The sequence below is a fragment of the Panthera leo genome, chromosome B1, assembly GCF_018350215.1.
Source record: "Panthera leo isolate Ple1 chromosome B1, P.leo_Ple1_pat1.1, whole genome shotgun sequence".
Taxonomy (NCBI): domain Eukaryota; kingdom Metazoa; phylum Chordata; class Mammalia; order Carnivora; family Felidae; genus Panthera; species Panthera leo.
The window spans coordinates 173958158-174030246 of record NC_056682.1 but is presented as its reverse complement, the minus strand read 5'-3'; the positions used below and the strand labels follow the sequence as shown (position 1 = coordinate 174030246).

The 72089-nt window shown below is 39.9% G+C and overlaps 1 long non-coding RNA gene across 1 annotated transcript; it reads right to left on the bottom strand.

The window, feature by feature from the left end:
* Nucleotides 1–38982: 38982 nt before the first annotated feature.
* LOC122217181 lies at nt 38983–66584 on the bottom strand. Its single transcript, XR_006201332.1, has 3 exons — nt 66341–66584; nt 60596–60660; nt 38983–39306 (listed from the first exon to the last, which is right to left on the bottom strand). It is a non-coding gene; the product is annotated as an uncharacterized LOC122217181 (long non-coding RNA).
* Nucleotides 66585–72089: the final 5505 nt, after the last annotated feature.

The following is a 72089-nucleotide window of genomic DNA, read 5'->3' as shown; positions in this document are numbered from 1 at the left end:
ATTATAGCCTTCAGGTTTTATGGGAAGCCTGAAAGCAGGCCCTGCTGAGATTTTAAATGCAGCCTCATCTACTGCTGTGTTTTGAAATCTAGAGGGGTTGAGCTATTAGCATTTGTATCAATTACTGTTAAAGTAAAAGTTTGGCCCACAAGACCTTCTTGAGGATGCCTGTGATTAAAAAGAAAAAATTAAATGCTTCCCTGTAATGCAATCTGTATACTATCCTCAGGGTGGCGGGCAATATATCATCCTAGGGAGGCTTATGGCACGTGTCCCTTTCTGAAAATTAGTTAGAGAAAGTAATTGTCTATGTAATTATTTTAACTGGGATTAAAAAGAAAAAATATCCACTAATTAGTACCAATTATGTAACTTTCAGAGTTGGTGAGAAAACCTTTGCATCTTGTATTACTGTAAAAATTAAAGTTTTATTCAAAGGCTCTAGGGATTGGAATAAAAATAATCTCCAATGCTGGTTAAGGGCTTGCTATGTTCCAGGCCCTCTTCTAAGTGGTTCTTGTGCATCATTTCATTTAATCCTGATAATGGTCTCATGAGGTAGGTCATTATTATCCTTATTTTCAGATGAAGACAGCGAGGCTCAGAGAAGTCAATTAACCTGGTCGGTAAGTGTAGGAGCAGGGTTTCAAATTTGGGAAGGGGGAGGTGTAGATTCACAGCCCTCTCTGGAACTTTCCTGTTGTAATCTGAAACCGCCCTCCCTCCCCAGCCCACCCTTACTTAGAGGGTAGGAAGGGAATAAAAGAGGCCACTCCAGATTGTTTAAGTGGCAGTTCTAATAATAGAAAAGGGAATTTACGTTTGAGGCACGTCTTGGGCAGCAGCAAAACAAATGGACCCCCACAGCAGCTCTCCAAATCTTAAAAGCTTGTAGAAGCCCTAACTGTGCCCAGTCACATATATATACCATGCAGATGTTTTTAAGATCACATCACTATTTCAAGGTTATGTCCTTGGAGCAGACTCTGAGTGTGGGAAAGGCAAGTGGAACCCACATTCCAAGGATGGGGAAGGGACAAGGAGCCAACAAGTGCCTGGGTCCAGGTCACTGGTCAGTCGGTGGTCACATCATTTTTATCACACTTCCCAACAGAGGAGACTTCAAATTCGTATGTGTGCGAATACTCTGTCTTCAGAATTAGCACTACTGTAAATACTTTAAAAATGGTAGTTCTCAACGAGGGATAATTTTGCCTCCACCCTTCAGGGGACATTAACAATGTCTGGAGACATTTTTGTTTGTCACAGTGAGGGGCAAAGGGATGTGTGCTATTGGCCTCTCGAGGGCAGAGAGCCAGGGATGCTGCTAAATATTTACAAAGATATAGAGAATAGACCCTATAGCAAAGAGATATCAAATATATATATATATATATATATATATATATATATATATATATATATCTCAGTGGTATCAAGGTTGAGAGAACCTTTAACATAAACCTGAAATTCATTCAATAGCAAATCGGAGTGGAATGTTTGACATTACCAAGAATCCCTCAGGCCAGATGAGAGAAGATTTCTTCCCTGCAAGCTAAAATATAGAGAGCTGTAGAATCTTTTGGAAGACTAGTGGCAGGGTGGGCAGGGAACTGAGCATACCAGGAGCAACCATTCTCTTTGAGAAGGACTTTTTCATGTAAGCTAAAGAAACAAACTTAGCTCATTAGAAAACAAAACCTTGCAAGGCTGGTATTTTATGGGAAAAATATAGATATAGATATAGATATAGATATAGATATAGATAGATGCCTTAAGTCATTAAAGAGGAAAATTCATAGTTTCAATTTCTTGTAATTCACTTTGCAGTAATAGTAGCTTGGAGAGAACACTGAAAAAAAAGAAGAAAAAAAAAAAAACCTCTATGGCCTATTGAAAATCTTTATTTTAGTCAGTGTTTCATCAAAACTGCTTGCCAGAACTGTTGATTATAAAGGTGTCTGTTTCCACAGAGAATCTCTGAGTCAGCTCCACCAGATGTTTTATTTCATCAATAATTGTTTTCTCCAAAGATATTTTCATTTCAGAGCACGACACATTGAAATGTTAATTTCCGTGAAAATGAAGTAATTTAGGTAACATATCTTCAATGTTATATTCATTAAGAGCTAAGATTCTATTTAATTGCAATTAAAGTTACTTCTCTGATTTAGAATTAAATTTGTATAAAAGTAAGCAATTCAAATATGGCGAAGTCTTAAAATGTTATTAAAAATCAACATAATTTTACATTTCCTCACTTGATTTTTTGAACACATGAACTAAAATATATTCCAATTGGAAAAGATTAAAAAAAAGTTAGTGAGAGTCTACCAGAAATTAAATTTAATCCTTCTTTTTAAGGACACAGCTGACAAACCTTGGGAAAATATCAAAGGAATATTTTATACTTCTTTAAGTTAATGGGCTAGATGAGTACTTCTTTCTTCAGTCATATTTCAAAGTCACTAAACCTAAGCAATAGGCATTGAATATAGATTTTAAGTGTTTGGATGATTCTTTTCTAAACCAGCATCTTTGAGGTCTTTGGAACAGATGACAATAAAATGAAATTTTCCTGATACTTCTGATAATTCAATCATTTTATAAGATATCCAAATATTTTTAATTTTTTAATGTTTATTATATTTTTATTTTTGAGAGAGAGAGAGAGAAAGAGAGAGTACTAGGGAGAGGCAGAGAGAGAGGGAGACAGAGAATCAAAGCAGGCTCCAGGCTCCAAGCTGTCAGCACAGCCCAATGCGGGGCTCGAACCCATGAATCATGAGATCATAACCTGAGCTGAAGTCACGATGCTTAACCAACTGAGTCACCCAGGTGCCCCAGGAATCCAAATATTTTTAAATATATCTTCCTAGTATAGTTGTTTTCAGTTGCTAACAATAATTTCTTGTCAAATGAAAAATGATACATGCAAAATATTTTTCAAACTTAAAACTGTTATGGATGAACAATCAAAGTGCATTTTCATTTGTAAAGAGTAACCGGAAGTTATTACCAAGCAAAGCAATTTTAGAGGAAGAAGAGTCTTGAGAGTTTACCAAGTACATTCCATTCCTTTCACAGCTGAGAACAGGAACATCAGAGAAGGTGACGTTTCCAAAGAGTAGAGCAGAACTGGAAGTGGACCCTCGATTCCATGCAACCTCTTTCACTGCTTATGTCTCTATTCTTAGGAAATAAAATCTAGGTTTATTCCCATTCAACACCTAGTAGGCCATGCCTGGTGTAAAATACCCAACTAGCTTTTGTTGCCCACAGATGCAAAACAGTTAAATATCTAATTGGAGGGGAGCCTAGTTGGCTCAGTCGGTTAAGCATCCAACTTCGGCTCATGTCATGATCTCACAGCTCGTGAGTTCGAGCCCCCCATTGAGCTCTGTGCTGACAACTCAGAGCCTGGAGCCTGCTTTGGATTCTTCCTCCCTCTCTCTCTGCCCCTCCCCCACTCACACGGGGGCAATCGCTCTCTCAAAAATAAATAAACGTTAAAAAATAATAAAATCTAATTGGAAAGGGAACAAATGGAATAGACAGTGAATGGTAAGTAATGCATAGCACATATAATAATAGAGGAGGATCATTTCCAGTTGGGAAGAACAGGGACATCTTTAAGGAAAATGGTTATTTTCAGCTCTTCAAGTGGGCATAGACTTCAGGAGAGGCCATCTGGCTGAAAGACCTATGTGAACAACCACAGAGGTAGGAAATCACAGGCATCGTTGGGAAAAAATGAAAAGACTAGTTTTGTCAGGGCATATGATTTGCATAGAAGATGCAGTGATAAAAGTTAAGAAAGATGCTGGAACCAAATGGATGTTGTTCATCACAAGTTCTTAAAGGTAGTAGAAAGATTGTATAGCACCAACTAGAAGCAAATGATGAACCGAATTCACAAGAATGGCTCTTTAAGTGACCCTGTCTAAGGCTGCTTTGTCACTAGAACACAAGCAAATAACAATATGAAGGAAATTTTTATAATATAAAGGAAATTTTAGTTTTTTCTATATCTAGGATTTTCAAATTTTTTTAATGTTCGTTTATTTAGAGAGAGAGAGAGAGTGCACACAAGCCGGGAAGGGGCAGAGAGAAGGAGAGACAGAATCCCAAGCAGGTTCCACACCATTAGTGCAGAGCCCAACGCAGGGCTCAAATAATCTAATCTAAGCCAAGATCAAGAGTCAGACGCTTAACCGCCTAAGCCACCCAGATGCCCCAAGGATTTTTTTTTTTTCGGTCAGATATTGTGGCTCCTAGGTGTGGCTCCAAGATGTAACTTTATGAACCTACTAAAATGGGTCCCCATAAACGTTTGAAGTCGAAATTTTAAAAATTTCCAGTGATTTTCTATATTAATTTTGCTGTAGCAGTATTTTGATACTTGTCAATAACGTTTGGAAAACTATAGAATTAATGAATTATGGTTATAGTTCCGCTGAAAGTTAAGTATTTTGCATTTAACAGTGAAGCTTTTTGTGGTAAAAGAAAATTGATAATTAAATGGCCAAGAAAATAAGTCATTAAATTAGAATTTTAATAAAGACCTGAGAGAGTATATTTGTTATTGCTATTTTTTATTAACATTTTTGTAAGAATCCAGGGGTACTGTTACTGTGCAGCTTGGATGCCCTCTTATAAAAAGTTTAGGATTCTTTTCTCTTGTTAGACAACTATTCTTTGAATGTGATGCTGACAAAGGAAATCATCTAGGTCAGTACATTTTTTAGTCGATTTCAGGATGCCAAGGGTATGAGCATAAAAAATGCTTGTTTTCATCAAAAATGAATATTTTCAAGTTTGGAGGCAATATTTCAGTTTGAACCCATGATTGCCTATCATAATGTAAAACATGTAGTTCCAAAATTAATGATAACTACTGTTTATTTAGCACTTAGAACTAAATATGACTCTGAGAGGTTTACATGCACTAAGCACCAATCCTATGAGGTACTTAATAGAGAGGGAAATGAAGCACAGATTGATAACTTGCCCAACAACGAAGCTGAAAAACAAATAGAGGGAGTTTGACTCCAGAGAACAGCTCTAAACTACTGTCCCATGTTGTTTTTTGGGGGGTGTGAGGAGTGTGAAGGAAATTCTGGATCAAAGAGAAAAATGGGAAGAGAGCAGGAAGGACTATTAGATTAATAAAGCCTCATATTAAAGCAAGACCAAAAGAAATTAAACCTAGTAAAGATAGGAGTAGATTAGAAATCATTATGTGAATGTACATTTTATCATTCCCCCCCTAAGAGGAATCAGGACTCCTTGCAGAATAGCTGACTCAATTCAGGGCAGAAAATCTTGAGGTTAGTCTATCACATTTTGTTACTGCAAAGAAACATGGATTCTTCCACAGCTTTCTATGGCTAAACTAAGAATCTAGATCCAACGGGCTTCCATTGCTATACTATCACAACTAGAACACAGGGCGGTACCATGAGAAAACCTAACAAAGAGTTCAATTATTGGAACCAACTGACGTGGAGAACAACTATAAATTCATGATGAAGCTCAAAATGAATAAACAGTATAAACTATGCCAGAAAGTATGGGTTATTTTATGTTAAAAATTTTCAACAACATAAATATATGACCAGTGATGGCTGCAGAGGTGACCACATGACCTCTCCGTCCAAGTTTGAGTGTGATCTACAGTGAAATGGCTTGATGAGTGGGGTCCCAGGATTCAGTATCAGAAACCTCCCTAATAAAAGGGCATTAAATCAGAGTGAGGTGATTTGCTACAGAGAAATAGGTTTTCTGCAAGGACACAACCTTGTTGATCTGTATAGAAAGCAAGGACCAAAAAGTTCTTGGATGATATGTGTAAATATAGATGGTCAGAGGTATAGATTGTTCTAAGTTCTCTCTGAATGGTAATGTATGTCCTGGTGATACAAGGTCTGGGCACAGCAAGAAAAAGATTTCTCATATCCCAATGTCTCCCTCCTTACTCATATAGTATTCACAGATACTGTGTACCCAGTAGAGATTTTGCCAGCCAAAAAAGGCTTTGCTGTGACACAGTGTATCACTTCCTTCTCGGAGTGGTCAACCCATTTCCAGTACTTTTTTTTTTTTTTTTTTTGCATCTCTGGCTAATCAAATAATAAATGTGATCAAATACTACAATGAGTGTGTTTATGGTAACTTCTCTCCAACTTGCATGGTTATCTAAAATAATATGATATTTAATACACCTTAGTTCCTTAAGACCTGGTAGTTTTTTACATTGGTCATGTTACTTAACCTTCTGTATCTCCATTTCTTCATTTGGTAGATAGATACTTACATTCTGATTATATGTTTATAATAATACCAAATTCATAGGATTGTTGGAGACAATGCCTGGCACATGGTAAGTTCTCAAAAAAATGTTATGTATTACTACTACTACCATTGTCGCTATTGATTGTATCCTAAATAAGTGTTATATCAGATTTCACATGCCTGAAATGATAGTGTTTTCTTCTATGGTTATTCCTAGCCTTTCAGTACTTCTTCACTACCTAAGATTAGCTTATGTGACACAAAGTTGACTTCTAGCTAACAATTAAGGTTTTTAGGTATTTTTTGGCCATAGATGTGGCTAAATTTGAATAATATGAAGGTATGTTTAGGGAGTAACATTTTTCTATTAGCTTCCATTACTTCTGAAATGTAGGCAGTTTTTAGCATGTATGCTATCTGTGTTTTCTGAAATTAGTAGAGTTAGTTGTTTGTTTTTTTAACGTTTATTTATCCTTGAGACAGAGAGAGACAGAGCATGAACAGGGGAGGGGCAGAGAGAGAGGGAGACACAGAATCTGAAACAGGCTCCAGGCTCTGAGCTGTCAGCACAGAGCCCGACACGGGGCTCGAACTCACGGACCGCGAGATCATGACCTGAGCCGAAGTCGGACGCTTAACCGACCGAGCCACCCAGGCGCCCCGAGTTAGTTGTTTTGAATTTATAATACATCTTCCTCTAGCATTGAGGCAATAAATGAGAGATTCTCACCTTAGTATATTAGGGGGACAACAAAGAGGGTCAACTGCATACTTCTCCAGCCCCTTAAGAATGTAATTGATGTGAGTGTTGTAGGAAGAGTATCCCTAGCCCATGGTACTAGAAAATCCTTGTGCCCTAAGGTGCTGGAGTTTCTCCCAGCCTTAAAAAGCTGTTGCCCCCATTCAATCTCTCTCAGCAATTTCAAAGCTCATGAAGGAAAAGTCAAATGGCAGGAGAGAAGGAATAAATAAAAAAGAGAGGACATTTGAGCAGAGACTATAGGCAAGATGTAACCACTGAAAGATGGCCAAAGAAAATAAATTTAATTATTTGGAAATCATATTTAAATAATTGCAATGACCCAGAACTTTTCCTTCGGGTTTGAGACCTGGAAAAGGAAGGATAATATATTCTGCATTTTCATATGTCACTCCCCTTGATGTTCATTTGTACTACCTGTCATTCAATAGAGCCTCCCCCTGGTGTCCAGGCCAGCCTGATTAAGTGTAATTTACTTAATTCATAACATATATATACTAAAAGTCCTGAGCTCCTCTGAAGACTGAGCTCTCTCTCTTTCTCTCTCCAAGTTCTGAGAGGACAATGAGTAAGGAAGAACCACTTTGCAAGTTACCATCACCTAACACGTTGAGGTAAGAGAGACGAGACAAGAAGCAGAAGCTCTCTGTATACCCATGGTGAAGGAAATCAGGGAGAGCAGATGGCAGCTGTTATTCATATTTGCAGGGTGTTTGGAAATCAAGAAATAGCACAGTTAGCTACACTAATAAACTCCAAAATTTACAGTGATTCAATAGGATAAAAGTTTATTCTTACACATTAAAATTTTAAATGGATATTATCTCTAATCAGTGAGTCAGGAATTTGGGCTCTTTACCTCATGTATCTCTATTGTCTTTAAGTTCTAATTTCTAAGGGCACTGTGCTGTCTGCCTCAATCCTAAAAGAGAAAGAAATCCTAAAAGATCAATCACCCATATAGGTTTTCGATATTCAGCACTGAATGTGGAGAATTAGGTCACATGACCACACCGAACTGCAAAGGAAACTGGGAAATGTAGTCTTGCTGTGTGCCTAGGAAGAAGGGAATGTACACTTGGTCAACTGTGAGCCACATACCTCTTAAGAAAATCATACTTTAAAATTCTAACTGTATCTTTGAGAAGCATTCTGCTTTTTTTTAATTATATAAAGCATAAATGTATTTTTTATATCTATATATACATATACATGCATATTTATGCATTTTTAACTTTCATAAATCGGGTTTTCTGCTGTCAGCATAAAAGCAGCTTCGAATCCTCTGTCGCCCTCTCTCTGCCCCTCCCCTGCTCATGCTCTCAGTTTCTCTCTCAGAAATAAAGAAAACATTAAAAAATAAGAACAGACATCAGCAGGGCCCCCATTAGAGACTGTTTTCACATGTATTTATATTGACCCTAAAGCTATAGGAGTGGCTAACTTGGGCAGAATTCTAGGTGTTCAGAAATGTAAAGTGAATTGCTACTTCAATTAATGCTTAAGAATAAATTGCCTTAAGAGAATATACAAGACAAGATCATCTGTCATAATAAAAAAAGGTTTCCCATATTTGCACAGTATGTGCAATCTAAACAAGTTCCTTCAGCAGATTTTAATTTTGTATTCATTTGTACCACTCAATAAACTTTCATGTGGGTGTTACGAGACCACGTATGCATGTACTACTTACTGGAAAAATGTGAATGATTTGTTGATCCGCTGTTATTACAACCTGCCTCATGAAGTGACTTTGGAAATACTATGTCATCCTGCCATCCCCGATTTTATAGCCCTGGTGTCCTTCCTTAATAAATTTATGGCTGAAGGGGACTGCAGAATAGGGAAACTACCTCAGAGTCTGGCTTTGGTGAAAAGCTAAGTAGAGGAGGGAAGCTATTACCGAAAGTGGCCCCTTGCCAGCTGGGAAACATTTCAAATTTAAAGATAAAAGGCAGTCTCAACAACCCAAATCACATATCAGATGAGTGTGTTAAGGACCTGTCAACAATTACTCTAAAATTCCACTTCATCTGTTCTACAGGGAAAGAAATAAGTTGGGACACTGTTTCTTAATCGGCACGTTCATTAGGTATCTCTTCATGAAAGACATTCAAATGGCTTCTGTGAAGCAAAGATCAGTAAGAGCTGGCCCCTCCCTTAACAAACCAACCACCTGTTGAGAGCCACAGGAAAGCAGCATCAGGGAGAAAGACAACATCTCAAGTGCGAACGCCAGGAGAGATGGGCTGACTTGTTGTTTTCTTATGTCGTAGAATAAGATGGGCAAGAGTGTGGACACATAGTAAGTAGAGATGTATTTGCATATACTGTGCTGGAAATTAGCTTCACTGATACGTGCTTTTATAAAAGCAGGAGGGCAGGGGCGTCTGGGTGGCTCAGTCGGTTAAGCCTCTGACTCTTGATTTCAGCTCAGGCCATGATCTCAACAGTTCATGGAACCATGGAACCAGCCTGCTTGGGATTCTCTCTCTCTCTCTCTGCTCCTCCCCTGCTCATGCACTCTCTCTCTCTCTCTCTCTCTCTCTCAAAAATAAATAAGCTTTGGGGCGCTTGGGTGGCTCAGTCGGTTGAGCGTCCAACTTCAGCTCAGGACACGATCTTGCGGTCTGTGAGTTTGAGCCCCGCGTCGGGCTCTGGGCTGACGGCTCAGAGCCTGGAGCCTGCTTCCGATTCTGTGTCTCCCTCTCTCTCTGCCCCTCCCCCGTTCATGCTCTGTCTCTCTCTGTCTCAAAAATAATAAAATAAACATTAAAAAAATTTTTTTTTAAAAATAAGCTTTAACACAAAAAAACAGGAGTGCAATTCAAAATATTTACCAACTAGTGCATTTTGGGTACAAACTCAGTAAGTTCTGAGTCTAAGCAACTGATCTGGCTTTAACAACGAGAGCCAGCAGCAGGCACCCTGCTCTCTTGTTAACACTGTGTAGCAAGAGAAAGTTGTGCTGGAACAGAAGCTACTGGAGGCTACCCAGGCCGACTGTTAGAGGAGAAATCGCCAAACCCTTGAAGACAATTTTTTTTTTAATTTTTTTAACGTTTATTCATTTTTGAGATAGAGAGAGAGACAGAGCATGAATGGGGTAGGAGCAGAGAGAGAGGGAGACACAGAATCAGAAGCAGGCTCCAGGCTCTGAGCCATCAGCCCAGAGCCTGACGCGGGGCTCGAACTCACCGACCGTGAGATCGCGAGATCGTGACCTGAGCTGAAGTCGGACGCTCAACCGACTGAGCCACCCAGGCGCCCCAAGACAATTTGTGTCTTTGCTGTGCAAGACCACCCCTGTTGTTACATCAGAAGATGGGGGGCGGATAAAATAAAACCACTCACAGCAGTGGAGACTGTCACACTGCGATTTCTCCAGGCCCATCCAGAGGCTCCGTGTCATCTCCTGGTGGTTGATAGGTTTCTAAGACACTGGTGCTGGAATTGTAACCAAACTATTGCACGTATCCAAGATGGTTGTAATGGCTTCTTTGAAAAGAAAATGAAACTGGGGCAATGAGAAAAATGCTGGGTTATAGCTGTTGAAATGTGTGCACGTGGAACATGAGGTGTCCTTTAGCACTGTCATCACCCAGTTCTGTTCAAGTCAAACAGCATGACTGGGGACCCCCCCACACTCCCACACACACCCCCTTCTGCTTCACGCACACATGAAAACTTGCCTCAAATAAATAATGCCCTAACCTCTCCGATCTGTCTCTTTTTTTTTTTCCTACAGTGTGAATCATTATCTGAAATCACATTATTTTTCTCCTCCCCCACTAGATTATCAGCTTCATGAGATCAGGGTTTTATCAATATTGTTGTTCATCACTGTACCCTCCATGCCTAGAACAGTGTTTGGCACCTAATAGACTCTCAAAAAATACTATGGTATTTGTGAATGATTAATAACCATAACGATCATCCAGGAAGCAGTGAATCTGTTTCAGCAGCAGGCACTTTATACACATTATCTCATTTAATTTTTTGCAGCCTGAAATGTCCTTACGAGGTTTTGGACAGAAATGGGGTGAGGTCAGCAATAGCAATTTAAATCCCAACACTCCTCCACCCCCAAAAGTATTTTTCACAAGGTGCCTCCCATTTGCTCACAAACTGGTCCCAATCTCAAACCATCTTCCAGCAAGCTTCTCTGGCATTTTTGTTCCTCATGCCCCATCTCCATCTGATGGCCATCCACTGAGACATGGGACAGTGCCTCCGACAACCACAGCAGCCATTCACCATGAAAACACTCACCGTTGCTTCTCTCAGAGCCGACAGTCCTCAAGGGGTGATAGTAGTTCTGTGGTCCATGCAGGAGGAGGAGAACGCCCTTTCTCTCTAATGGTGTCTCGCTGTAACCAGCACTCCGAGTGCGAATTTTTGTAGATGTCTAGCTCCCATCTCTGTCCACTGTGACCAAGATCAAACCAAGGGACTGAGAGGGTGACAAATGGCCTGACTCCCTCTCCATCTGCCTCCTCCAACTCATCTTCCTCTGCTTATGAAGCACCCCTGAAAATTTCTTTTTTCTGCTTTAAAAGAAAATCAAGCCCCGTGTGCATGAGTCACTAATTTACCAGCTCCGCAATCAACAATATTCTGGATCCCACTTGGAGTTCTATTCAGATATTTTAATACCCTACAATAACACTGTCACGTAGGCATTATTCTCATTTTACAGATGAAGAAATTGGCGTTTGTCCAGTTACAGTAACTTGCTTAGAAATCACAAAACTAGGGGGCACCTGGGTGGCTCAGTCGGTTAAGTGTCCGACTTTGGCTCAGGTCATGACCTCATGGTTTGTGAGTTTGAGCCCTGTGTGAGGCTCGTTGCTGTCAGTGGGGAGCCCACTTCAGATCCTCTGTCCCCCACTTTCTCCCTGCCCTTCCCCCATGCTCTCTCTCTCTCTCTCTAAAATAAAAAAAAATTACATAAAAAAATCACAAAACTAGGAAGTGATAAAAGATAAAAATGGAAATCCATCTCAGAATTTTTCTTTATTCTCAGGTTTACGCTCTGAAGACTAAACCATGTTTGGTTAAAATAAACATTCTGAGAAACTTAACAGAAGACCATGGGGGCAGGGAAGGGGAAAAAATAGTTTTAAAAAGAAAGGGAGGCAAACCCATAAGAGACTCTTGAATACAGAGAACAAACCAAGGGTTGATGGGCAGGGGAGCAGGGGAGGGGGGAAATGAGTGATGAGTGTTGAGGAGGGCACTTGGGATGAGCACTGGGTGTTGTCCGTAAGCGATGAATCACCGGGATCTTCCCCCAAAACCAAGAGCACACTGTATACACTGTATGTTAGCTAACTTGACAATGAATTATATTTAAAAAATAAGCAAATAAACATTCTGAGCAGCATCACTGTTTTCATGAAACATACCAATAGGGAAAGAAGGAAGCAAACTTACTGGCTGCCAGAGTGAGGGGCTAAGGAAGCAGGAGATGGAGGCTCATAATGACTATGGGCGGAGCTGTAATCATCTCAATTGGGAGGAGGTAGATTCTGATTTCAGCTTCCACTCCACCCCTTCCTCAGTCTGCGGGGCAGTTAGCAAGGCCAGGGAACAGACAAGGCAGTGGTTCAGAAGGGGCCCACCAACTGGACCCTCCTCCTCCAGCCCCCTCCCTAGTTAAAACATTTGGTCTCATTGCCAAACCAACTAAAAGCGATTTCGCCTCATTATGTTGAGGATCTGAGAATAAAGCCTGAATGATTTCCTAAATTGTTGTTAACTCAATTCTATAAATTGTGTGATGGCTCCTCTGAAAGTGTAAAACTGATTAGTAATTAGGGAATGCAAGGGGCTAACATAAAATTTGTGAAGCTATTAACCTAATCAGGATAAACAGTTAGACTTCACATCCCAGAGAGCCAATTCCTCTCCATCCCTATGAAGTGGAGAGGACTTCGAGGTGTTACATCTATTTACACAATGGACATCTTTACTTTGGAGTCTGAGCACAGTACTTTCAGCAGTTACAAATGTTTTTAATTAATTTCAAAGTAAACTTTAATCATCTCCTCCATCTTTCGGCCAGTAAAAGGTGGTCTCTGGGGTTATAATTCTTTTTGTCTTATAACTTTAAATTTCTCAAATTATGGGTAGCTTCACAATTTCCTTAGAAATTAAATTAGATGAAGGGAAAAAAAAGAGAAAGTCTATAAAATAATAATGAAGCTTAACTCCAGCCCAGTTCTTCATAAGTCTCCCAAAATACCTTGCAAATGCTATATTTCAGGCAAATTTAGAAAGCTACTTGTACCAGTGTCAAGGGAAAATGCAAATTTGCATGCCTGAGGCAGAGACTGTGCCAGAATGCACGGGGGCTACGGAGAAATGTTAAGCGTTAACAGATGCTAGATTGAGCATATTAGCATAGAGATTCTTCCCCCTGCGTGGAGAGGAGAGGGAGGAATGGGGCCTGGGAGTTTTCCTAGTTACCATTCAGTGAGTACATCTTCCTCTGCCATCCTCTTCCCCTGGCAACCCCTTCTCTGCCCTCTGACTCACCTCCATTCACTTCTCTCCCTCCCGTGGCTGGCTGCTTGCCCCTCTCAATCCACAAAGTATTACAAGGGCAGCAAGCAGGGGGAGATGGTAAAGGTCTTCAAGTGCCCTGCCTCAAACACCTGAGCAGGGCTCAGGACTGCTGACCCAGGTCAGGTAAGGCTGAGCCTTAGAACTGGAAGATGTAGATGGAAATACGAATCACTATCTGGGCAATATTTATGTGATTTGTTCTTCTAAATTTGTTTTAGCCCTCTCGTTTAAGGTATAGCCTTTCATTTTTGTTTCTAAAGATGGTCAATATGAAGTCAGTCTCAGGCTTTCTGATTCGCTTACAATGACGTTCTTTAAAAAATCGAACATTTTTGGAGACAGGATCTGTGATAAAATGTAAGTGTCATGTCAAATGTTGTTGCTCAAAGTTTAGGATTATCAAAGAAGATCCATGTCTCCATTAGCAACCCACCAATAGGCTCAAAACGTGGCACTGAGAACAACGAGAGGGGCAGGCACCGGGTGTTGTTTATGTTATCTTATTTAGTCCATACCGCAAAGATAGCCTCTTTTATTGGGGCAGAAGTTGGAGCCTAAAAGAGACTAAGCAGTTTGCTTAAGCCAGATAATCAGGTCCAGGACTAAACTCATTAGAGCTAAGCCATATTATCAACAATCATCTGAAATTTCCTCTTCCCAACATCTTCAAATGGTTTTCCTATTGTCTTGTATACGTCTAACACCCCAGAGTGACCAGGCACTCCATTCCACGTGGACCTCTCTCTCCTTTCTCCTCTTTTATCTAAGGTTGCTATTGTCTAGTCCGTTTAGATGACCTGCTGTGAGGGAGATGGAGGTAGCCATCAAGCACCCTGCCCCAGACAAGTGCCTCATGGGACTAATCTCTAAGGTAGAGATCCAGAGCAGGATCCAGGGTTCCAACTGGAAGGCAAGTCCTTTATTGTAAACCAATCGCCAAGCAAAAAAAAAAAAAAATTGTAACTAGATTAACCACATGTAATCAAGTGACCAATGGGAAGAATGATCAGCCAAACAGTTGGAGACATATCTTGATTAGTCCAATGGCCATTCAACAGGAACAAGAAATAGATGAGCTATGAGACTAGAGGACAAAATAACATTTGACTAATGACCTCTGCACCAGAGGCATGGAACTGACTTTGAGGAATTACAGTGGTGAAGGTAGATGACCCCGGCTTCATGTGCACAAGGAACCCTGGACCAGCTTCCTATGTAGGAGCAACTGTAGAGGATGCTGTAGCCCCAATTTACAGAGATCCCATTGTATTTATACCCACTCCACCAGGTGTAAACAAGGAAAACAGGGGTCATGCATGCTATGGACTGAATGTGTGTGTCCCCCTCAAATTCATATATTGAAGCCCTACGCCCCAATGGGGTGGTATTTGGATGTAGGGCCTTTGGAGGGCAATTAAGTTTAGATGAGGTCATGGGGCTGGATCCCCTACAATGGGATTAGTATTCTTATAAGAAAAGGAAGAGACCAGTACTCCACCATGTGAGAACACAGCAAAATGCTATCTCCAAACCAGCAAGAGAGCTCTCACCAGACACCGAATCTACCAGCAGCTTGATCTTGGATTTCCCAGCCTCAAGAACAGGAGAAAGAAATTTCTGTTGTTTAAGCCACCAAGTCTGAGGTATTTTGTTATAGCAGCTGAGTGGCCTGAGACAATGCCTGAAGTCTTTGGTAAAGACCAGCTCCAAGCACTGAACATTGTGGATATTTACAGACCTACTGACCCAGAAATCCTGGTATGATAGGATTATCAACATGATAGGTTATGATAGGTTAACATCAACAAACGCCTTAAGCACAGGGAAGAAGATGAACAGAGTTGGAGGGAGGCCCGTTTGGGAGAAACTCTGAGAGAATTTCGTTCCTGGTATCCCTGGATGGTAATAAGACAAATTAATTCTAATACCGGAGGAACAGAAATTCTCGCAACTGATAACGCTTCCTAGCCTGGTGTCCTTGGCCCCCAGCAGACAGGGTGGCACCAGACTGCAGGGTCACCAATGAGTCTGCAAACACAACAGCGGACAGACTCTCCAGTGTTGTTTCTCCCTGATGATAGGAACCAAAAATGGCACCTTAGATTGAGAATGCCTAAGGTTCATGGAGTTACCAAAGGAGCAAAGACTTCGCTGAGGGAAGGAAAACTATTTTTGCAATTGCCTTTTGCAACTGGGGAGACAGCATCGTTTAAATTGGCTATGAATAATGATTCGTGTTGTGCTCCAGACTATAGAAGCTCACACACACCTACCCAAGACTATCTTAGAGTTTCCAGGCTAGCATTCTAGGGTCCCATCTGCAAATTTATCTTCATTTATGGCAGACAAAACATTACAGAGACAGCAGGGTGCAATTCAGAGGTGCCTTGCTGGTAAGTGTACTCTATTTCTTTTCCTCCAACTTCTAACAAGGCATTCACAGGCAGAAAGTCTGTCCTTTACTGACCATGATGTCAATTTTTTTTTAAATTTTTTTTTTACCTTCCTGGAAGTCAGGAGATTGAGCCAGTCCTTTTCCCACTGGATGAATTCCCTGAGACCCTCAACTGGGCTTTCCCAAACCCCCCATTGCCCCCAAGGCACTTACAACAGAAGGGCAACCTTGGAGCTGACAATGCCCCCCGCATCTGGGGGTGCTCTAGTTGGCCACACTGTATACACAGAATGTCTCACAAAATATAAGGTTGAACAAGTGCCATATTTACATACTTTATTTAAACCCCCTCAAGATAAAGCATTTTTACACTGGTTAATAGTAAGTCACTTGATTTGTTAGCTTAGACCTTGTAGAATGAAAGGTCTGAAGTACCAAGAGAGCCCTGGGAACACAGGCCTCTTTCCTGGAAATGGTCAAGGCCCACTTTTCAGATGAACCTCTGTAACTTAATCACTGCATTTCTTTGAGCAAGTTACCTCACTGCCCTCTTCTGTAAAAATGGGAATAATAAGCTAAATAGTTTAAAAGCTAATCGTTTTTTAGGATTGTTCTGAAGAGCGTATGAAAGGCTACTCCTGGCCACGGTGTCCAGCACATGGTGGAAATTCCACCAAAGCCATTGAGGAAGACAGGGGAGGGGCCGCCCAAGATCCCACGACAATTACCCAGGTGGACAAAGAGAGGAGGCCCCCCGGGAGCAAGATGTCTAGCCTCCCAGTGAGACGCAGGCCTTCGGTGATGCTGGGTCATGGGCGGGGAGGGTGCAAATAAATGAGGATAAGGAGGCGGAGCCAGATCAAAGAAACCCAGCCCTTGGATGTCTCCTCTTCTCCCTCCCCTGAGAAGAAGAAGGATGGCCCCTGAAACTACTGCCAGTGACACAGGCAGCGGTCTCTTTCTTTAAAAGTTAACAAAAGGGGAAAGATCCCTTTCTGCATTTTGCTTATTAGCCAAAATAAAAATAACCCAACTATGCCACAGCTAAATTTGGATTTCGTTCTCTATCCTGCCTCTCTCTCTTGTTTACCCAGTCCCCATCCATCCTTCAGCTCCACCTTCAAAACTCCATGAGTAATTAACTGAACTTTGCCATTGCTTGGAAGGACAAAAAGAGCCTGTTCGAGCCCCTGCAGACACAGAAGGGCAGGACGACCCTGGATGGAGACAGAGCTGCGCAGGGCTCTGGGACCAGCTCTGACTTGGTACTTCTTGGCCAGGCCACTGGCATGCTGCCTTATTTGAGTTCCTTCACTTAGGATTCTTTTCTTCTTTTTTAATTTTTTTTAACGTTTATTTATTTTTGAGAGACAGAGAGCACGAGCAGGGGAGGGGCAGAGAGAGAGACACACACAGAACCCGAAGCAGGCTCCAGGCTGTCAGCACAGAGCCCGACACGCCTGGAGATCACTAACCGTGAGATCATGACCTGAGCTGAAGTCAGGAGGACACTTGACCAACTGGGCCACCCAGGCGCCCCTCTTGGGATTCTTTATTTGTGATCCTTCTATTATCGCTCATAGTGCGCAGATTACCGCATGCATACGTAACAGGCAGGCAGGAGGAGGAGCGCCTACCACTGATAAGGTGCTTTTGTGCAAATCCCGGGAAAGCACTCACGGAGGCTGATGCAGCCCCACACCAGGGCCCATGGATTAGTTTGCAGAGCGAAAGTTGGAGTTTCAGCTCCCACCTGCTCTCGCCGTCCCAGGCACCTTTGTGCAAACCAAAAAGTGCATCACCCTACCTGTCAGTCCTCCTGTTCAGTAAATATTTCTTGATGCGATGTGCCTCCTCGCTGATGTCTTTTAACTGTTTATGTGACAAGTAGGCTATGACTTATAGTAAGCATTTCAATGACCTCAAGAGTGGGGGTAACAACTTTATAATTACATTTCTAAGCTCAGGAAGGTCCAGTGGCAATAGAGTGCAGAAAACATAACGGTAACAGTTAATTTTTCCCGAAGATTTACTCATGCCGGTTAAAAGCTTTCTGTTTGCTATCACGCGAATATTCACCATTCAAATGAGGTACATTTCAGTTTACAAGTGAAAAAACTTTAATAGAAAAAGTTTATTAACTTGAGACTGTCGGAGCAAGGACATGAACTCATGTTGATTTATTTCCCAAATTTGTAGGCCAGAAGAATATGACGTATTTCGGGTTTTACTCGCTCACAGTTACGGCATTAAACATCACGGAATCGTCTGGTGAGATCAGCATTCTCTTTCAACCTTCTCTCGATCCTTGCGATTGTGCCTCATTCTAGTGCTGGCATGCCTTTAACACACACCCTTGCTGTCTTCCTCTTCCAACCAATAGAAAATAGGTCTCAGGCTCAGAGCCTTCCACACACAATAGTATCCAAAAGAACAGTATACAGTTTTAATTATATTATCTTATGTCTATGGCAAGGGTTATGTGTTCTCCGTTTCCCAGCTATCGTACAAAATTTCCGTTCTAAATAAAATCAAGAACGTTGTAAAAGCAAAATCCTAAGCAAGTAACAATGTGGTATATTCACCATGAGAAAAATCATTACAGGGGTAGTTATAGGTGTGCAAATATAGCAAAACTCAGGGAGGCGTTGAACCAACAGCTAAGGATTCAGAAATGTGCTGATATATAACCTCCATATACAACTGGAGGGAGAATGCCAGGTAATTAAATATATCACTCTAGCCCTGAGGGTAGTGAATTAGACTAATAAGCATTTCATTCCACTATTTCTTCTTTGTCTGCCTAACCTTCTTAAGGGCTTCATTTTCTTTTTAATAATCTGGTCTCTGTTTTTAAGTCCCATGAGTGTACTTTGTTAAAATTCAGAAATTGGGGGTGCCTGGGTGGCTCAGTCAGTTAAGTGTCTGACTCTTGATTTCATCCCAAGGTTATGAGATGGGGCCCTGCATTGGTCTCTGCACTGAGCACGGAGCCTGCTTGGGATTCTCTCTCTTCCTCTCCCTTTGCCTCTCTCCAACTTGCATGTGCTCTCCTTCTCAAAAATAAAAATTCAAATTAAAAAAAAATTTTTTTAAAGAATTCAGGTATTGTTTTGGAATTTTTACTTAATTCACATTGGACTAGAATATTGTCAAGTACCCTGGTGCTTATGATGCATTTGGTTTTTTGTTCGTTTGTTTGTTATGGGTTTTTTTCCTAGTATACCCTTTGCAGTACAACTTAATAGTAAGTCCATTAGGAAAAAAAAAATTATTTGCAGATAACATTTTAGCAATTCCTTATGTGAAACTATCAGGGCTTTTTATTTGTTTCTGCTTCCATTGTTAGTAAAATGAGTTGGAGATAACTTTCTAGGCAAAATGTTTGTCCATGACTAATCATGAAATTATTTTACAAATAGAATGAATGTCATTAATGATACTAATGAGGGAGAGCATCTACATGAATTGATTGAAATGTTAAAGTGTTATCAAAATATTATGATCATAGCTATTCGTACTTAGCGCGTGAGTTACCTAGAAGAGTAAGGAAGGTTAGACAAAATTGATCCCAATTATCACTAACCTATCCACATGAACTGATCACATTATTCTACTGCTGGATTATAACAGTGAGTGAAACACTATTGAGCAAGATCACTGGTTAGCCTCTCTGGCTGATTGGATCCTCCAGCTGTACCTCACAGTTGTATGGGGCTAGAGACTATGTTCTGAGTTGGGGTGGGATGGTCACTGTCTGGGATACCAGGTCTGGTAGGGCTTCAAGCTATAGTCTGTGACTGGGCTTAATCATTGACTCAGCTCCCTGCCTGGGCATATCTACAGTCTCTGTTCACCAACTGGGCATGACTACATGCTGGGCTCTGCTGGTGGGTAGGGTAGTTGACTGGTCTCTGAGACTGCTCAGGGTCACTGGTCAACATCCTGGTTATCTGGGGCCAGAAGCTATGCTGAACAGTTGGGTGGGACTGTTGACTTGGCTCTCTTCCCAGGTGGGACATAGGATATGATCCTCAGCTGCTGGGCATCTGTGGCCATGCCTTCCAGTGGGGCAGAACTAAAGGCCATGCTGAACAGTTGTGTTGGACTATAAGTTTGCTTCCCTACTTGGGTAGGCCATAGGATGTGCTCCCCAGCCAGCAGGGCTCATTGGGTGGGGATCCAAATCAGGCAGAACTACTGAGACCCTGGCCAGACAAGACCACCAGCTCAGCTCTGTAGAATGGCTGCTGTCTGAGATCTCTGCTTGGGCACTGCTATAAATAGGAACATAGTCCACCAAGATCTCAGCACTGGTTGCTCTAAGCCCTGCTCCCCTTCTCCATCTCTATCTGGTCTGCAACATTGGAGCTCTGAAGTTTCCCCCAGTGATCCCATAAAGTGAGAGCTTAATAAGCTTAATAAGCCTCCCAGGAAGCATCACCCAGCGCTGGGGATGCTGGATGACCACCCTGGGTTCTCTTTTACCAACTGGAGAAACTGTGGGACCATGAAGGGCATCTTACTTTGGCTTCTTACTGCTCTGTGGCAAGGGTAATGCAGTCAAAGTGGTTGTTACCCTTCTAATACAGTCCTTTTTAGTCTCTGTGGTCCAGGGGATGCCTCAGTTCCACTCTCACATTCTGGGATTAACACAATAGTGTCTTGGCTCTGGATCATTGCTAGTTGATCTTCTTGTGATGGGGACTGAGTCATGAACAGCCTATGTCACCCGCTTGATAATGTCAACCCACTCAAGTTTGATTTTTTTTAAAATATTAATACATACATTAAAGAAACTTAATGAATGCCATGAAGGATAAACTTAAAGAGATCCACACCTAGACAAATCATAATCAAACTTTCAAAAGACAAGAATCTTACAAGCAGCAAGAGAGAAGTGACTCATCCTATACAAGGAATTCTCGCTAAGATTAACAGCTAGTTTGTCATCAGAAACTATGGAGACAAAAGTTGGTAGGATGACTTATTTAAAATGCTGAAAGAAACAAATTCTCCATCGATAATTCTGTATCCAGCAAAATTAATTTTTTTCATGAAGAAGAAATTAAGGCCTTCCTAGATAAACAAAAACTGAGATAATTTTTCTCTAGCAGGTCAGCCCTGTAAAAATATTAAAGTCTCTCAAGTGGAGTTGAAAAGATACTAGAATAAAGAAAAAATAAAATAAAGAAAAAATAAAGAGCGTTGGTAAAGGGAAATTACAGGTAAATGTGAGACAGGTTAAATGTATGTTTTTGTCAGCTCTTCTTTTTTTCCCCTCCATAAGATTTATTATTTGTTGGTTGGTTGGTTCGTTTACTGAGAGTGAGAGTACTTGAGCAGGGAAGAGAGGCAGAGGGAGAGAGAGAGAGAATCTCAAGCAGGCTCCAAAATGCTCTACGCTCAGCATGGAGCTCAACACAGGGCTTGATCTCGCAACCACAAGATCATGACTTGAGTTGAAGTTCAGAGTTGGCCGTTTAACCGACTGAGCCACCCAGGTGCTCCTCCCTCCATATAATTTAAAAGACAACAGCATACAGCAATAATTATATATTGTGTTGCTAGGCATTTGATGTATAAAGATGTAATATGTACACCAGCAATAACACAAAGGAGGGGGAAAGGTTGGAGCTATATAGGAGCAAAGTTTTTTATACACTGTTAAATTAAGTTGTTGAAAATCTGAACGATGGTTCAGAATTGAAACTGACAGTTTCAATTATAATCATCAGGAAGGGCTAAGAAAATGATTTTTAAAATATAGTAAAAGAAATGACAAAAGAATTAAAATGACACAATAGAAAATATCTATTTAATACAAAAGAACTCAGTAATAGAGCAACAGAGGTTGGGGAAAGGCATGACATAGAAAACAAATGATTAGAATTAGACAGATATGGGTTACATGTCACCTCTGCATCAGCTAGAAATTTCCTTGGAAAAATTTCCTTATACTATGTTCCTCAGTTCCCCATGTCCTATATATAGCATGGAAACAAGAACGTCTACATTACTGCCTTGCTGTGAGAAATAAAGCAAGTGAAATACATAAAATACTGAATTTGACATTTGGTAGATTCTCAGTGATTACTAACAATAATCATTGTAATAGATACCATATAAATTCTGAGAGGTCTTAACTTTCGAAAAGTAAAATGTATGCTCAAATATATTTAAAAAGCAATGGACGCAATATATAGAATATACACAGAAGTACTCTTTACGTTTTAAGTATCAAAATACTAACTTAATCTTGGAAGATTTTATTTTAATAAAGCAGCATAAAATACCACGCAAAGAAGCATTACCTATATTTCTAAGGTGTCAGTTTATTAGAAGTGGACTTTTGTTAGATAAGAATATATTGAGACTAAATGTGTAAAGGTGTGTACCACGTGCATTCAATATTTTTAGAAAACAAGCACGATATGCTTCAAACGATTTTGAGTTGAGTGAAAAACAATACTGAAAAAAATCACTCTGCTATTTAAAGCATATGAAACCAAACAACCATTTTTTGGGGACTTGATCTTGCTGGTTTACATGCTAAAAAGAAGTACTTCTCATGGTTCTTTCACGTGAGATAAAGTTAGCAAAAAATCTGGCGAAGCAAGGATACGCATAAGTTGAGATATTTGAACAGTTTTGCTGGCATATGTCAGAATCTTAAAAAAAAAATGTTGGGGAGGCTAGAGTTGTCTTGGAATTAAAGGCAACCATGAAATAGGAAAAGAGTATTGGGTTGGGCATCAAGGAACAAACAGGGACCACATCCTGGACCCTGTACACTCTCAAGCCAGAAGATCTTGACAAGTTAACTCTTCTGTTTCTTAATTTCTTTCTTTCTAAAGAGTGAGCATTTTTTTTTGGTGGGCTGTGTGATCCTTCTCCATTCTAATATTGTATGGTTCTGTGTAATATTTCCTCTTCTGGAAGAAAAATGCCAAGGCTCTACACAGGCTTTTTCTCTTTGAGTATTATTAACAAGGTAGACATGAATTCCAGAGTTTGGGTCAATTTGTCCTTAATGGGTGACTAGCAATTCTATGGTGCTTCTCTCTCCAGCTTGTTTTTTTCTTCTTTGCTGTTATGATTCTTCCTGTTATTTAAAAAAATGCAACTAGAATTCATGCTATGATCCTCTTATTATACCTAAAGTCAGAGGGGTATTCCAAACATATGGCAACTAGCATAGCACAGGCATGAAACAATCAACAGCTACGGATGCTGGCCATACAGACATGTATTAGCCCTGCATAAAACTAGGAGAGGAACTTGATCGATTTATTTTTTTGCTCTTCTCAAATTTTTATTTAAATTCTAGTTAGTGCACATACAGTGCAATATTGGCTTCAGGAGTAGAATTCAGTGATTTATCACTTAAAAACTCTACCCAGTGCTCATCATAAAAAGTGCCCTCCTTAGTACCCATCACCCATCTAACCTATCTCCCACCCACCTCTCTCCATCAACCCTTAAAACTTGATCAATTTAGATAAGGTTTACAAATATTTGTGTTCTTCAATCTGTGTGTATATATACACATGTATTAATGTGGGATCATATTCACTTCAAAATGCATTTAGTTTATAAATTGGATTATCCTTAGTTATGTCTAAGACGCTTAAAGAGATAAATAAAGGAATAATATTCACTAACACTGAACAAAAAGGTATTCACTAGAAAAGGAGATAGATGAAATAAAAAGAAGTAGATATGGGAAAATTAGAAAATTTGGGAGTTGAAAAATCATCATTGAAAAAAATTTAAATATGTAGTAGAGAAGATAAACTCGAAACGGGAAACAAAAAGTGAATTGGTGAATTGGCGTTCATAAGAATTTCACCTAGAATGCATCAAAAAGAGATGACAGGTGCAAAAGGTGCAAAAAGGTGCACCTATAATGCGTGCAAAAAATATGACAGGAGTTAGGAGTGAAGGAGGATAGGCAAGAAACTCTAACCTAAACCTAATGGCAGATCCAGAAGAGAATGTAGAGAGTAGAAAAAAACCACAATGTTTAACAAGACAAAAGACATTTTCACAGCTAAAGGGAGACATGAGTCCCCCAATCAAAAGTACAGTAGGATTACAGAGCAAGAATAATAATTAAAAAAAAAGACAAATAAAAATATATCTAGTCTTAGATTTTTCTTACCAAAGCTACAGAACATCAAGGGAACAGGGGTAGAGGAAGGGAAGACAGAGATTTTAAAAAGTGCCAGAGGGGAAAGCAAGATTAATTACAAAAATTTGACAGGCAGATTGACAACAGACTTTTCATGAACAACTATAGATCCTGGAAGGCAAAGAAGAAATATCTTCAACATGATGAAGAGAAAATTACTCTCAATATTGAATTTTATATCTAACCTCATAGTATTCAACAGCAAGAGCAAAATAAGGACATATTCAGCATGCAAAGAGAATTTACCTGCCAAGTACCTTTATAAAAAGAAATAATGAAGGAGACGATCTATTAAAAAAAATAAATCTGGGGCGCCTGGGTGGCTCAGTGGGTTAAGTGTCCGACTTCAGCTCAGGTCACGATCTCGCGGTCCGTGAGTTCGAGCCCCGCGTCGGGCTCTGGGCTGATGGCTCAGAGCCTGGAGCCTGCTTCTGATTCTGTGTCTCCCTCTCTCTCTGCCCCTCCCCCATTCATGCTCTGTCTCTCTCTGTCTCAAAAATAAATAAACGTTAAAAAAAAATGTAAAAAATAAATAAATAAATAAATAAATAAATAAATAAATAAATAAATAAATCTGACCCAGAACAGGGATCAAAATTGAACCAGGGAAGACTGAGTTCATAAAATAGGCCAGTGAACATCCCCAAAGGCAAGGGAATTAAAAGCAAAAGTGAATTACTGGGACCTTATGAAGATAAAAAGCTTCTGCACAGCAAAGGAAACAACCAACAAAACTAAAAGGCAACCAACGGAATGGGAAAAGATATTTGCAAATGACACATCGGACAAAGGGCTAGTATCCAAAATCTATAAAGAGCTCATCAAACTCCACACCCGAAAAACAAATAACCCAGTGAAGAAATGGGCAGAAAACATGAATAGACACTTCTCTAAAGAAGACATCCGGATGGCCAACAGGCACATGAAAAGATGTTCAACGTCGCTCCTTATCAGGGAAATACAAATCAAAACCACACTCAGATACCACCTCATGCCAGTCAGAGTGGCCAAAATGAAGAAATCAGGAGACTATAGATGCTGGAGAGGATGTGGAGAAACAGGAACCCTCTTGCACTGTTGGTGGGAATGCAAATTGGTGCAGCCGCTCTGGAAAGCAGTGTGGAGGTTCCTCAGAAAATTAAAAATAGACCTACCCTATGACCCAGCAATAGCACTGCTAGGAATTTATCCAAGGAATACAGGAGTACTGATGCATAGGGGCACCTGTACCCCAATGTTTATAGCGGCACTCTCAACAATAGCCAAATTATGGAAAGAGCCTAAATGTCCATCAACTGATGAATGGATAAAGAAATTGTGGTTTATATACACAATGGAATACTACGTGGCAATGAGAAAAAATGAAATCTGGCCTTTTGTAGCAACATGGATGGAACTGGAGAGTGTGATGCTAAGTGAAATAAGCCATACAGAGAAAGACAGATACCATATGGTTTCACTCTTATGTGGATCCTGAGAAACATAACAGAAACCCATGGGGGAGGGGAAGGAAAAAAAAAAAAAAAAAAAAGAGGTTAGAGTGGGAGAGAGACAAAGCATTAGAGACTGTTAAAAACTGAGAACAAACTGAGGGTTGATGGGGGGTGGGAGGGAGGGCAGGGTGGGAGGGAGGGCAGGGTGGGTGATGGGTATTGAGGAGGGCACCTTTTGGGATGAGCACTGGGTGTTGTATGGAAACCAAGTTGACAGTAAATTTCATATATTAAAAAATAAATAAATAAATAAAATAGGCCAGTGAATTTAATTTTTGAATTCTCACTTTTTGTATTAAAAAGAAAAACAATAGAAAACAATATCACATGTTAGCAAGTGTTAAACGAACAGTTAAAGTGTCCTCAGAGATATACAAAAATGCAAAATTATTTTTAGTATGCGTTTTTGAAATGGAAGATATTCACCAAAAGAATAGAAATGCAATCTATGATTTACAAGCCATAAAAGGGAAAGACAAATATATACAAGTATTTATTATGCAACAGAAAACAATAAAGGAAATGAAAAAGAGAAGGGATGATCAACAGAAAATTTGAAGATGGTAGAAAATATCCCAATAGAAACATTTTTCTCCTAAAGTCAGTATCAGTCCTTAAAAGCAGATATTCCATGTAAAACACTAACCAGAAGCCTATCCTCCTTTGTTTTAAGGGCTAAAAAAATATGAATAGTACAGTTCAATTAAAAATTCTCAGTGGCGCCTGGGTGGCTCAGTGGGTTAAGCGTCCGACTTCAGCTCAGGTCATCATCTCGCTGTTTGTGGGTTTGAGCCCCGCGTCGGGCTCTGTGCTGACAGCTCAGAGCCTGGAGCCTGTTTCGGATTCTGTGTCTCCCTCTCCCTCTGCTCCTCCCCCACTCGTGCTCTGTCACTCTCTCTCTCAAAAATAAATAAACATTAAAAAAAGTTTAAAAAAAAATTCTCACCCAGTTTCAATTTTCTAAAATGAAACTATGACAAAGTAAAAAAAGCTTATTTGTATAAGTAACAAATTATAATGATAGGTGATGAAATGCTTAAAACATTGCTTCCTGATGATCAGTTAATATGGTTGTTAGCACACAGTTGCCTTATATCCAATGGCATGATCTCCCTCATTGCCAGGAACTCTGAGTCACATTTCCTTTTTGTGGACATTGGTGCACTTATCAAAATGTCCCCAAATAATTCTGAAATTCTATTCATTGCATTTAGAATATAACACAAGAGTTTTCTCATACGTCAATTTGTTGAAAATGTTAGTATTGGACTGGATGTAAACATAATTTCTTCATACGTAAACAGCAGCCAGAAGGCATAGTATTGCAAAATAGGAATGGTTTAAGAAGGCATTGTTAAGGAAATTGTTCTAGAAAAACATTGATACGAAAGATGTTCTGTGGAGTATAATTAAAACAAATTATAATCATTAAACATACCAATTAAAAGACAGAGACTATCAGAATGGATAAATAAAACAAAATCTAGTTATATAATGCAGAAAAGACACACCTAAAACAACCACACAGATGGTTGGAAGTAACAGGATAGAGAAGACTTATGTATTAGATAGGATTCTGCTATGAGTGACAGAAAAGCCAAAACGATAGTGACCAACCAAGTTCGAAGTTTGTCTCTCCCATAAATGGAGTCTGGAAGCCAGTTTTTAGGGCTGGCAAGACAGCTTCACTCCATGGAATTTCAGCAACCCAAACTCCTTGGTCTTCACAACTCTACCATTCTTAGGCTGGAGCCCTTGATTTTTGGTTCAATATGGTAGGAACTACATTCTAGGTGGCAGGACTGAATTAGGGATGAAAAAATAAAAGGAATGTGCCAGCCATCTTGAAGAATGCTCTTCGTTCATTTCACCTTCAAACTGAAAATTACCGCCATCATCACAGTGCAGAAGAGGCAACTGAGGCACAGAAAGATGAAGTGAGTTGCCCAAGTCATCACATGACCAGTAAGTGGTGCAGGCAGAACTGGACCCTAGAGGGTCTGTTCTTATACACCACACCATATTGATAAATAGCTTAACTTCTCTAGACCTGTATTTCTCCATCTGTAATATCAAAAAGATGGTCTGGATCTTTGTGGGCCAAATAAGGTCTACAAGTGGGTTTTGTTTGATGTAATTGCTTTTTTATTGTTGGTGGTGGTTTTTTGTTTTTGTCTTTTGTTTTTTGGGTCTTTTTGCAATTAGAATGTCTTTAGGTAGATTACACATCACCCAGTCATCCAAGACCCTACCACCTCCCCCTTGTTTTTCTCTTATATTAGCTTTTCACTTTATTTCCCTTCTGGCACCAGAAGACGTTTAGGCTGGGAACCCCTAGATAAGATGCTTCTCCTTTCAGCTCTGCAGGGCTACTGTCAAGGAAGGAAAACAATCTTCTGAGGGATGTTCACCAAAATTATCCAGGGTTCATTTGATTCAGGAGTACGTCATTGAAATAACTCAAATAACCAGAAACTTCATTAAAATGGAACGAGATAAGCAAGGTGTAAGCAGTTTGAATATCCTTTGCTAAATTTATGTATACTAAATATATGTGGCAAACTCCAAACTCGAGAGATTAATGCAACACGCTAATCCTAGTTTTCAAGTCCTACTCATCACAATATAGGAGATCCAGGACAGAACTATTTAGTAAATAGTCCATCTAGTTGGGGGTTCTTTTTTCAAATTTTTATTGAAAGTCAATAAATTTTTAAAAGCAGTTTTAGGTTCACAGCAACATTGAGGGGAAGGTAGAGATTTCCAATATACCCTCTGCCCCCACACAAGTAAAGCTTCCCCATTACCCACATTCCCCACCAGAGCGGTACATTTGTGACAACTGATGAACTCACATTGACATCATTATCACCCGAAGTCCATACTTGACATTACGGTTCACTCTTGACTCCACTTAGTTCTATATCCATCTCCTGTTTCATCGCCTCAATTTCCTGTCCCTGACCTAACCCATCTGAATCTGTTCCCCAGTCAAGGTTACGCTGGCCCAGTTGGTTACCTGTTTCAATATCAATAGGCTAATGGAGGGGAATTCTCAACATCTCTAGCTGCGATAGTTGTGGTTGAGTGGGGCTTTAAAATCTAAACCCACTGCTTCATGTACCATATCATGGTTCATGTTTCATTGTTTTAATACTGGCTGCTTTTCTCTTTTCCAGTGGCTATGGCACTCTGCTTCAGGAGCTGTTTGAGTGTCACTTTTGTGTGTCTGTGTGGTGGCTTAGCTGTCAAGTGTGACAAAAGGAAAAAGGAGCAAAGGAGTGAGAGCATCTTTATGGTGACAAATGTTAAGTCTACCCTGGCAAAGGGGGAAGTGAAAATGAAAGAAAGCCGCTGGAAAAGAACATATTGGGAACACATGCTCTGGGAAGTACATGTTACTTCCCAAAAAACCATTCAAATATTTGTGTTCTGTGTCTTGGAAATTCGGTTATGGGTGAGAGCATTGGAAGCTAAGCTCCCACAAGAAAAAATTATTTTAATTGATGCTACATTTGCTTTCAATAGGAATGTTGCAGTTGATTAATCCATAAATCAATAAAATGCTAAGGATGAAACTCACGTTGGAAAGAAATTAATTAGCAGACTTCAGATAGTTTAAAAATTAAACCATGATAAGGAAGGAGGTTGTCACTTCTCATTAAGCCTTTTCACAATTAAAAAAAAAAAGCCTCTGTTTTTGGAGACAAGAATGTGCTGCTAGAATTCAATGCTTCATCAAGAGATGGGACATGAAAGAAAGCAGGCAAAAAGATAAAAGAAATGAAAAGAAATGAATGTTTTGTCTTGTTTAATCTTCCCCAAGTAGAGTCATATAATGATGGATGGTTCAATTTATTTAGCATGCTGCAAAACAGCAGAAGGCAGGTGACCTCGATGGATATTTGCATATTTAGAAACCTTTGGTCCATTACATAAATAACTCATCATCAAATATTTATTTCTTGTGAGAAAATGTGAATTGTGTATATGATATGAAAGAGAGAATACAAACATAGAAGGAAGTATAACATGTTCTAAGACTTTTCCATGATAAAAACTTCTATATATAAGGTACATGTGTAATCAAAGCACATGTATCTGGATAATAGTCTACGATATGAATAAGTGTTTCTCATACATCCCCAATCTGTTCTTAAGGCACTGTCTTGGGGTACCTGATCCCTCCCCATTCAAACTAGATTGATATTTCCCTCGCCACAGGGTAGATTCTACCAGCTGAACAAAGATCACAAGGGAGTCATTTCTGTGATTTTTGAATAATCTACAGTCTCTTGAAATTTATGGCAGAGGCACTAGTTTGAAAGAAAAGATGTTTTGAGAATCAAAGTGAAGCCCTGAAGGATTCAAGACATAAAGTTTATGTCATAAAAAAATGCATTTGGGAGAATAGATAAAGGCCAGGGTAACCTTGTCCTCTGAATTCTATAAACTAGTGGGGGAGGAGTTGCCAGGGGAAAGAGGAAAGCTACTTCAGTGTGTCCCTGTTAAGGATCTTGTGTCTTACCTCTCACCTGAGGTCCAGAAGCAAGTGAGCCTCTCAAAAATTTATGCAAATCGCAGGTCTGTCATTCCAATTACACATAATATGCACTGGGAGTCTCAGATTCATTAAATCCTCATTTTTATGAGGATGCAGCTTTGGAGAATTGAAAGCAAAGGTTTGGAATCTGTACCTGGCCTTGCAGGTAAAGAAAAGACACCTTTGCTCCCCATCACTGGGGAACAGGCCAATGAAAATGGCCACAAAACACAGTCGGGCAGAGACACCTAAAGCAGTCTGATAGAGTCCTTCTGCTTTCCACTGTGGCACAGGAAGACACAGAAGTTTTCCTCATGTAGTCAAGAGCGATAAGGGCATGGCCTTGGCTGCTGAAGGCCCTGAACCCCTGGAGATGTGACAGGTGAGACAGCAAGGGTACTGAAGTAATCCACAGAGACCGCCAACCATAAGCTGCTCAGGGCATCACCTATGAACTTGGGTTCTCTTTCCCAAGGTGTAATAGGTGTCTGCAAAGAAAGGTTCCATAATCATCTCATTCCTTTGGGTCACAAATGGGGTTAGAGGAGGAGTATGGAACAGAATAGAATGTGGCATGTAAGAGGATTTCTTTTTCCCATAATTCTAGGCATGCAAGCTTACAACATTCATTCAGGACACCTACGACCTCCAGAAAGTACAGGACAACAAAACAAGCAATTCAAGGTACCTGCTAGTTTGGTGAGGGGAAAAATACATTTATACGTGTAGTTGATTCTTTTTTTTTTTAATTTTTTTTTAACGTTTATTTATTTTTGAGACAGAGAGAGACAGAGCATGATCGGCGGAGGGTCAGAGAGAGGGAGACACAGAATCTGAAACAGGCTCCAGGCTCTGAGCTGTCAGCACAGAGCCCGACGCAGGGCTCGAACTCACAGACCGCGAGATCATGACCTGAGCCAAAGTCGGCTGCTTAACCGACTGAGCCACCCAGGCGCCCTTGATTCTTATTATTCAGGGTGATTATGTTCTATAAAGTCACCATGAACACTGAATTAGCAAATACTGAACCATTACTTCTTGGGGAAATACGGGCTAAGTTCCTATATGCCTCTGGTCATAACACTTTCATCAGTCGATTAACACATAAACTTGCTTTATGTATGTTTCTGTTTAAAGACATTATTCAATATACGTTGTTACTTCAATAATCACAGCCAATAGCACTATAACTCTGCCTGAGGGAAGCTCATCTAACACAAGTATTTTCTCCAAGAGGCACATCACAGGCTTCTCCCTAGCATAGGAACACTAGACAGTATTTCAGCACTGTGCTTGGGGGCCACTTTAAACAGCAAAATCACCAACAAAAAGAAAAGACAAAATGTGCAAAAAAACAAAACAAAACAAGAAAAAAACAACTAAACTAAATACACCATGAAAAGGACATTTGTTTTCAGTGCGAGAGCTGGAACACGAAGGCAGAATGTCACCTTGTTCAACCTCAGCTGGGAACGTCTGTGTCAGGCAACTCAAAGTTTTCATCACTCTGCACATATCTGGAAAGCCTGAAAGTGCTGGGAGCCCTGGCTTGGAGGTTACAACAAATTTCAGGGAGAAGACAAGTGTGCAAGCAGGGTTTCTGCAAATAATGAGGACTGACCGCATTTAAGACGCATGGGTATTAAGATGTTAGTGGGTGCAAACCTGGGAGGCAATCTTCGCTTCATTGATGAGAGTGCACTGTTGAAAGCTCTTTTCATTCCTATTTGTACTCAGAATTAGGAAAGCTCCAAATGCTTGCAGGAATCCACACATCTTCTATCAGGGTATATTGCAGATGGTTCCCAGGAAACCAGCTCTGAACGGGTGATTTGCAGCCGGTTTACTGGGAAGTGTTCCTGGGATCAACCCCTGTAGGGAAATGAAGGCAGTGGATTTGAATACAAGGGGACACTGAAGTGACTGAAATGAAGTCACAGTGAATCACGGCAGGGGTGGGGCTGAAGCTCAAATGACCTCAGAGTTGCCCCCACATTAAGGCCGAGGAGCTGGGCTTTCGTAACTCCCCCAATGGCAAGTCACTAGACGCAGGCTGTCCCTCAGAAGGCACAGTGACTTTACGTGCGATGATGATCTTCAACAGATGACAATTCCCAAAAAAGACCAAGCTGCATGAAGTCACCATGATCATTCCCAGGAGCTGGAGGGATGGGTTCCCCGTCATGGAAAGAGAATATAGGCAGCGCGTACCTCCCTATCACCCCCTAAACTGTGCCAAGCACAAGAGGGTGTTTCCAATGATGTATCTGGGGACAGCCTCAATGAGGTTTTAAAAAGGCATGGAACTAACTGTAGTGGCAGAATGACAGACCCCAAAGATGTCCACTCCCCATCCTCAGAACTTGGGACTGTGTTGCTTTACATGGCAAAAGAAACTGTGCACACAGGATTACAGTTAAGGACCTTGAGGTGAAGTGGTTTTCTTGAATTATGCAGGTATATCCAACGCATCCATATGAATTCTTAAGAGCAGAGAAACTTCACAGGCTGCACATATGCAGAGATATAACAATATGAGAAGCACTCCATCTGTTCTTGCTGACATTGAGGATGGAAGAAGGGGGCCACGAGCCAAGGAACGTGGGCAGGCTTCTAGAAGGTGGAAGAGCCAAAGAAATGGATTTCCATCTAGAGCCTCTAGACAGGACTCAGCCCCGAATTTTAGCCTAGAAGACGCACGTTGGACTTTTGACCTATAGAACTATGAGAGAGTGTATGTGCATTGTTTAAGCCACCAAGTATGCGGTGATTTGTTACAGCAGCAATAGAGAGCTAATTCACTACCTATCAATATAGTGACAGTGGCTCCACATACGGAGAGAAAAGGGAGGCATCTGAGTGTTCCAAGCGACTGACTGAATCTGCAAGGATTTCCCAGCCAGCGGCGGAAGCCATTACAACAGCTTCAACTACTGTTGATCACTTTCCAGGTGATGTCTTCTTTTTTTCTTCACTGTTTTATCTCAGTGTATGCCTCTGGAGCCATTTGTTTCCTTTATGTTTTCACTCCTTGAATTGCTCACTACTGAACCTCACAACTGCACAATTGTACACAATTATAAATTAATCCTGTAGCCCCGAAATTCTGTGTGATTCACAACCAGGCAGCTTGGCCCAGCCTAACAGCTGTGCCTTCAGGAAGGCGAGAAAACCAAAACATCTTTTCTGTCACTCTTCATGCCCGTTCATCTCCCCTGAGAGGGAACATTTCCCCAAGTCCACTGGTAAAATACAAGCAAGCGTGCAATTCCATTACTTACCCAGGAACATGCCTACCTACTCTGGGTCTGACCTTGAACTTGGTGAAGGAGGGAAAATGGTGAACAAGAAAGATTCAGTCCTCACCTCAGAGAACTTGGAGTTTGGTGAGGAGTATAGCAAGAGTTCATTTTAATGCAGTGTATTTATGTTCATTGATAGAGAAATACAGGCTCCTGTATGACTATATGGAAGAAACAGTGTTAGACGGTCAGGGAACGCTTCTCTGGAGAATTGGCTCTGAAACTGAGACCTGAAGAATGTATAGAAATTAGCTAGACAAATGGATTTAAGAACAAAGCATGCTCCAGATCAACAGAACGTGGACACTGCAGAGGCAACGGCGAAAATCACTGCCATTTACTGTACGTTTGCAATATGTGTGGTCTTACGCTGAAGTGCTTTACATACATGATTTCATTTCATCATCAGAACAACCCAGTGAGGTATTATCAATCGCATTTTCCAGATAGAAAAACTAAGGAACATTGAGTTTATAGATCTTGCCCGAAACAATGTTGGTAGTAAGTAGTTGAAAATAGACTTGCATCCAAAAAGTCTGGCCCTAGAATTCCTACAATTCCCTGAGAACCCTGCACCGTCTCTTGCTCAGTCCCAAGCAAGCGATCCAGTGACTCATTCCAGGAACTGAAAGAAGTTCCAGATGCTTGGAGCTAAGGTGACAGGGGCAGGCATTTAGATTTAGGGGCAGCAGAAAATGAAGTAGAACTTAGTATTTACCACCAGATCGTAACGTATATGCCCAATATGCAAGATTTCATCAGTTTTGGATAAGGGTTCGGAAGCTGTGGGATTCCGTGAAAAGGGCATAGTCTTTGGTGTCAAACAGACCAAGTCCCAATTCTCCCACTTCTACTTCTACGCTGAGCAATTTAGGTTCCTTAAACTCCCTGTACATTTCCCCCTATGCTCCCATCTATGACCTGGAGCTTATAATAGATACATGAAGGAGTTGTGAGGACTGCATGGTGTAAAGTACGTAAGTGTCTGGCATATAGTGAGGAGGTACTTAAATGTTCAGTATTTCCCCTTCCTCATCCCTACGGGGAGGAGCAGAGCAGACTGTCTAAACACCTCTGAACGGCTCAGCCAACAAAGAGCGAGAAGTTGAACAAAAATGGATCCTGACCCACAAATTTTAAATTGCACTTGATTTGGGTCCAAACCTCATATTTTGTTGAACCAAACTGTAAACACCAAGGACAGTGTGGTATGGAGGCAGGCCAGTGGAGCAGAAATCAGAAATTGTCAGTGTTTGTGTTCTCTCCAGCACAAGTGACTATGGTGCCCCCTTCTCTGAGCCTCAGCCTCCTCCGCTGAAACAAGAGCAGGTGGCTCTTGGTGGCCTCTGTGTACCATTCGGCCTGAGCTTCGAGCTCCCTCAGTGCTTCGAGCATCTGAGCAGGAACAGGACTAGAAAGTCAAATTGATCTCTGAAGTAGGCCAGGATTCCCAGGTTAAACAAACAAACAAAAGTTGTGTATGGATGGATGGATGGATGGATGGATGGATGGATGGATAGATGATAGATAGAAAGATAGATAGATAGATAGATAGATAGATAGATAGATAGATGATGATAGATAGATGATAGATAGATAGATGATAGAGATAGAGATCTTAAATACCTTAACAAAAAAGGGGTATATAACAAATATCTTCTTGGGAGATGCAGAGAAGCAATGTAGGAAGGATATAAAATGCTGGGGTTCTGATGTAAGACAGACATACATTCTAATTTTCTCTCTGTTGTTTGCTGAATCTGTCACCCAAAGTAAATAATTACCTCTTTAACTTTGTCTCTTCATCTGTAAAATGGAAATGATAACCTTCTTTCATAGACTTGTATTCAAATGAAAGGGTGTTTACAGCTTCAGTTCACTTTTCATCCTCCATGAGAAAAATAAAAATCGACTCAGCCCATCGCTCCACGGAAAGTTAAATACCCCTTCGTTTTTGCTCCCACTACACGGGGTGTACACAATGCCTCATCAAAGCATTTATTTTTCGAGCCACCTCCTATGTGAGTGCTGTCCTCCGTATTGGGCTTCTTGAGGACAGAGACTGTCATATTCACATGTATGTCTAAAGAGGGGCACTCAGATTGGCACTCAGCACGTGGTGATTTTTCAATGAATGTTGGTTATTCAAATAAATAAAATGAAAATTAAAACAATGAAATTGCACGTTTTGTCCACACTAGATGCTGAAGATTTTTAAGAGATATATACACTTAATGCAGGCAAGTGCACATGAGCTGAATCAACCTTTCTTGACATCAACTAAGTAATACATCTCAAGAGTCTTAAACCTCTACCCTTTGATCCAGTAATTCTACTCTGAGGGCTCCAACCAGTGGAGATACTAGGCTATTGGCCAGGTAGAAGGCAATGGATGGGGAAAAGAGACTAAGTAAATACACCAAAGTATGAATAGCACCATTTCTGAGTGGTAGAGGGATTAAAAGTGATTTTAATTCTCCATTTGATACATTGCTGTATTTTCCAAGGCTTAATGGTCATGTAAAACTCTTATAGGAGGATTATAATGTACTTTTATAGTTCTAAGACACATTTTTACAAATTTAAATATATAACCCTAAATATATTAAAAAGATGTTCATCTTCCTCAAATACATAAGCTGCTTTTATTTACCTTGATACTCAACATAGCGCCTTGCATCTTGTAGATACCCTACAAGTTCATTACACATATATATGATTTTACATGAGTGTATCTACTTGGGGCCTTAATTAATCTATCTTCACTCTCTAAATTTAGAAGTGTCACTTGTATTTTTCTTCTGGTCATTTAATTGCCAGAGACATGCAAGTGTCAGCAGATCTATCGTTCTCCAAAACAGGTTAATGCTCCAGTTAAATGCTGTCCAGATAGTTTTTATTAAAAAGTAGCACAGTTCTCCCCATGAGGTTTCAGCATCACATGCCAGGAGGAACAGAAAAGCTAACTAGGTTGCAAGGATTTGTTGGAGGGTCTGATCATTGCTGTGTTATTGCTGAGGTAGACACAAATGAAGTGCTTAAGTAAAACGTCATTATTGTGGCCCTTCTCTCTTAACGGAGTTCTTTGAGACCAAAACATCTGGCTATAGTTCTTTTCTTTGTTAAAAAAAAAAAAGGCCAGCGTTGGGGTGCCTGGGTGGCTCATTCGGTTGAGGGGCCAACTCTCGTTTTCAGCTCAGGTCATGATCTCACAGTTTGTGAGTTTAAGCCCCACGTTGAGCTCCACGCTGATAATGCAAAGCCTATTTAGGATTCTCTCCCTCTCTCTCTGTCCCTCCCCCACTCATACTCTCTTTCTCCCTCTTTCTCAAAATAAATAAACTTAAAAAAAAAAGACCAGTGTTTACTTGGCCAAAATTTTTACTGGGTAAAGATGCCAGTCTCTCAATAGAATTGGCCATCATTGCATATTTTTCAATAGTCATGTTGTAAAACTTTTCCTGTGTCATCTCAAGACCTCCTCCTGGAGTTTATTACATCAAATACCCAAATTCTTATATTTCCATAAGACTTTGACTATATTCTTATCCCCCTCAGACCCCAATATGATAAAAATCATTCCTGCTCCATTATTCTTTTGGGCTGATTCTGCTTCTCTCATTTCCTAAAGTGTCAATGTCTTAAAACAGGTAGCTCACACTTGGCTGGAAAAATTTCGCACACTTCCTCCAGTCCCCCAGCTTACTCCAACTTCTGATTTCTACTCTTGCTTTCTACTCTGATGAAATTATGTTCTTGAAAATCTCCCATGAATTCTTGCTACTAAAGCCGCGGCTCCTTTCCATTCTTCAACTTCCTCACCTTCTCTGTTTTCTGTTGTTTGTTCTATCTTATTAAAAATCACTTCTTTTCACTTCAATGCTTGGCAGGGTAGGATGTCAATGACCAAGGAACTGGGATTTTGCCCATGCCCCCAGTTCTTTATCAGTATCAAGCAATAGTTTGAAAGCGCATTTAACTTTGTAAAATGTTCACACAAGTTAAACGTAAGTATGTTTTTACTGAAATATGGAAAATGAAACACGTGCAGGAAAGTCTGTCTTTATACCCTGTCCTCCACACCAACTCATCCCATTCCTCCTCATGTAAATAACCTGGTGAATCTCTTCCAGTGCTTTTTCTGTGTATCCAAATCGATATATGGGTATGTAAACAGAAATAGACATCGTATAAACATAAACGATACACACATAGTTTTTGCCAACAAATGAGCTCATGTGTGTATTTTTTCTGAAACCCGTCTGTTGCTTTAAAAGTAAAAGGAAGAGATACTAAGGGTGGGAAGGAGAGTAGCATGAAGAGTAGGGAGACACAAAGGTGGACAGATGGCTTGCCTTTAGGCTTAAAATATCTCATGAATACACAGGCATATTTCATGTCCATGACACATAAAGCTTCTTAAATTTAGCAACGCAAGATTAAGAGCAGAATCTTGGATTTTGATTTCGTTTTTAACAGTCGTTTTGTTGCTAATGTTGAGAATGAAACCACAGAGAGCTTAATTTGAGGGCCATCAATAAAATTCAATTTCAGTTTTTATTAGGAACTTGGGAAAGAAGGAATTATTTCTACATGACTTAATTTTAATAGTTGGTTTTGGTTTTCAAAAGGTATGAGGTTGAAAGTAGTTACAGTCAAGGAATAGAAAGAGAGCAGCTTAATTTGAGTGTTTTGTTTTTTTTGTTTTTTTTTTTTTTCACATTCTGGCTACACTGAGCAAGGTGATTGGATTACACGGTCTACTCAGATGCTGTAAATATCTTTACATGAGGTAAGCCTTTCCCTAGCACAGTGGTAACATGCCTTAAACAAAGTATTAAAAGCTTTGAACAAGATGGCATCTGAGTATAATGAGGTTTACTAGTTTTCTAGAAAAATGAAACACCTTTTGAAGTGACTTTTAGAAGATGAAGAAAGATTTGTACTACACAGAAGAGGCTTTCAGTGTTTGGGTTAAAAAGAACTCCGGTTCAAAAGACTTCAGGGGATTTTTCTATGAACTAAATGGTTAGAGATTGGTATCTCGTCACGCACCCTGTTGAAAAAGGAAAAGGTTATAGAAGGGCAGATATTAGAAAGGGCAAGGGAATTTCAAACAAGAATAAGCAACATTCTATTATTGCAGATATAGTCATTGCCAAAGAACTGGAGGTATCATTAATCATGTTACATTGAAAGAAATGAGCAATTGATTTGGAGATGATTGGTAGCTATCACCTGTAAAGACTAGAAAAGAGAGATTTAAATAAAACACTTTACGATAAAGATCCAAAAGTGAAAAATACCTTAGAATTGAGGGACACTCAAGGAAGAGATAAAGAATGCATTAATACATGTTTATTGAGAGGTTGAGGACTTTGGTAAGGGCTTGAAGACTTTCGACAGCCTAACCTTCAGATGCATGCAGTGAAAAGATTACTTAAGCAAGATAGCATTGATTGATATTTTTCTCACACTTATTCCTATTAATGGGGCTAAAAGACATTAGTAATTAATAACCTCAAGATTGATAATTCTCATTTTAATCATTGATGTTGGTCATCACACATACTGGGAGCATCAAAGAAACGTGGCAAACATTTACTTTGAGTTTTAATGATGGGCTGTTTGCAAGGTTTTACAAGGCAAATGCTTGGGGGCTATTTATCTCTTCTCAGGTAAGGCCCCAGCTGCTGCATGAATACTAACACGAATTCTCAAAATGAACCGGTGGACTTTCCACAGGTGCGGTTACCTAAAGAAGAAATATGACACATACTCATTTTCTTTGAAATAAAAAGACAACATTTTTAAAACCAAGAAGCCTTACACTACCTAATCACTTATCACTGTCCAATTAAAATGCAATTCAGAAAACATTTTGAATAAATTAAAATACCTAAGTGCAAACAGACACCTCTTGAAACCTGGGATCCTACACGTATATTGTCCCACCCACTCTCATCCAAGATTCTTACTATATCAGTCTAGGGCTTTATGCTGGTGAGCGTGTGCTTACATATTCTTCCAGGAGATTTCAATAGTGATGCATCTCATCACCACAACCAAATGAAAACTACTCTTTCAATGCTTCAGTAAAGGGTAATTGAAAAGAAATCAAAAGGCCTCAGTGTATGATCATGGTGCAGTTCACACACTTACCATCTATACTGATTTTTGTTTAGCCTTCTACAACCAGAAGCTCTCTTTCCAGGGGCAACCTCTTCCTCCCACTTTGTATGCCCTGAATCCTATTATTTCTTTATTCCTCTCCTCTTGGCCACAGGAGTGGTCACATGACCCAGCCCTGTCCAAGCGTTTATCCTATTCCTCTGGCCAAAGTGACTCAAAATGGGGCAGAGAAAGTACTCTCCAGGATTTTCTGCCCCATCCGCTAAGACGGGCAAGTGTTCCTTTTTCCACTGCGGATGTTAAGCTGGTAGAATGTGTCCAACCTGCTATGTGATTGCTTAAATTCTTTGGCTTATTTTCTTCACCTATAGAATTGAAACAATGGCATCCACCATGTCTGTACACAAAAGCATTGAGACATAACATTTAAGCTCACATACATCCCTCCAAAATAAATATTTAATTCAGACAGTAAGTCATCCGAACTAATTATTTAGTATTATATAAAAATGTCTTAATTTCTTAATCCTTAAGGAGTTATTCCATTGTCATGTAAATAGTGCTCATCAGCAAACAAAGCAAAAACCTCAATCTATTTATAAACCAATAATTAATAACAATGAATAATTCATTCTTCAGCCACTGAATAGTTTAATCACGTTATTAGTTATATCTTAATAGCCCTTTCGTCCAATATTAAAATTATATTTTAAAACTTCTAATTTCCTGGTACAATGTGTATCAGTCACTCTCAAATTTATCAATCACCTGGTAATCATATAAAATGCAGATTAGGATTCAACAGGTCAGGGTGGGGCCTGAGATATGGTGTCTCTTTTTTTTCTGGCTTTATTGAGCTATAATTCATATATAACATTGTGTAACTTTAAGGTGAACAATGTAATATGATACACGTATATACTGTGGAATGATTACCACGACAGGGTTAGTTAACATCTTCACCACTTCACATAATTACCTTTGTGTGTAATTGTGTGTATGTGTGTGCATGTGTGTGGTGGTTAGAACACCCAGGGCACCTGGGTGGCTCAGTCAGTTAAGCTTCCAGCTTCGGCTCAGGTCATGATCTCGCAGTCCACGAGTTCAAACTCCTGCATCGGGCTCCCTGCTGTCAGTGTGGAGCCTGCTTCAAATCCTCAGTCCCCCTCTCTCTCTGCCCCTTCTCCACATGTGCTCTCTTTTTCCCTCTCTCAAAAAATAAATAGACATTAAAAAAATAAGATTTACTCTTTTCAAGGGAGGCAACCCATAAAAGACTCTTAAATACAGAGAACAAACTGAGGGTTGCTGGAGGGGAGGCGGCAGGGGGGATGGGCTAGATGGGCGATGGCCATCAAGGAGGGTATTTGTTGGGATGAACACTGGGTGTTACATGTAAGTGATGAATCACTAAGTTGTAGTCCTGAAACTGATACTACATATATGTTAACTAACTTGAATTTAAATAAATTAAATTAATTAAATAAATAAATAATTGATTTACTCTCTTAACACTTTTTTTGTTAATATACAGTGTAATATTAGTTTCAGGTGTATAATATAGTGATTCACCACGTCCATGCAACACCTGGTGCTCATCACAAGTGCCCTCCTTAACCCACATCACTGATTTCACCCATCCCCCCACCCACTTCCCCTCTGATAACCATCAGTTTGTTCCCTCTAGTTAAGAGTCTGTTTCTTAGTTTGCACCCCCCTCTCTTTTCTTCCCCTTTGCTCATTTGTTTCGTTTCTTAAATTCCACATCTGAGTGAAATCAGATGGTATTTGTCTTGTCATTAGTTTTGAGCAATTTGATTATGATGTGCTTTGATGTGGTTTTCTTTGTTTCTTCTGCTTGGGGTTTTTGAGATTCTTGGATCTGTGCTTCTATAATTTTCATCAAATATGGAAAATTTTCATCCACAGTTTATTCAAATGATTTTTTTTCTGATTTTTTTCTGTTTTCTTTTTTTTTAATTTAAATCCAAGTTAGTTAACAATACTTTTTGAGTATATAATAGCATTTTTAACTGTTATCACCATGCAGTACATTAGATTCCCAGAACTTATTCATCTTCTAATTGGAAGTCTGTGCCCTTTGATCAACATCTCCCCATTACCCCTACCCCCCAGCCCCAGCAATCAGTGTTCCGCTCTCTCTCCCCTTCTATGAATTTGACATTTTTAGGTTCTACATGAAAGCGAGATCACACAGTACTTGTCCTTCTCTGTCTGACTTATTTCATATATGCATATAACACAACTTCTTTATCCATTCACCCATTGATAGACACGTAGGTCGTTTCCGTGTCTTGGCTATTGTGAGTGACGCTGCAGTGACTATGGGGTTGCAGACATCTCTTCAAGATAGTGATTTCATTTCCTTCAGGTATATTCTCAGATGTGCAATTGCTAGATCATGTGGTGGGCCTCTTTTTACATTTTTGAGGAACCTCCATACTAATTTCCATAGTAGCTATAGCAATTTACGCTCTCATCAACAGTGCACAAGGGCTCCCTATTCTCCACATTCTCCCCCAGTTCTTGTTATCTCTTGTCTTTTTGATAATAGATATCCAAACAGGTAGGAGGGGATGTCTCAGTTTGATTTGCACTTCCCTCATGATTAGTGATGTCAAGCACCTTTTCATGTACCCGTTGGTGATTTTCATGCCTCCTTTGGAAAAAATGTCTATTCAGGCCCTCTGCCCATTTTTCAATCAGATTATTTTGGGTTTTTGCTATTGAGTTGTATAAGCTCATTATATATTTTGTACATTAACTTCTCATCAGATAGGTGGTTTACAAGTATTTCCAACAAACTCTAGATGACAGGTGTATATCTGGGCTGCAGACCAGCTTCGAGCATCAAGGAGCTAGAACAAAACCCTCAGATCAATATAAATACAAATTAAATTAGTTTAGTTGGGAGTTGAAGATTGAAGACATAGCCTTATTTTTCTTATTAAAAAAAAATGTGATTATGACAAATGGTTCTCTGGGCTTTTGTCTCCTCATCTTAGATGAAAATATTGAAATTTGTTAGACAAAAAAACATAAGCATACAGTGGGTACTTAAGAAATTATTGATTGACTGACATTGGAAAATACCATAGAATCACATCTTGGGATTTTTAAGGACTTACTATTCTAAGTGAAAAGGCTGGGCATTTTTTATTAGGTAATTATTGTAGAGCTTCCAGATTTATATTCAGTCTTCATTTTCACATAATAGTCAATTTGACAAATATATATATATATAAGATCCTGTCATTTTCAATGAAGAATTGAGCCTATAATTAAATGTTGTTCACAGTTCAGTGACCTAGGGTTCATACTGAAAAGACAAGTTAAAATGGTAGGTAAACAATGAAACACATTTCTGACCAAGCGACTTCATGAAAATATACACTGGAATATGATTGTCAGTTAAGGTGGCTTCTTAAAGGCAGCCTGCATTAGAATAGGGTGTGCATTTCCTTCCCATGCCTTGCAGTGCTGGTGCAGAATAGTAAACATATCATTTTAATATAAAATAGACATCCTGGTTCAAAAGTTGCAGCATAGAGTTGACTCTTTAAGCCAGAAGACGTTGAAATATACTGAGAGGCAACATTTCACCAAGAAATGCACAAAGTTCATCAAATTTCAGTCATGAAATTTCAGCTAAGAATATTCCTTCTTAGCATAAAAGATTTTGACATTCTCTGTTTAACAGATTTTAAAGTGAGAGTAATTTAGTGTATCTCAGATAATATTAGAGTAATCGACGGATCGGGTTTCCTTGTTCCAAGGTAGAATACCAAGTATTCAGTTGAGTTGTTGATGATGGATTGATTTGACCCAGACTTAAGGATATCCCTAAAAAAGCAAAATAATAAGATCAACGTTTCCCAGGGTGGTTTCTTTTTTGTTGTTTTTTGTTGTTGGTTTTTTTTTGGTCATTCCTTGATCAACTAAGTCGATTTTGGCTTTTAGTTACTAATCAATATTCCACTAATGCCTGTTATAACAATTCAAAAAGACTTAACAGAACCTCATAAGAGTCAATTTGGTTAATTCCCACCCCCCCCCCACATAGGTAAATGTGACAAATGTATTTTTATTTAGTGACACCTGAGGTGGGTTAGGATTTTTTAAGTTTATGGGCAGGCTTTTTTAAGAGACCTGAGTGAGAATTTCAAGCTAACGGCAACATTTCCACGAAGTATATCTCTAAACAAAAGAAAAATCTGACAGTTGTTTTGAAATCAGCATACCATGTTAAGTTTAACACACATTCCAGCACAAAGCTGGTCATTCCATGACCAGTCTAGAAAGAATTACCCACATGGTATAGATGAACATTTGTCCATTCAGCTTCAAGATAGCTCTTAACATCTGTAGAAATCATTTTTTTTTTCACTGAAAAAAAAAAACCCATCAGGTGTTACATGGCACAATTATTTGTGACATTGTCGGGGATCCTTTTATTTTTGCTATATATTGCCTCATAATTGCAATTTTGAAAGTGGATTACTGAGTTGAAAGGGCAGAAAAGTTGAAGGAGTGAGTTTATGAGTTGAGCTCTGTGTGGAAACCTCCCTTGGGTAGCTCAGCATCCAGCAGTATATAGCATACATAGATTAATGATTTGAGTTAGAATAATATGACTTGTTATTTAAGTACAAGGATAAATAATGAACACTACCACGTTTCCCAATCCATAAAAAACCTAACCCTTTAAATTTTTTAAAGTAGCTATATAGCAGATAAAAACTTTTTTTTTTTTCTGTTCTTTTCTCAATCCTTTTACTGTTACGTTGTTGTCTAAAGGTTGGAAGTAGATTTCTGAATCTTTTGGAAGTTTCTTGGTTGAGGTTATCCCATGTAGAGTTTCATTATCTTGGCAGGAAAACAAACATAAGGCAGATAACATTTGAGGCATTTAGCACTACACCTGGCACATAGCATCCATTTAGCATTTGTAAAATTATGTATGGTATGCTACATAATTTCTTCATTTGATATTATACTAATCAGAGACATTTTTCATGTAAAATAAAATGTTTTTAATCACCAACACAGAAAAATGGGTCTTTAGGCCAAACTTCATGGTGATTGCAAAATATTTAGATTATTTAAAATACTGATGAAGAAGCTCAATCTTTTCCCCTTTTAGCAGATGTGAGATTTTCAAGATAGCTCTAGTGGTAAGAACTGGGGGCCTACTTCAACGCACATGTGCTGAAATGTTCTGTTTCCCAGCTTTATAATTAGAGATTATTTCACAGTGATTTTCAGCATAGATAAAATTTAGCTCACTTAAGATATGACAGCCATCATCTCTTATTTTCATTAAACATGCTCTAGAGCGGGTGGTTATAGAAATAAGATAGGAATTAGCATCTGAAAGTTTAAAGATGATTGCAAAATCTCTTCCTTAGAAAATTATGGGTTTCCCTTGGCTTAGCTTTCCTAAAATAAATCACAATTGCTCCAAGTGGCAGCCTCTGCTGCCTGATGTATCACATTTGAGCGTTCATCTACATCCACAAAATAGAAGTCTGACTTCAGTTGTTCCAAAATATAAGCTGTGTCTCGCTCTTGAGATGTAGGGACAATTGGCTGAGTGTGTCACCAAAGCCCATATGCCCCTGCATAATTTGCCCACTTTTCCTCTTCGAATGTGTCTTGGCATAAATGCATCTGCTCCACCATACATGCTCTTCAATGACATGCAATTTTCCTATGCCTGGGAGCAAACCTTTAAAGTGAAATTAAAAAAAAATAATAATTAAGAAACTATTTCTAGTTCTGTTTAAAAAACGAATAAAACTTTGTCTATGGAGGGCCATCAAACAAATCAACTTAGCTCTTCCACTGATGATCATTTCCTGTGGTGTCCATTTATCAAGGGAAAGAGTTCATGTTGGCTGGCTTCCACATTCAATGGTGGTTCTGTCAGCATTCAGGGACTATGAGAGTTGTTGCTCTATTTTTTTGGAACCAAACTCCGATGCTCTGGGAAAGACAGTCTGTGAAGTGCTTAGGATAGGAAAATTTTCTAAGTCCTCTGTCTCCCACTTTCTACGTGAATTATTTTCATCTCTTCATTGCTGTGATATTCAAGGACATTGTTATTAGGAAGACGTTGCTGATGGGAGTGATCCTCAAAGGGACCTTAAGACAAAAACGACCTTGGATATTTCATCTGAGTGTCCCAGGTCCTTCAAATGCTTCTGAAAAAAGCCTAAGGAGGAGTCATAGAAATAAGTGCATACATCTCACTGTTCTTCTTCTTCACTAATTTCAGAATACAGGGCCACCAATTTATCCACTAATGTTTCTTTCTCACTACAGAAAACATAGGATTTAGTAAGCACTTATTACTTGGTATTGGACCAATCAGTATGGAGGTCTTGTGGACTTAGGGCTTATTTGACACAGGTAAGACGAGAGTGTAAAGGGCAGAGAAAAACACATAAAGCAAGTGTGCAAAAGCAGACAGAAGACCATTTGGCTGCCGCAAATGAAAGATGTGACCTGGGTTCTTGACTTTATAGTTTCTACTGTGGTAGTGAGTGAGACTTTCTGTATTTCCTATGTAGATAGTCTGTGAGATACCACGGCTTTCTTCCAATAGATTCTCCAAAGCATTCAATCAACAAATATATATTGAGTTTGTACTATGTGCCCAGCATTGTAGAAAGTTCTAATTAAACAACAGAGTATGAGATAGACATGGAAACTATCTTCAGAGATTGTATGGTTTGACAGGAAAATGAAACACTGAATAGATAATTCCACCAAAAAACATATTGTGAGAGGGGAAATACAATCTGATATGAAAGCATGTAGTTTGGGTAGCATGAGTCATTATGCAGCATTAGTCTACCAGTCATTAGTCTGGTAGAGAGGGAGACTGACACTGGTTAAACAGGGCCTCTTTGAGGAAGTAGCATGTCAAAAGAGACCTGAAGGATTATGGACAATTGACTAGGGAAAAGTGAAAACATTCCAAGCAAAAGAAAAAGGTAAGAGCTCTGTGAAGCCTCAGGATAGATAATTGGTATTCTGGGAAATGCCAGTATGAAGAAATCCAATACAGCCCCCAAAAATTGAAGAGGTAAGTAAAGGTTAAAACTTAGGAATGCTTTTATAATTAGTGTAGATTTATAATATATTTTAAAGTCAGAAAATTTAATGCCTCTAGCTTTGTTCTTCTTTCTCAAGATTGTTTGGGCTATTTGAGGTCTTTTGTAATTCCAATGAATTTTAGGATTATAAAATTTTTATGTTAAAAAATGCCTTTGTATTTTGATGGGCATAGCATTAAATCTTTGTATCTCTTTAGCTAATTAAAACAAAGTGGTATTAACATAAAGACAGACATATAAACAATGGAACAGAATAGAGAGCCCAGAAATAGATTCACATGTATACACTCAATTGATCTTCAACAAAAGTGCCAAGAATATAAAATGGGGAGAGGATAGTCTCTTCAATAACGGGTGTTGAGAAAACTGGATATCCACATACAAAAGAATTTAAATTGGACTCATACTATACAAAAAATCAATTCAATATACATTAAAAACTTAAAGATAAGACCTGAAAATATAAAACTTCTAGAAGGAAACATATGAGAAAATCTTTTTTTTTTTTTTATGTTTATTTATTTTTGAGAAAGAGAGAGACAGAACATGAGCAGGGGAGTGGCAGAGAGAGAGGGAGACACAGAATCCAAATCAGGCTTCGGGCTCTAAGCCGTCAGCACAGAGCCCGACACAGGGCTCAAACTCACAGACCATGAGGTCATGACCTGAGCTGAAGTTGGATGCCTAACTGACTGAGCCACCCAGGTGCCCCAATAAAATTCTTGACAGGAATGTTTGCAATGATTTCTTAGATATGACACCAAAAGAAAAACCAACAAAAGCAAAAATAAACAGGTGAGACTCTATCAAACTAAAACTCTTCTGCACAGCAAAGAAAACAATCACCAGAATGAGAATGCAGCCTATGGAATGGGAGAAAATATTTGCAAGGAGTTAATATTCAAAGTATATAAGGAACTCCTACAACTCAATAGCAAAAACTAAAAAAACCAACAACCGTAAGAAACATGTGACTCAACTTAAAAATGGGCAAAGGGCTTGAACAGACATTTCTCCAAGGACACAAATGGCCAACAGATACATGGAAAGCTGCTAAACATCTCTAATCATGAGGAAAATGAAAATCGGAACTACAATGAGATATCACCTCACACCAGGTTATTCTCAAAAAAAAAAAACAAAACCAAAAAAAAAAAAAATGTAAACAGGTTGTGGAAAAATGGGAATCCTTGTACACTACCAAAGAGAATGAAAATGGTGCAGCCAAGATGTAAAACAGTATGGAGTTTCCTCGAGAAATTAAAAGTAGATCTACCATATGATCCACTAACCTACTTCTGGGTATTTATCCAAAGGAAATAAAAATCACTATCTCTAGGTGATATCTGTATTCCCATGTTCATTGCAGCATTATTCACAATAGCCAAAATACGGAAACAACCTAAATGTCCATCAACAGATGAATAGATAAAGAAAATGTGATATTATTCAACCTTAAAAGAAAGGAATAAATCCCATCATATGGGACTACGTGGATAAACGTGAAGGACATTATGCTAAGTAAAATACCAGTTGCTGAAGGATAACCACTGCATAACTCCACATATGTAAGGTACCTAAAACAGTCAAACTAACAAAAGCAGAGACTAGAATGGTGGTTGTCAGAGGCTAGCAGGGGAGCTGTTGTTCAACGGATGTAAAGTTCCAGTCATGCAAGGTGAAGAAGTTCTAGAGATCTACTGTACAACATAGTGCCTATATTGCGCACTCTTAAAAAAATTTAGTAAATCTCATGTTAAGTGTTCTTATCACAAAAGAAGAAAAAAGGGGGAGGCATAAGGAACTTTTGGAACTGATAGATAGGTTTATTATCTTGATTATGGTAATGGTTTCACAGGTATGCCTGTCGTACTCATCAAATTGTATATATTACATATGTGCAGTCTTTTGTATATAAATTATGCCTCAATAAAGCTGTTGAAAAAGCACTTGAGAATGCTTTTAAGAACTCTGAATTTTATTCTAAAGTCATGGAAAAGCAAAATAAAGTTTTTTAAGAAGTTATGATAACATAATCAGATTTGCATCTTTCACCATTTCGGGCTGTTGCATTAAATAAGGAGGGAAATGATATTAACTGGGACTAAAGTCATGGTTCTCAACTGGAAGCATTATTGCTTCCCAGTGAACATTTTATAATGCATGGAGACATTTCTTATCATCAGGACCTGGGGGAAGGAGGAAGAGTTGCTATTGGCATCTAGTTGGTAGAGGACAGGGATGCTGTTAAACATCCTACAATGCACAAGATGATCTAACACAACAAAGAATGATCTGGTCCAAGATGACAATGGTGTTGAGGTTGAGAAACCCTGGAGTAGGCTAAAGGCAATGGAAATGAAGAGAAGTTATGTATTAGATACTTAAGAGGTAAAATTAATACAATTTAGTGATGAGACAGAGGGGTCAGGCATAAAGAGCAAAAAAAGTTTAACCCTCTGGTCAACCACATCATATGCTGCTTTGACTTCAAGTAGATCAACAATCAACTTTTTTTCCAGATAAGTTGGGAGATGAGAAAGCCACCGGTGACTTGGGAAACTCTGGTTTGGTAAAGCAGTGGGGAGAGTTCAGAGTGGGTTGGGGAGTGAAGAGAAGAAATACAACCTTTTAACAATTCTTTTGAAAAGCTTGACTGCAAAGAGCAAGAGAAAAGAGCCATAGCTAAAACAATATACGGTTGATTTATTATTATTACCCATTACTGCTTAAGAAGGGAGAGATTTGGTATGTTTAAATATTAATATCAGGGTTAAATGTCAGTAGAAGAATACTAAAGATACAGGATACAAAGAGAATAATTGTTGGGGCAAGACCTCCAAGAAGGAAGAAAGGGAGCATGACAAATAAATATGATGACTGATGGAGCCCACATAACAAACAACAGCTTACTGATGTAGTCATTTTCTTTCCATAGGTGGAGATAGTTGATGCAAACTACGGAGTGAAATCCCTAGGAAACTGAAGCAAGGGCATTGCCAAAGGAGTTCTTGTTTGTTTGCTTTTCTCACTTTGGTGGTATTTTGAATATTAAGGGAAAATAAAAGTCTCCTTTTAGGACTCTCTTCACAGGCAATGTTTATTTAAATTCACTTTATGAGCTGAAGGGATAATAATGTGTTCTAAATCAGTATCTTGTCTGTGGCCGTCAGAAAGAGAAATGACTCCTGCTCATAATTGCTAATATATTCCCAAATGTATTTGGACATGAAGAGAAGCATCACTTTGAAACTTTTCTTAGTGTACCAAAGGGCTTTACAAGGTATATGAGAAAGAGTTAGTGGAGAGGATCGAGAAATCATGGATAAATACCTTCACAGTCCCTTGTAACCTGTAGATTAGCTGTCGGGGAGGGAGAAGGTAGGGTAAAGGACAGGAAGTATGCCACCGACCAGCTACGTGATCCTGAGCAAGTTGTATAATACCTCTTTGTCTCAATTTCCTCATCTGAATAAGGGGAATTATAATACCACTTTCATATGGGTTACTTGGAGGATTAAATGAGATAATGCCTGTAATAATCGTCAAGAAATATTATCATCATTAGAGTGGACAATTTGCCCTTGCCAGTTCAGTGATGTAACCATTGGGTCAGTTTTATATTCACAACGGCATGGAGCTTTACTTCATTCTCTTAAACATCTAACGTTAATTCAAAATCCTGACAATGGGCTTTGATACCTAGAATAACTGAGCAATAGAGCATTCTCACTTTTGCTCCACAGGGCATTGTCTATCTAAAAGCATCTGCTTAAATCCTAAAGATGAGAGAGAAATCATGCAGAAAGAGATAGAAACTGCCTTTGCCTGTTTGGAGGCCTTCCACTGACTGCCCTGATGCTCTGACCTCTCATTTATTATCTCTCTTTCAAGAAGACAGCATGGAGAGGGAAAAACAAAATGCTCTCGATGAAAATATCTGACAAAATGAAAACCTTAGCTTGGAAGTCATCGTCATACACTGAATAGCCACTGTCTTTTGATTACTCAGCTTGGCATTTTATGCCTTTGGGGGGAAAAATGGAGAAAAAGGCTCAGAAGCAGTAATGACAGAATTGGGGTGATCTCTGTTCAGAAGGACACGGACAGGGCAAATGCCATGATCCTTCATTGCTCCAGAACCAAAAACTAATGAGTCTGATTCACCTCTTTGCCTCAAACATGCCTTGGCTGAAGGTTAATCACATTAATTCCTGTGAGTCAACATTCTGCCATGTCATAGGGAAAAAAAAAAACAAAAACAAAAACCTGTCAACCATTCCAATAGTTAAAGCCCCATGTGATGATTTTCAAACTTTCCTGAACCATAAGAATTCTGCCATCTTGGGGCGCCTGGGTGGCGCAGTCGGTTAAGCGTCCGACTTCAGCCAGGTCACGATCTCGCGGTCTGTGAGTTCGAGCCCCGCGTCGGGCTCTGGGCTGATGGCTCGGAGCCTGGAGCCTGTTTCCGATTCTGTGTCTCCCTCTCTCTCTACCCCTCCCCCGTTCATGCTCTGTCTCTCTCTGTCCCAAAAATAAATAAAAAACGTTGAAAAAAAAAAAAAAAAAAGAATTCTGCCATCTTTATATGTCCTTTAGGTTAACTCTTTTCTATCAACAAATATTTGGCTGCTGAGAGTCTAGAAACTAGTGTTTTTGCAAATCATGGGTTTTTAAATTGAGGGGCACGAGCATTGTAAAAGGAAAGAGGAGAGCCAGAGGGGAGAAAGACTGGAAAAAAGGGATATCAGAATTGTGAATGGATGCTTTTGCAGACCAGTCATATCAAGTCTAGAATAAAATAAAGCCCACATCTTCCTCCCTGTTTTCCTCTCAAACTAGCCTTTTACCTAAAAAACATCAGGGCTTACAGGTGATGAGCTCATCTTTAGACCAAAACCATAAAAACCAAATGGGTGTTTATGGGAGTTAGCATCGCAAGCCATCACAATACTTAATTACTACAATGCTGACCTAGACCAGTGCTTTCTCAAATTGCGGTGTGCATACAAATTCCCTGAAGTTCTTATCAAAATGCAGATTCTGATTCAGTCACTTTGGAATGGGGCACAAGATTCTGTATCTCTAACAACGAATTCTATTGCATTCTATTGACTTTGAATGCCTACAAATTGCATTGATAGGTTCAAAATAAAATCACTTCTAATGATCCATTTCATTATTGCTTAACCTATGCCAGATTTTTGTGATTCAGAATCCATTCCACTATTTCAGGGCATCAGAATCATCCTAAAAGTAAGTTTTTCACAGTGTATTGATGACCAGCTTATGTCCAACCAACCATGAAGATTATTCAGCGCTCTCCAATAACCCAAGTCTTAATTATGAAAGGTTTGTTGAAATGGGTCATTATGATGTATACAGAATTTTTTTTTTAATTGGACTCTTGATTTTTTTTTTCTCAGATGTGAATCTTAAGTTCTTAAATTATACAATAAAATTTAAGGTGTAAATTTAGGGTCTATTCACGTGAGTATAACATTAACATTTTTTAGTATGGAGTGACATAAGTGACGTAAAAGAAATCTGAAAGTAATCAATGATGTGCCCTTGTGACCAAAGTGGAATAAATGGGTAGGCTAGAGCAAAGGCATTTAAGTATCTTATGCACTGCTTTTAGACAAAATCTCTGGCACCAACAGCATTAATAGTATATAAACAGCAAAGTCCTAGTTTAAAATACCTAGCACACATCAGAGAGGCTAACAGATACTGAAGTTGCTGTAACAGTGTGTTGAATTTAACTGAATTGCAAGGCTATGATCTATTCACCAAAGTCTTTGCCAGAAAAGACCAGTGAGAGGAAAAATACTACCATAGTAGAAAGACTTTTGAATGAGAGGGATGTATTCCCAAAAGCCTCTTTCCTTATAGAATATTGCAGCCACCCTCACTCTCCATTGTCTTTTTGTCACTCTGCCACACCCAGTTAAGTCCTAACCTTAGGTAAACCGGACTGTCTGTCTTCCCAGTACCTGCATTCAAATAGCTGAAATGTTCTGGAACAAATCACATCACCAGGTTGATTGATGGCACTTTCAATTTGTAATTCCCAGTCTCAATGTAGCTCTCAACATCCCTTATGATCTTATCACATTATTCCAATCAGTTTCTGCAGATTCTTTTTGCCCTTCACACTCCTTAGATGACCAACCCCTCCCGTATCCCCTTCACCATCTCTGGATGGCCTTAACAAAACATGGCTTGTTGTTCGGCCAGCTGTCTAAAAGCGAACTGTCCAGGCTTTTATTCAATTTATCTAAATGCAACTTATCTAAATTTATCTTCCGGCAATTTATCTAAATGCAACTTTAGATATTAACTCCTTATCTGATGCATCATTTGCAAATACCTTCTCCCATTCAGTAGGCTGTCTTCTTGTTTTGCTGATGGTTTCCTTTGCTGTGCAAAAAGCTTTTCATCTTAGGGTAGTCTCAATAGCTTAATTTTATATGTTAATTACACTTGAGCAAATAAATAAATAAATAAATAAATGTTAAAAATTAATGTAACTTTAGGCATATATGTCCTAACAGTTCTGGGCTTCAGGTTTGTAGTAGTAAAATAGAGATAGTAATAGTTCCTCCCTCATAAGTAGTAAGTGAGTCAGTACATGTAAATGTTTTACACAGTATCGGCTGTCAATAAACCATCAGTAAAAGTTTTCCTATGATTCTAATTATATTTTCACAGGAAAGATGAAGCCACTGGATAGAAATTCCCTTAACTTCCCAACCTCATATCAACAAATCCATCTGCACTTTCATGGCCTCATCTAAACCGGATGTCTTCCAAAAGGCCCCACCTTCTGATGCCCTCGCATTGGGGTTAGGATTTCAACATAGGTATTTGGGGGAGAACATAAGAATTTAGTCTGTAACAGTAACCTACAACTAAATGACTCCTATTCCCTCCACCAAAAGCCCTCTAGGTAAAAGTTACAATAATTCCTATATTCCTAACTTCTTTTTTTTAATGTTTATTTATGTTTGAGAGAGAGAGAGAGAGAGAGAACGGAGGAGGGTCAGAGAGAGGGGAGGACAGAGGACCTGAAGCAGGCTCTGTGCTGACAGCAGCACAGAATAGTGAGATCATGACGCTCAGCCGACTGAGCCACCCAGGTGCCCCTGTGTTCCTAATTTCAATGATCATTTCGCTTGCGATCTGCTCGGCATTCAAACATTGACTACCTTTCTCTTTGACTTCCATGACGTTATACCCTCCTGATTTTGTTCCTCTTATACCGTAGCTCACGCCAGAAATGTCACAATATCCAATCACCAAGTCTGATGATTCTCCGCCCTAAATATTTTTAAATGCATCCACTTTTGCTCGTGGTTATTGAATAGACAAAATAATATTCCTCTACCTAACCATCTGAACTATCCTTTTTATTCTCCACATAGCATCTTAAAAACCGTATAGCTCTCCTTAAAGTCTTTCAATCACTATTCATTGTTTTTAGGTTGAAAAGAATACTTATTACATTTATTTTAACTGTATCATAAAAAAAACTCAAATATACTTCAAGGTAGGGAAAATACTATGATACATTCCCATATATCCATCACCTAGCCTTAATAATTGCAATTTTATCATATTTCCTTCCTCTATTTTCTCATTCATTCAGTTGTTTTTTGATTGTGGTAAAAGACACATAACATGAAATTTACCATTTTAACTATTTTTAAGTGTACAATTCTATGGCATTGAGTACCATCAGCACTACCCGTCTCCTAAAGATTATATTTTTACTACACAACAAGGTTGACAAGCATGAACTGCTCTCCATCCTAGGTTACTAGAGCCAAGTCACTTTGGCCTTTATATAGTTTCTTGTAAGTGCCAAACTTGTTCCTTACTCAACACCTTCACACATGCTTTTCACCTTGCTTAAAATGCTTTTTCCCACCCATGTTGCTGGCCAAATCCTACTCACTATTGAATATTCAGTTTTTTTTTTTTTTAATTTTTTTTTCAACGTTTTTTATTTATTTTTGGGACAGAGAGAGACAGAGCATGAACGGGGGAGGGTCAGAGAGAGAGGGAGACACAGAATCGGAAACAGGCTCCAGGCTCCGAGCCATTAGCCCAGAGCCTGACGCGGGGCTCGAACTCACGGACCGCGAGGTCGTGACCTGGCTGAAGTCGGACGCTTAACCGACTGCGCCACCCAGGCGCCCCCAGTTTATTTTTTTTTTAATGTTTATTTATTTTTGAGAGAGAGGGACACAGAGTGTGAGTGGGGGAGGGGCAGAGGGGGGGGGGGCGGACACAGAATCTGAAGCAGACTCCAGGCTCTGAGCTGTCAGCACAGAGCCTGATGTGAAGCTCGAACTCGCAAACCATGAGATCATAACCTGAACCGAACTCGGATGCTCACCCGACTGAGCCACCCAGGAGCCCCTGGAATATGCAGTTTAAACATTAGCTCTTTCTATGAAAATGCACACTAGGCAAGGTCTCCAGCCACATGATCTTGCTATACTCCCTTACTTCTATAGATGGAGGTAATACAACATAGGTCAAGCTCTAGAGCCAGACTGCCTCAGTTTTAATCTTGGCTCTGTATGACCTTGGGCAAGTCACTGTGTCTCTGTGTCTCAATTTCTATCTGCAGAATGGAGATAATAGGACCTTGTCTCTAGGTCATTTTGAGAATTATTTAAGTGTTTAGAAAATGGCTTGGACTTAGGGTTGCAAAGGCATTAGCAATTACTACTCTTCTTCAAAATACTTAAGGATTTTGTGAAAGTTTCGTTAAATGTCTGTCTGCCGCTATGAAGTCTCTCTTGGTTACCTCTGTATTTGAGAACCTAGTTCAGTGCCTGTTACATATTCCTCAACCAATACTGGTTGAATATTGGTCTTCTCAAATATTTTTGGCTCAGAATATTGTTGTTAAGATCAAATTAAAGGATTAAGAAAGAAAAGAAAAGAAAAGAAAAGAAAAGAAAAGAAAAAAAAAGAAAAGAAAAGAAAGGAAGAAAGAAAGAAAGAAAGAAAGAACGAAAGAAAGAAACTCATGAAAACTTTCTAAGCTTTAAGCCCCAATGTGCATCACGATGCTGCTATTGGGAAGTTTAGGCATAAACAAATGATAGTAAAGTGTATTTGAGATGTTAAGGATGCACATATTAAATTGCCATGGTTCATAATATATATTAGTGTATCCCAAAATGAGTTCTTTGAAATGCTAGTTTATGAAGTAGTTAAAAGAAAAAATAGGAACTTTTTACCATGATTGATAAATTTGGGAAATACTGCAAATAATTGTCCCCCTCCCCCTTTGTAGTTTCACAATATACATTTCCCTGTGAAGCACTGGAAAATAAAATAATTCAACTTCTTTAACTCAGAATTTCATCAGCTTACTTTTTTTCTGTCATAGAACTTTTTTTTTTTTTCAAGAAAACCTATTAATTAGCCATAGGAACCAAATTTCATTCATAGAATCCAGCTTGATAGAAACTGGGGAAGACGTGATATGATTGTAGCAAGAGCAAGGTGATTGCAGACTCAAGCGATCTAACAATGTTTCAGACACAAGTTGGAATATGAGCCTGGCAATACGGAAAATAGAATTTAGAAAGATAAAGAGAGGATAAAAGCATTTCACAGATAACAAAATGTTAGCCATAGAAATGGAATTAATCTGGTAAATATGGAGCTGAACTATGTCTTGGTATCAAATCTCAACGATCTTGCCAATTTTTCTTTAGGATGTTTAGTAAGAACTGCAGAAGTATCTTTCTTTAAAGTTTCACAGAGAAGTTGAGAATTTAACTAGCATTTGAGGAGGAGTTGGTTGGGTAGGTGGTGTGGAAAAGAGAAGGAAAAATGTAAAGGTTTCCGAGCCTTAGTGGGGGTGAGGGCGGGAGGGGTGGGGGATTGGACAGGCAGATTTGCATTCATTGAGAGTTCTCCACTCAGGCTTTTCTGTATATTTATTGTTAAATTCTAAATTCAGCAATCCTCTAAAGTGGTTATTACTATATCTCTTTTGCAAATAAGTAATCTGGGGTTCACAGAGCTTATGTAATGTGTCCAATAACACACAGCAGAGTTTCAATTGTAATCTAAATTGCACACACTCTTCCCATTATACCACACTGCCTCTTAAATTCAATTGGAAATTAAGCACACACACACTTCTCTCTCTTTTGTTGTTTCCAGTCCTATCACCTCATTACATTCTCAATAAAGTCTCTCTCTCTCTCTCTCTCTCTCTCTCTCTCTCTCTCTCTCTCTCTCTTTCTCTCACACACACACACACACCACTCCCCTCCCATGCCTCATCTCCACACAGACACACAGAAAATGTGCTCTTAATTTATCTGAATGTAATCATGCTGTCCTGTATGGTAGCCACAAGCCACATGCGGCTGTTGAGCACTTGAAAGGTGGCTATAGTCCAAACTGAGATGTGAGTGTAAAATACACATCAGATCTCAAAACCTTAGAACAAAAATAAGGTAATAATAATAATTAATAAATTTTATACAGATTATATTTTTAAGGATAATATTTTGAATATATTGGGTTAAATATATGATTCTTAAAGTTAACTTCACTTGTTCCTCTTTCCTTTCTCGAGAAACTGCTAGAAAATTTTGAATTACATGTACAGGTTATATTTGTGGCTCAAGTTATATTTCCGTTGTACAGTCTGGTATATAATATCAACATTTTTTTTTTGTCCTTTTGAAATTCTCAAGATTCCTCCCACCATTAGGATTAATCCCCTGAAATGCAAGTCCTCGTAAATGTCTGACACATTAAGCCATTATCTTTTCTGAATGAATTTATCGGAAATTAGCCCAGTCATCTGGAAAGGCCCTGAATGAATGGGGCTGAGGCAGGAGGGAAAAAAAAAAAAAGATTCAGATAAAATCAAGCCCAGGTAGAGAAGGTGGGGGAAATGAATGGCCTGCTGCATTTGGTGATACAGGAAGTTGGGCAGGTTACCAGAGAAGAAGGGGCTCAGGAAGTTGGAAAGACACTGCAAAATAAAAGAACTGCCGATGTGACAGTGTACCCAGGATGCGCCCTAAACATCCATCTTCATGAGTTCTCTTTTAAAAACTAAAGTTTGGAGGGGGGCTTGGGTGGCTCAATTGAGCATTCAACTCTTGGCTTCGGCTCAGGTCATGATCCCAGGGTCTTGGGATTGAGCCCTGCGTCCAATTCTCTCTCTCTCCCTTTGTCCCTCTGCCCAACTCTTGCTCTCTCTCTGAAACCTACATTTTGCTCTGTAAAAATTATGATCTTTTTTTAAAAGAAACTTTCTTTTTTAATGTTTATTTATTGATTTTGAGAGAACAACATTCCCAAGCAGGCTCCGCACTGTCAGCACAGAGCCCCGTGCAGGGCTCAAACTCACGAACCATGAGATCATGACCTGAGCTGAAATCGAATGGGATGCTTAACCGTCTCAGCCACCCAGGCACCCCTCTAAAACTTATGATCTTAATGCCAAAGATAGACTCTGATCCCATAATTCCAAGGAAGATCTCAGTGCTGCAATCCAGCCAGGGCTTTCTGATGCCCCTCAGACTCATCAAGTGCCATTGATGTTGTTGGGGTTGGACTGGAAGGAGAGTTGTCATGCTTGTGCCCTTAACAAATTACCGGCCCAGTGAGGCTGGCTCAGAGTCTCAGGGCTTGGAAGAGAAAGGATGAATAACGAACAGCAAATAGTGGGGTTTTATTTACCTCAGTTATTTTGAAGAAAATGATCACTATTTCTGATAATAGAGCCTCCCTTGCCATCAGTTTTCAATTAGTTGTTTCATTACACCTATACATTTATCCCTGATGTGGAAATAGTCTCTGAGGACATATTACAAGCACATACTTATTTAGGCAATTTGAATACTCTTCTGACTGGAGGTGAGAAATCGTGTGTGTGCTTCAATCACAGTTTTAAAATGTTAAAATGTGTAGCAAGTAGTGAAGAAAATGGCACTATTTTGGATTCTTTTGTTTTATGTAACTTAGCATTTAGCTGTCACTGTACATGACCTCTCAAGTCAGGACGACTTAGAAGACAAAATGCGATTTTTAAAAGCAGGTGAGGGTGGAATCTTATCTTTTGAAATACTGTGTTTATATAAGTGACCGTATGTTTTGTATGTTGTAAAAATACAAAACTCCATTAAGTGGTGGGAAAATACTGGGAAAAGGGTCTCAGCCCAGTAATGATTAACTGTGTCACCTTGGATCAATTACTTCATGAAATTTGTTTCTCTCCTCTAAATCGAGGATAATTAAATCTCCCTCTGGAGGTTGGGGTGAAAAAAGCAAATTCAATGGACTATAAGTTACAACTACCACCCTGGAACAGAACAGATGCTAACACCCTCAGTGTACTGCTGCCATTTTTTTTTAAATGTTTATCTATTTATTTTGAGAAAGAGGGAAGAGAAAGAGAGAGAGAGAGAGCAGGGGAGGGACAGAGAGAAAGAGAGAGAGAGAATACCAACCAGCCTCCATGCTGTCAGTGCAGAGCCCGACATGGGGCTCGATCTCACAAATTGTGAGATCATGACCGGAACTGAAATCAAGTCAGATGCTTAACCAACGGAGCCACTCAGGCACTCTGTACTCCTTCCATTTTTAAAGGAAAGGCACTATCTCCTTCACTCAAGGAGCTTCAATCATGAATCAGAACATCTTAGAATGATTCAAACTTTCTTAGTAAATTCCTAAGTCTATTGTCACAGACACAGAGCACCTGTCTCTGGGAGGCCACTCCATCCCTGTTGCCCAGAGGTACTCCTTTCACCTCTCTTGCTTGTGTAGTAAGAAAACAACAATGTTCTCTATCTCAGACGAGTGATCAGTTTGACTCTTACAACATTTCTATCTCTATCCAGTAGCCCTTCCTTAAAAATGCCATCTTCATTTTGCACTGGAATCTTAACTAGAGAGCCTTTCCAAGACCGTAAGATGATGACAGGACTCGAGATTTTATCTCGGCCTCCAACACTGTGGAAACTTTCCAGCTCTCCTAGAAAGTTATAGGACCACTGATTTCTATTCATTCATCGGGAAAAGCTTTCAAACGGGCAGATCCTTCCAAAAATGGATCCAGTAGCCTCAGGGGATAATAAGTTTCCCATCATTGGAAGTGCTCTGGCAGGTGTTAAAAGACAACATGTTTATTCACTGAGTAATTATTTAATGAGTCTCTACCTTATGCCTGTGATGGGGTCCTGTGGGTAGAAAGTGAGTAAGAAAGGTAAGCTCCCTGAGTCAGGGTGCTTTTGACCTAGTAGAGGAGACAAATACAAAGGCAAATAATGTTGTATTTTGCTAAATGTGTCATAGCAATAATTGTTAGGTTTTAGAAACATGGAGGAGGGCAACTAATACCTAATGAAGACTTCCCATAGGAAAGAACATCCAAGTAAGATCTACAGGAAATATGAAGGTAGAAAGAACAGAAGAAAACATGCTTAGACAAAGAAATAGCATTAGAAAATCCCAGAGTGGAGAAAAAAATAAGGCTCCAATAAACAAACTGTAAGTATGAAGAGGACCAAGGAGGTGGGGGGGTGGCTGCGGAGGCACCTGTAAAGATAAACAGGAACCAGAACAAGGACATTTAAAGGGTCATATACACACATGGAAGAGCTTGGGCTTTATTTCCAGGGAAGCCAGGATGCACAGGTGTTTTTCCACAGATCCTGTGCCTGGGGGGTCTGGCTGCAGCCCTGACGTCAGAGGGCTGGAATGGAGACCTACCTGGCTCATGTCCTTATACCTCCAGTCCAGGGGAGGGCTCTCTCTGAGGTGTGGGCATCTCTGACCTGGGAGTGTGAAGGGAAAAAGGAAGTTGTTCCAAACTTTCTGAGTTTTGCTTCTTCCATTATCATTTCTCTTAAAAAGCCAGAGGAAAGGAAATTTTCCAAGGAGCCCTGACAGGACCCATAGGAAAATGAATGACTCATCAACCAGAGATCTATTTAGTGATTATCAATGTGCAAGGAATTCCTTTACAAAGAATCCATTGGCACTCCGATAAATAAATTTTATTTATTTAAATACTGGCAAAAGAAAAATAAGAAAAGAAATAAGAAAAGAAAAATAAAAAAGAACATTTGAAATAAGTACTACAGAAGAAAAAACTCCTATATTATGCACCTTTCCAGGAACAGATACATTCCTCCCCAGCCCCCCATCTTCATAGGCACAAAGACATAAAAAATTTCTAGTGGAAAGAATGACTCAATCTTTTTTCTGTAAATGACTAACTTCTCATTAGTATAAAAATAGCTAACATTAGTTGAACATTTACTTTGAACCAGAAAGACATTAACTGTTTTACACACATTGCTTTATTTAATCCTCCCATGACTGACAGGTAGGTAGGTATCATCTTTATTCCCACTTCATAGATAGTAAAACTGAGGCTAAGAGGTTAAATGACTCACTCACCATCACAGAGCTCACAGTGATGGTACCAGGGATCCAGACTCAGAATCTCAACCACTACACAAGGGTTTCAACAGGCAGAATTCACACCTGCATCAACAACATCTAGGGTACTTGTTAAAAATACAAATTTCTTCAGGTCCACTCCAGGCCTATGGAATCAGAAATTCTCCATAGGGGTCAGGTCTAGGGACCATATTTTAATCAGGTACCCACGGCGATTCTTAGGGACACTGAAGTTTGGAGAAACACTCCACTCTCTATGCCATTCAGAAGGACTTTAATTGATAAAAGTAACTGTCCCAACCTTCCAGGGGGGAAAAATGATCTAAGGGAGGAACATTAGCTTTTGATATCTTTGAGTATGAATGCTCCCAGTAGTAAAACTGTCAGATTGGTAAAGTGAAATCTAGCTACCATCTGCCTCAGGGCTCTTGCTCTAATAAAAGTTGGGGCTGCTCCCCACAGTCGGCACCCTCTGGTACCCCTGCTCTTGAGCCTGGGGCAGCCTTTCCTGACTGCCATAACTGATGGCACTCAGATGAAGTAGAAGGAGAGGCATCCATTGGCCTCCACTCCTAGCTCTGTCCCTTACTAACTGTAAAAACGGAAGAGTTCCTTAAATTCTCTGGACCTGTTTTGTTATCTGTGAAATGGGAATAGTAACTCTTGGGAAACAACTTTGCAACAAAGAGTAGGTTAAATTTTATCCGATACTTTATGTAAGATTTATCTAGTCTAAAGACCTGATGTCTAAGAGGTCCTCAATAAATGGTGGTGGTGATTTCTATAAGTAGCCACTCTGGGATGGTCCTTCGATTTTGTGTCCAATTTCAGGACAATGGGCAAAGAGCCTTGGTCTTTTAATTGGACAGATGTGGGCTACGTCCGGGCTTGGTCAGTCCCTGGGAGACCCTGGGCAAGTTAATTAAACTCTCCAATGTTCATCTTCTCACTCCTTACACAGGAAGAGAGGTCTGCTTCTTAGTTCTTTAAAGAATTAAAAGAAAGTATGCAAAGTTCTCATACAAAGCAAGCCCTCAACATCTATTGTTTTCCCTCCCACTTCATAGCCAATGCACCTTGGTTTCTCAACAACCTCAAAACACGGTTTATTATCATTTTAGTTTTGTGTATTTTATTGAATTGTAATTCCTTTTAAGTCAGCAAGATAGAACTTCCGTAATTTCTCATTAGTTTATTGACTGGGACCCAAACATTATCCGAATATTAGATATGGACCATTTCCTAGCCCTTCCTTATCAGCCCAAAGGATTTGGCCAGACTTTGCTCCCTTAGAGACCATGTAGCTCAAGCTGTGTCTCTTCCAGGCAAGATATTGGCAGCCAACAGAGGGGAAGGGACAGAAAATCCAGGTCAGCTGCAAAGATGATCAAATAGTTGGAAAAAGGATTCGTGAAAAAATTGATTTTAAAAAATAGAAATTGTTTCTTCTGGAGATATTGAGGACAATTCAGTGTGGGTCGTCAGCACACCAATGTTTTATGCTCCAAGGAAAGGTGCTACTTGGTTACCTCCCATTGCCACAAAAGACAAGGGGCTCTGGGCCGAATCACAGCAGGAGAGATTTAGAGTAAATGTGAGAAAGATGATGGCAACAACAAAGCTGACAGTTCCTCTGATTTGTCTTCTATTATCCTTTGTAAACCTCCCAGAATCATGATTCAAACGTCAGGCTTTGGCCGCAGATGATTACTTCTCTAAGCCTCATTCATTCATTCACTCAACACACAACTGGGGAGATAGACAACACTGTATCTGCAGCAAGCACTGTACTAGCCTCATGTTCCCCGACTGTGTGGCATTACAGTCCGGCTGGAGTACATGTTACATACAGGGTCTGTAGAAAGGCATCTCTAGGGTGTGATGATCATTTATTTCCTTGTTCAGGAACTTTGGAAATTCCTACGCCACCCTATCGGTAAAGATACTAAGTTGCAAATTCCTTGGTATGCCATTCAAGTCCTTTCAAGGATCTCACCCTCCTTTCTAGTCTCATCTCTCAAGATTCCTGTAAGATGTCTCAACTACACACAGTTCCCTAAATCTACTTTGGTGAAGACATGCTCTTCTACCTTAGGGGTTTTGCCCTTGCTATTTCTTCTGTTTGGCATGTTCTGCTTCCCACCATCACTGAACCTCTGGAAGTAGAGCGGCCCTTGTAGTAAGTAATTGACACATTGTGAGTTCTGTGTATCAGCACCCCTGATAGACTGGGAGCCTCCAGAAACCAGGAATCATGGAACATCATTATGGTCTACTGGTTAGCTAAGTAACTCACATTATGTCATCAATATGTGGATGATTGGTATAGTAAGGAAGGAAGGGATAGAGAGAGGGAGGTAGAAGGAAGGAAGGAAGGAAGGAAGGAAGGAAGGAAGGAAGGAAGGAAGGAAGGAAGGGAGGGAGGAACTTGATCCATATAATGGGATAATACTTCTGAATCTTAATTATAGTTCTCTCCAAAGGCCTCTTTTCACTTCCTCCACCATCCCTCCACCCCCACCTCTGCCTTGAACTTGTAACCCACTACAGAAACTGAAGCAAAAACAAAATCAGCTTGAGTCAGAACTCAGGCACACATCTACAGAGTGAGTTTTTATGCTAGCAGGTATTAGCTAGATGACCCTGACTGAGAAAGAAGGGGAAAAGAAGGAGTAGCTCTCAGATCAGAGAGGAAGACACAGAATAATCTCAAGGTCAGTAGGACTAAGGTTTAGACCGGGAGGGTGAGGAAAGACCTTCCTTTGAGAGCACCTGGGAGTTACGTCAAGACAGACTTAGTTCTAAGTTGTCATGCTTCCTCCCATCCAAGGAGGACTAATTGCCCGGAGTCTACCTCCTGCCCAGGGAGCATCCCTCTGGAGATAACTGGTCAGGGCACTGGAGATGCTGCCCTAGCTTCTGCCCACCATGACAACCCTGGACTTCTACAACCCAGAGATCCTGTATGAGAGACATGGATGCTTGTGGCCTGAGAGTGGTATGAAACAATCCAACATGGTCCCTCCTGGGTTGAACTCAAGACACAATGAACAGGAACACGATTACTGAGACTGTCTGAAGGGCCACCACGGTCCCCTTCAGTGATTTCCTGCAACAGATTTTATGAAAAGTGGGAGTTCCAACCTATGGCCACCAGCACGGGCATCCAGAAAGTTCATTTGGAACCTGTGTTAGTTTCCTAGGGCTGCTCTAACAAATTAACACAAACTGGGTGGCTTAAAACAACAGTAAGAACTGGTATGAAATCTACTATCGCACCATTCCAGAGGGCAGAAATCTGAAACCAAGGTGCCAGCAGGGCCACGCTCTAGAGGCTCCAGGAAGAATGCTTCCTTGCCTCTTTGAGCATTTTATCGTTGCTGGCAATTTTTAGGGTTTCATGATACAGGCAACATAACTCCCATCTCAGCCTCCCTGTTACATGTGCCTTCCCTCTCCGTGTTGGCCTGTGTCTCCCTACACTAGTGATTGGATTTAGGGTCAATCCTAATCGATTATGACCTCAGCTTAATTTGCATCTTAATTACACGTGCAAAACCCTATATCCAAGGTCACATTCACAGGTACCAGGAGTTCAGACTAGACTACAACTTTGGGGGAACATAATTCAACCTACAACAGAATCTTGTTATTTCTTACCATAGCCTTCAGTGAAGTGGCAAATTAGATGCTATGTGATAACTTGCTCTATACATGTTTTTACTCAACTATTGGAAAATCACATCCAAAAGACGACCCAACTACATTAGAATTTCCTAATTAGTGGGGGCGCCTGGGTGGCTCAGTCAGTTAAGCGGCCGACTTCGGCTCAGGTCACGATCTCGCGGTCCGTGAGTTTGAGCCCCGCGTCGGGCTCTGTGCTGACAGCTCAGAGCCTGGAGCCTGTTTCAGATTCTGTGTCTCCACCTCTCTCTGCCCCTCCCCTGTTCATGCTCTGTCTCTCTCTGTCTCAAAAATAAATAAACGTTAAAAAAAAAAAAAAAAATTAAAAAAAAAAAAGAATTTCCTAATTAGTGTTTTGCAGAATACCATATCTGAAGATGTAATTAACTGTGCCAGGACTCAAGGGTTATGTATCTATTAGGGCCCCAATCAGAAGCAAAACCAAAAAATGATATATATTATATGTTATGTATCATAGACAAAGTATGATATATAGCATATATAATATATATATATATAGTCAAAAATTAAGAGATGGCTAAAGTAAAGTGCAATTAGTAACAGTTTATTGTGCACACACCTAAAAGGCACTTTGCAAACTGGGAGCATTCAAACTAAAACATGGAGTGAGGCTCAAGGGTACATTGTTACAGACCAGCTACTATAGTGAGAAAGTAGTGACTGTTTTTTCTTCCCAGTGATCTGTTGTAATAGTAAATTTTCTTAAATGATAGGGAATCAGTCAGTGGTTATTTCATATCAACCTTGGGAAACAGTTCAAGTTTTCCTCATGATTTCCAGAGGCATAAACAAGAAATGACCCTGGTTGAGTTAGACTTGCAAAATAAGCTAAATTAAGCTTTGTTTGTATGAATAAACTGGTTTTGTCTGCTCAGGGAATTTTCAAGATTAGTCTCCATTTGTTTCTGCTTTTAAAAATATCACATATCATATGGGGCGCCTGGGTGGCTCTGTCCGTTGAGCGACCGACTTCGGCTCAGGTCATGCTCTCACAGCTTGTGAGTTCGAGCCCCACGTCAGCTCAGAGCCTGGAGCCTGCTTCAGATTCTGTGTCTCCCTCTCTCTCTGCCCCTAACCCACTCGCATTCTGTCTCTGTCTCTCTCAAAAATAAATAAACATTTAAAAAAATTTTTTTTAATTTAAAAATATCATATAAATACACAAATTTTATATTATATAATTTGGGAACTTTTAAAGAAATCTCAGTAAAGCCATTGTCTTTCTGTCTGTTGTTGGAGCTTGAAGTCCAATGAAGAAGGAAAGATGAATGTAAAGTGGGGGGGGAATAAAGATACGCTAAAATCCAACGGCACAGCTAGAACCCAGGTCTCACTGCCTCTTACCACACTGGCATGGGCATCCTCCTGTAGGAGAAGCTGGTGCTCTGCACGTGGGAGTTAAACATACGCCTGGCTTCAGGGTTGGAGAAGCTGAGAGAGGATTCTTGGAAAGGTAGAGAAGTTGCCGGGGCAGCTGCTGCCCCACATCAGTAAGGTGGGACAGCAGATAAGCAACCACGTGAGAGCTACAAACCGCTGCGCTCCATTTCCTCCATTTCCGCCTTGTAACTTGCGGCCTGCCCTAACTGGAAACACAGAGAGAAGGGAATTCTGGGAAATGTAGTCCAGCCTAGACAAGCTGACACATTACAAAGCTACCATATATCCCATAGCCCACCGTTGAAAACCACAACATGCCCTATGTCTCAGAAAGACTCACAAGCACATTACTGTGTTAAAGGCTCAGCCAAGTCCTGAAGTTTAAAAATAAATATTTAACTCTGATCTAGGATTTCCCACACTTAGAATCACTGCTTTTGGAGATTATTAACTCATTGTAGAAACTCAATGATTACTTATTATTGTGATGTCTGTTTGGGGGGAGGGGGGATAGTTCTACGAGTGAATTTCAGAAAAAAACTTTGTACTGAGGTGCTGTGTCTTTCAGAATGTCAGTATAAGTGCAGGGTACTAAGTGGAGAAGAGCTTCCTCAATTTACTCCTCAACGAATTCAGCCATTCCCAATTTCAAAGACAAATATATTGAATTTAGGCAGCAGTCTGAAGAAATGTAGAACTTTTCAAATAATACTAAGTAACCTATTTTAAATGTGGTAGCTCTATTTTATTTTCATTAAAGGCCTGATAAGGAAAGCTCAGTTGATTTCCTATTTGCAAGTAATATAACTTCCTACAGAAGCAACATGTACACGCACATCTGGTAACTTATAGTCATTGTATTAAACATTTTAAAAGTAGATTGAAAAATTGTTACCATTTGAGGCAGCATACTAACAGTAAAGAAAACAGACTCCAAAACCAGACTGCTTAAACTTGTAACTCAGGTCTGCCACTTATTAGCTGTGTGACATTGGCTAAATTACTCAACTACCCTGAGCCTGTTTTCCTATATGTAAAACGGGGATAGTAGTAATATTTCCCCCTCCATAAGTTATAACGAGTATTAAAGTAGGTAATATTTGCAAAGTGCAAACATTACAATGTGCTTGGCACGTTGTGAATGGTGTGTGTGTGTGTGTGTGTGTGTGTGTGTGTGTGTGTGTACAGCTCCTCACAGCAATCCCTGCAGGGTTTATACTATTATACCAATTTGATAGTTGAGGAAATCAAGTCCTCTTGAGGTGAAGCCATTCTCTCTCAGGTCACATGGCATGAGTCAGAGCCAGGACAAAACCCAAAATGACTGACTCTAAAACATGGTCTCATTCCACAAGGCCATGGCACCTCCCAAGCAAAGCTTAATGGCTCTCTGAGACTTCTTCCTGAAAGTCTCAAAAGACAAAATCAAATTGACTAGGTCCAGAAATGGAATTAGTCCCTCTCCCCAGGGGTACTAAAGTTGTTGCTGTCACTCATTCTTGACCTAGACTAGATATGAATGCAGAGCTTAGAATGCAAGGTTCCATGGGTTTATTTTGCCCTGAGCTTACACGGTCCCTAGAAAGTTCTCTAAATACTTTCAATCAAGGGCTCAGAAAAATTTTTAAAAATAACCTTGCACATACAATTAGAAACTGGCATGTGGGGAATTAAATATAAGATGAAATTGTCTGTGATTTTCAGGGACTACTTGAAGGGAGGTGCTTTGAAGAAAATACCTCAGACTCTCAAAACCCACACAAGGGGTCCGACATGACTGTCCACAGCAGGGCTCACGTGAGCTCGAGGGCAGAGACTCTCAGCCAAGCGAGACCCTCCTCTCGCTGCCCGTCAGAGACGGAGAGAGACCAGGCTGGAAGGGTCTGAGGCAGGTGTAGCTGTGTTATCATGATTTTAATGACTATTACAGGAATGTGAGTCAGGAGAATATTTTAAAAGCAAGTCTGAAATAATCCCTTTCACATAAAAATCATGTACCTGTATGAGCATGGTTGAGAAACAGATCAAAAATAAATTTCCACACATGTCTATAATTGTTCAAGTAATTTGAAGGATGGATGCCTTCCGGACACCAGATCACGGTTTCTCTACAGGCTGTGAAATAGTGAAAAGGAGAAAAGAGGTTTGTTCGCAGTTCTCCAGGAAGCTTCTCTGATGCCTGCCGCCCGCACTGATTTTGCACATCCCTGGACCCCTCCTGCCAATATAGTCAGCACAACATGTTTTGAGTCTGTGATTTTTCTACTTATTCCCTGACTGACCTAAAGTAAACTTCCTAACTTCTCTCATCCTGTTTCCTCAATGTCAAAATGAGAAAACTAATCCCAGTCTCACAGGTTGCAATGAGAATGAACTTAGCCAACTACAAGGGCAGTTTCAGCAGTGTTTGGCACAGAGTAAGTGCTCAATAAATGGTAGTGTTTCTTGGGCTCTCCACGTCGCTGCCTCCTGCCTCGCAGGTCCTGGTCCTGGATATTAGCCATGGGAACTATCGTGAGACTCACAAGAACTTGAAAATATCTGTTTCTGAGATTTCAGCTCTAAAATCATCACAACGTTGGATCCAATCACGGAGTTAGCTTAAAGTTATAAAATGACCCTCAAGGCAGAATAAGGCCTGATTTAGATATTAATTTTGTAAAAGAATGAATGTGTGAGTATCTGTGAAAGGCACATTGGTGGCTTCCTCAGAACTCCTTTGGACACAAGTGACAGAAGCCCAATTCAAATAACAGTGATAATAATAATGGTAATTTATCACATCATTTCGCCGGAAATTCAGGAGAGCTCTTATTCCCAGTGCTAAAAAAAAAAGACAAGTGCTCAAACAGTGTCATCAAAAGTGTTTCTCCATTTCTCAGGGTGCCTGGGTAGCTCAGTTGGTTAAGCGTCTGACTTCAGCTCAGGTCGTGATCTGACAGTTTGTGAGTTTGAGCCCCCTATGGGGCTCCAGGCCGATGGTTCAGAGCCTGCTTGGGATATACTCTCTCTTCCCTCTCTCTTTCTGCTCCTCCCCCACTCACACTTTCTCTCTTTCTCAAATTAAAAAAAAAAAAAAAAAAAAAAAAAAAACAAACACTTTTTAAAGGAGCGTTTCTCCATTTCTCTGTTTTGTTCTCCTCTGTGTTGGCTTCATTCTTAGGCAACCCCTCAAGTGAGGTGGACGTAGCTAACACTATTACTAGCCAAGGACTCTCAAAGTATTCGATTTGCTGACATGGAATCCCATACAATATGTCCAAGGAACCCATTTTACAGTCAAGCAGGTAATGCTGTGGGCACGTAATAATGGGACACACTGGTCCTAGCACATACCACTGCTAATTAGCAGCAGGGGTCCGATAAGCAGTGATATGGCCATTTGAAGGCACTGCTGGGGCACTGGCTTGAGATGATACCTTGCAAAGACAAGAGGCCACCTTATGTACACTCCAAGACATCTCATATACATGATATTGGTGACCATTATGGGTGCTGGTGCAATATTCCTTGTCGGTAGAATATACGTACGTGGGAACCAGAGGGTGAAACTAGAAATGACCTCACTGACCATCGCTCTCAAGGATCCATGAGAACACCTGAAGGATCTGGTTCCCAGGGACTTCCATGCTTCCCATTTCCATACCTTTGTGCTGCATGAGCCTAAATGTCCTGGTTTCTAGAAGGCACAGAGCAAGGGTCCCATTAAACTTTAAGCTATAGCTTCTGCCAAGTTATTTCAAGGTGTTCATGCCAAGAGAACAGTGGAAAGGAGTCACCATTTTGGCAGAGCTGGGATTGTGATCACCCGGAGAAAGCTGTCACACACAGGAGGCAGAGAAAAACAGATTTAGCACCCCGATGGCCACAGGGGTGCTTCTTGGCACTCCCCTGCACCATTTTGATGGCTAACGGAAAAAGACAACAGCCTCGGCATGAGATGGGCATGGAGACTAGGAATGAAGACCCGGGTTGCCCACCAGCTATGCCACCTAGACCAAGTATGAGAGGGCTCTGGACATGTGGTAGAGGAGGGAGATGAGGAGTATGGCTCTGGCCTTGAGACAGCCACAGCAATGAGCACTGGAGTTTATTCCACCAATGTTCCTCTCATATCTTTACTATCGGAAGACTCCTGGATGAATCCTGGAGGCATTCATCCCAGACGGGACACATCCTCTGTGTGAAGTGGACCCAAGTGCTACATGGATGAGGTGGGGGTGGGGGAGCACTGTGGTGTGCTGCCTGACCCCGCGGGACTGAAACATGCCCACTTTCATAGATACTGGGAACGTGGGCAGACAATTTCTCCCCACCGAATCACTTTCAGGGGTTTTCTCTCAACAAAAGGACTTACCTTAACTCCACTCACCTCTGTTTTATGCAAGGGTAAAAGAGGTCCAATATCCTCACCTCAATCCAGGACAATCTGAATGGTCATCCCGGCACCAGATAACCCATGGGCCTCTGTGGCAACCCCACTTTCGACGTCCTCCTCTGCCCAGCTGTGCCTTCCTCATTTGTTTGTAGTGATGTTCCTGAGATCAAGCCTCAGAGCAGCTCCTGCACAAAAACCTTCAACTAGAGTCTGTTTCTCTAGGCCCCTTACCTGGGACAATAGCTGACATCTATGGAATGTTTACTGCGTGCCAAATACTTTGCAGATGTTGACTCATTCAATGCTCACTGAAAATAATATTATCCCCATATGACAGGTGAAAACTTTAGGTTTAAAAGAGGCTAAATGACATACATGAAGCCTGATAGGATGATTTGAATATTAAACTTGGGACAACTATGTACTTTGATCAGGTCGGTCTCATTGAAATTTGGAATGCCACCAATGTCTTCATTATCGGCAAATGGCTCTGATGATCCGTGACATGTAGTACTCTGTACCCACAGAGGTTCCATTTACATCACACATATTCTGAGACAACTAGTGACAGTGCTTTGGAGTCTACCCAGTGGCCACGTCTCAATGGGGTTTTATTGTACCCTCACCAATTCCAAAGATCAATTTTATTTATTATGACCAAATCCCAGTATACAAGGCTGGCAAAAAGTAAAATAAAAAAGGAAAAGAAAGGAGCGCCTGGGTGGCTCAGTCAGTTGAGCAGCCAACTTCAGCTCAGGTCATGATCTCGCGGTCCGTGGGTTCAAGCCCCGCGTCGGGCTCTGTGCTGACAGCTCAGAGCCTGGAGCCTGCTTCAGATTCTGTGTCTCCCTCTTTCTCTGCCCCTCCTCTGCTCATGCTTTGTCTGTCTCTTTCTCAAAAATAAATAAACATTAAAAAAATTTAATAAAAAAAGGAAAGAAAGATGTTAATATTTATTGACTGCTTTGCCCTGTACTAGTGCTTTTCAAACTTCTTTTACCTCAACTTGTAGTAAGAAATACAGTTTTCATGGTAACTTGGTGTGTGTGTGTGTGTGTGTGTGTGTGTGTGTGTATGCACGAAACTGAAGCAAGAAAATGTCACTATCCAATACATACCTTCATTAATGTGAGACACTCTGATATTTTCTATTCTACTTGAATGTTTTTAAGCCGGTCACTGTACACTATATTGATTTCATACTTAATGATCATGAAGTACACTTTAAAAAACACCACCCAATGCTAAGACTCTTCACATGTATTTACGAATTTAGCACCTCCCAAAGAAATTATTGTCATCCCCTTTATTAATCAAGTACATGATTTAACAACT